At 32.4% G+C, this 72,089-nt stretch overlaps 1 protein-coding gene across 1 annotated transcript; it reads left to right on the forward strand.

Annotated features, from left to right (window-relative positions):
* Positions 1–9,391: 9,391 nt before the first annotated feature.
* On the forward strand, positions 9,392–54,702 carry LOC129223247 (TNF receptor-associated factor 4-like). Its single transcript, XM_054857816.1, is given in 8 exon segments — positions 9,392–9,613; positions 18,323–18,374; positions 44,481–44,552; positions 44,555–44,587; positions 47,598–47,759; positions 51,620–51,781; positions 52,590–52,745; positions 54,016–54,702. Coding segments are annotated over 8 exon segments (1,308 nt in total). The 5' UTR covers positions 9,392–9,551; the 3' UTR covers positions 54,625–54,702.
* Positions 54,703–72,089: the final 17,387 nt, after the last annotated feature.

Genomic DNA, 72,089 nt, shown 5'->3' on the forward strand with positions numbered 1-72,089 from the left:
ATAAACAATTTTCATCACAATGCGAACTCGTCTCGTACACTCGAGAGAAAAAAAAAATCATAAAAACAAACTCAGTAGCGCCAAGCATAAAACAATTTGTGGAAATGGCAACCCTGACCCCGTAACGTCTTCCTGAGCCGTGCCAAACCGGTCCCTTTTTGCCGTGAGAAAGTCCCAATCCGAAGCCTGGAGGCTGCATATCAATTGCTATCGTTTTAACTGTTATTTTCCACTCTCGATGTTTTTAACCTTTGGTGATTTTTTTCCATCTTTGCTGTCTGCATTTCACTTGTTACCACTATCTCAATGTCTCGAAATTATTCCGAGAAAAGAAAAGAAAAAAAGAAACGCAGGTAGTGTCTTGGAAGCATTTAACGCCTAAGAAAAAAGTTCATTAAAACAGAAAAATATATTTTATTTCTAAAGTAAACATCGTGAAAAATTTGGGGAATCAAAACACACAAATCCACAAACAAAAAAAAAAGGAAAAGAAAGGGTAACAAGGCAAACGAAAAGAAGGAGAGAAAAAGAGGAAAAAAAAGGAATAAAAGAAATAGAAAGAAAAAGTTGTTTAAGTACGTCTTCATGCATACATTTGATGCATTATTCCTGAAGTATTCATTTATCTTTGAAATAAGTGCAATTTGTACTTATTTTGTAACAAATTCATTTTTAGTTTAGCTGCAGAAAAGAACTTCTTATTTTCATATATATAATAGCGAATGATTGAGTAACGCTCCTGACATCACCATCAACAACAGTGTAACTCGCTCCACGGCATGATAATTTGATAATATGTTTTGGTAATGTTTAACATGCAGGGAAATGCTTTATTTTGACAAGGCTGAACTGGATCCGGTAACTTAACTGTTTTACTGGTAAGATTCATTTTAGGAGAATGAAGAAACCAAAAAGGGGTCAGCGATGAACGCTATCTACTAGAGTTTAGGGTTGATCCACTGGAGTCAGGGTTAAAATTTCAACAATCAAAATATCTCCGAACAGGCAATTGCTTCGTTCAAATGTAGAAGCAATTATCACCCGTCATAAAAACCTTGACGGGCGATTTTCATGTTTGTTAAATAGAAGGCTTTGTTTGTTTGTTTGTTTGTTTGATTTGTTTTGTTCTTAGTGATGAGGATGAACAAAATAAATCATTCTCAAATATTTAACACTAATATTGATAAAGAACAGCCAACCAAAACTAATTAAACTACTCTGTTGCATTTTGTTATACTTTTATTTATTCTTTTTATTTTATTTATTTATTTAGGATTTTATTTTTTATTTATTTATTTTCATGTTATGCATAGTAACAAGCATGTATGGAGGGTGTCAGTATCAAATGCACCCCAAATTTAAAACTTTTAAAAGATATAGAAAGGTAGATGGATATTAGATTGATAGATAGAACGAGAGAGATGGGATTGATGAAATTTTTTGTGCCAGGTGATTAAAAAAATAGAAATAACTTTTATGGGTATTTTTTGCCAAACTTTAGTTTTTAATAAAAATGCAATATCGTTGTTAGAATTTTGGTAAAGGAGAAACTAAATGATTTTATTGACCCCCCCCCCCCCCATCTTATTTTAGTAAGTAAGTAGATTTAATTCATTATGTTGCATGATTTCATTGAAAAAATTCCAGTGGAAAAAAGAGAGAGAGAGACGGGACGAAGGAAGAGGGGATAGAGTAATTAAGGAAAATGTAAAAATATTTCTGATGGATCCCAATGAGATATTACGTCTACATTAGAAATCTTGAAGGAAGATACAATGAAACAATTACTGGGGAAAGTAAAGCCGATGAAAATCGTGCGTGTTTGCAGAGACGTTTAACAAAAGGACATGGATTTTTCTCCTGAAGGTTAAACCTCAACAACCCCCACCGAGCTCTCTACAGGTTTTCGCTTTGGAAACGACCTTCAACATGAAAAATAAGAGATAGAGCTTCCTGTTTGAAAAAGTTCTTGCGAAAATTTTCCTGTCAGAAATTCGCTAAAATACTATATTGTTTATTCATTGATGTATTGAGTTAGGGAAGTAGTTTTCCATGTATGTAATAGTTTTTGTTTTGAAAAAAAGATATAAATATACGTTATGAAAGAAAACTTTACTTACTTAGTAAAAGCTTTCCCTTTTACGCTCTTACAATGAAATTTAAGAAATAGGTGTTGGGGGTCTATGTTATTTTAAAAAAAAATCAAGATGCTATTTAAAAAAATAATGCAGAAAAATTAAGGTGACAACTGTTAAAAAATGTAAAACAGAGGTACAGCCGAAACCACATCAGGTTGAAATGCTACTCTCATTATAAATCATTTTAAGGAGTTTGAATGGAAGAAAATGTACCGAATTCTATTTCATTTCATTGACCCCATTTAATATCATCGATTACAAAGCAATGTAAAATTATTTTTAAAAAAATTTAAAAAAAAACATTATTTTCAAATCGAATTTTAATGTAAGAATACATTGTATTTTAACACAATTAATGAATTCTTTAAAGTTATCTGACAAAGTACAAATTTCAATTTTTACTTAAATAAATCATGATTGACCCTTTGCCTCTATAACAACGGGGTCAAAACAATGGGGACGTTTCTAAAATTTTAAAAGTATTTTATTCTGAAAGAACATGCTTAAAAACATAGGATCTAACCATTTTTTAAATAATTTGTTTAAGTTTAATATATTTAAAAAACTACTTAAATTGTTGGGCTTTCATTGTTTACATTTCTTGCCGGTGATATCACAAATGATGAAATGCCATTCAGTGTTGCCATTCACAGAGCAAAATATTTAACTCGCATCTTTACTTACGTGTATTGGCAACGATATGGTTGATAGCAAGCGTAGAGCGCAATTTTATTTCGTTTCTTGATCATCATAACGTGGAAGCGCGGTACAAAGATGCGCCAAACAGCATCATTTGTGACGTCATATAAGACCACGTCTTGTTTGAAAAAATTAATAAAAAAATAACTGTTGGGAAAATGAAAGAATATTCTGGGTTCATGTTATTGTTTTTGTTTATTCTATCAATTTCAGTGACTAAAAGTACTACTTTTGACTGAAGGAAACAACCTCATTATGTTATTGCATTGTATACACACACGCACTTTATAACAGGTATACAAACACATATATTAAGTGCATGAACTTAGTTCTTCGGAAAAAGTTCGAATGTAGTGGTTTTGATCATGAATCTCTATTAAACATTAAATTGACACTGACGGATATAATTGAACGATATATGGCTATAAATAGGCAAACCTATTACCTACCTGTTATTACAACAACTTTCTTACATTTTGCAGTGATATCACTTTTCCTGCTTATTTGTATTATAATCTTAATTACTTTCGGAGAGAAGCTATCCGACTTGGTTCATCTGGAAGTAATTTCCCAACACCACTTGCTTTTGACTTTTGACAATTGCTTGTCCTGTTCTTGACTTTAGGGCATAGTAAGGTTGAGGAATCGAAAAGTTAGTTGAGATAACCAACAATGGACTGGTATAAATTGACACTGACGGATATAATTGAAAGATATATGACTACAAATAAGTAAACCTATTACCTACCTTTTATTACGATAACTTTCTTACATTTTGCAGTGATATCACTTTTCCTGCTTATTTGTATTATAATCTTAATTACTTTCGGAGAGAAGCTATCCGACTTGGTTCATCTGGAAGTAATTTCACAACCCCACTTGCTTTTGACTTTTGACAACTGCTTCTCCTGTTCTGGACTTTAGGGCATAATGAGGAGTCGAAAAGTTAGTTCAGGTGACCAACAATGGACTGGTATATATTGACCCACTGATTAACTTTATGAGGTTCTTCTGTGATTCATTGCTGTTGCCGCAGGTAATAGTGACAGTGGGGAGAGAGTCGAACAACTTCATCACGGTATGGAAAAATGGAAGAACAGCTTGCTTCTAAGATCTGGTTTTGAATGAGGCTCCCTTTCTTAAACTCTGTATCATTTCCCTAAAGTTGATGTGTAAATGAAAGTCACTAAAATGGAATCCATGATTTATTTATTTTTTAAAATGGAAATGCGTTAAAAAAAAGAGTTTTTTGAAAATATGTTGAACGCACATTTTCAAACAAGTATTAAGGGGATTCATTTTTCGTGGGAATTAATTGATGCAAATAATATAATTTTTGGTGTAATCCGACTTATGATTTGGCGAAATTTCACAAGAAAAAACAACAAAAGTTCACTCAGTCATATCGTGTATATTAGCCGTTTGCGAGAATAATTCTCCCATTCTATTGTTGGATAATGCTTTCAGACAGTCGAAATTCTCAGAATATTGTGCTTTAAAATATATGTTAAACGTGAACCTTTTGGAAACTCCTGAATCTATCACAATTAAAGTAAATGGTATAAGGAATGAATTTCACTGAGATGTCATAAACAAAGGTGTTGATAGGGATTTTACAGTCTCATGCAGAATTGTTAAATGATGAATTCGTTAAGCGACAAGAAGCAGTAGAAAATGTCGACTATTTGCATAAAAATAAGCTCATTAGTAATTTTTGGGCAGTCAGGAATTTTTTATGCATCTTTTAAAAAAGTGTTTTCCCTGTGATATAATAATAATAATAATAATAATAATAATAATAATAATAATAATAATAATAATGACAAGCGGATAATAAATATCTCATGTAGAAAGAGAAATAGAAAAACAACATTCTATTCTATGAAAAAACACATTTTGACCTAAATTTTCACTTGAATATTTTGATTGTTCCTTCTTATTAAAAATTAAAGAAAAATTATTTCTCTCGACGTTTCATGTTAACATTAGAAATTTTTTTTACATTTTTTTCTTTATCTTTTCTTTACTTTCCATATCTCTCCCCCTCTCTCTCTCTCTTTATCTTTTTTTTTTTCCCCTAAAACATTTGAAGCTAGTTTTTTTTTTTTCCCTTTTCGTTTTTTTTCCTGATGACAGCGTACTAAAGTAGCATGGGTAGCATTACTCCCCTCATTCTGATACATATGAGGTCATATATTTAGTAAAAATTATGTACAAATTTATCAAACGTTATATCGGCAATGCAAAACAATTATAGGGTAAAGGGAGTCGTTTTCGGTCGCAAGTTTCGGATTTGTTGATGGTCCCCAAATAATATTTTTTGCGATAGTTATTTTACAAGACCATTTTGTTAAAAAGATAAGTTTTTAAACAGTATTTGAACATAATTTTCAACGAAAACACCAGCTACTATTTAAAAGCGTTTTTTATTTATATGTTACCGGAAAAGTATCGCTTGAGGGTCACTGAAAGATATTCGCTACCTTCCCGTCTTGCTCTGTGAAAGTTATTAAATACAAATGTTCTCAGCATGATACATCAAACTAATTTCAAGCTATAAGATAAATTAAATAATGAGATCATAGCTATTATCTTAGTGATGACTCCTTTCCTTTCCTTCTGAGTTGAAAAGACAAACTGCTCTCTTATCTGTGATGCATAATTTCATTGCATCATTCCCTATAAAATTACCGCCTCAATTCAAGTAATTATTCTCCGAAAATGATGACAAAAATATCGTTATCAACCTATTATCAATTACTTTATTTCTCCTTGACTTCTCGCCTGGAGCAAAAAATTAAATAACAATGACACAAGCATGTTTTAGCCTACAACTCGTAAAGAAAAGAAAAAAAAATCATTCCCGGTAATAAGACCCGATGTCGCTTCTTTCCGGAAATCCCCCCCCCCCCCCTCCATTCACCCTTTCTTTATTCTTTATTCTTTTTCTTTGCATGTGATATGAGACAGAGCAGCAAAATAGATTGTCTCTTGTCTCGGAGATTATCTCCGAATGCATTCTGTCGGAGATCGTGAACAAAATAGGAAGGGATGTGATTTTTGTTCGGTAAGTTTGACCGATCACTTGTATTCGAATAATAATCGTTCGTTGATAAATGATTTGTCTTCATAACTGTCCTTTGTGTAGTTGTAAGGAGAGATAGGGTTGAAAATGAAAATGTGAAATCAGGGTTTTTCAACGGGGTCATGCGGTTTCTTCGTGGTTGCGCTGCAGAACAAATCTGCTGAACACAGGAAAATATGTGAATACTGGGAAGCTCCGAAGTTCGGAAAAGTGGTCACGATAATTAAACTAAAGTTGGGGCGAACTTAAACTGGTAGCGCCGTAATGCTTTGATTAGGATCTGAGTAGCATTCACAATTCTGCAAGATTAGGTTTACCCCAACTATAGTTTTAACTAGTCAAATTTTTGTACAAAAGGTCAAAATTATTTCATGTAGTTTTGACGAAATCTGCTACATATATATTACTGAGAGAAAAAAATGTCTTAAGAATAAGAAAACAAATATATTAAATATTTTTTTTAATCCATTAAAAAAAGAAAGCAAAGAAAATATAAGAAAAACCTAACCAAAAGGGCATAAAATTTGCATTACTTAACTATTCACACTGTTTAACGCACTTTGAATTAAAAATCTCAGACATACGAATTGGAATCTCGTGTAACGCAGTTTATTATATGCAAAGAGAGACTTGCAATTATTTCGTAAGTTTAAAAAGTTCTTATTTTGATAGAAAGAAAAGAAAAGATAGAAAAATTTCATCAAAAAGCCTAAAACTTGCATTTAGTTAACTATATATACACATTTTTAAACGCGTTTTGAATTTACAATCTCTGACACGCGATTTGGAATCTTGGGAAACGCAGTTTATACGAAATGAAACTTGCATGTTTCATGAAAAAATTCTTATTTTTATTGATTTTACCGCTCTATTTTTAAAATGCAATATTCAGAGGAGTTTTTGTTACGTAACTCTACATGTCATTTTTCTTAAGGTGTCATTTCACTTACATATTGAAAGTATGCCCCTGATTTTAAAAGTTTCCTTTTTAAACTATTAGCAATTACGAATTTTCGAAACAGACGCTAAAGTTTTTGTTTTTGCTTAAAAGTAATAAATTTTTTCTGAGGTATCATTTTTTAATTTTTAAAATGGTGCATTTGAACTAATTTGGAGCCTTAGCCGAATAAATAAGAGAGAGCACGAAAGGCAGTTAATGTTTAAAAAAAATGAGGTTAATTCGCGGAGGGGCTCCTGCATCAGTTCACAACACACTTAGACAATGTGTAGACATTTGAAGTGTTTCTTTTTCTTACTCCAAAGCACTTAATGTCGATTTTTGCTTCTTTTACGTATTCCAGTTATTACTTTTTATTGCTATGTAAGATTTCAGTACCCAATAAAAACGTGAAATTTTATATATATTTTTAGTATTTTTTAAATTAAACTTACAATGGGGTCGTTTCCGAAATTTTAAAAGTATTTTTTTTTTGTTGTTGTTGTTGAAAGAGTATGCTTAAAAACATAGGATCTGACCATTTTTTAAATAATTTGACAAAGTTTAATATTTAAAAAAAAATTTATCGGAGCACAGATTCAAATTTATTTTTACGCTTCTGCACATGACATCACAAGTGATGAAATGCTTTGCGTCTTTACTCACATGTAGTGGCAACGATATGGTTGATAGCAAGCGTAGAGGGCAATATTTAATTCGTTTCATGATTGTCATTAAAAATGCACAATGGAAATGCGGTAGGCAGCAAGCGTAAGCATTCAGGGCGCCAGTGGAGTACGCGCCATAGTTCATCACTTGTGACGTCATAAAGACCACGCCTTGTTTGAAAAAATCGGACATTAAAAAAAATTAATTAAAAATTAAACGTTTTGAAAATAGAAGATTTTCCTCGCTCCATGCTATTCTTTTTGCTCATTCTATCAACTTCAGTGTCTAAAAGTAGTACTTTGACTGATGGAAACAACCCCTTTGCCAAAAGTGAATGTTTTCGTCGTAAAAGCAAAATTTTTTGTTTAATCCAGTACGATCTCTGATTTCTTATTTTTAGTGTAGTTATTCCTTTAACCATTCTTTTCCATCTTGTCACTGACTTTTCCTCTGGTTGGAAACTGACTGGAGACTAACTTCACGCACAATTGACTCACTTTGTTTGTAAGTTGACTTAACGCCCGTTTGACAAAAACTGATTCAAATTCATTTGCATGCTGAAATTTTGCTCGCATCGCAACTAAAAAATCATGAAAGAATCAGGAGTTTAATAAGTAAATCTTGCAACGGCGTTTTTCCTCAGAAAATGTTCATCATTCGGTTCGAAGTCAGAAAAGCTGCAGAGTAAAAAAACTCATAAATAAATAATTCAAAAAATGTATAAATATGTTTAAAAAATGCGAAATGTAAGGCGTGTTTACTAAATTCAACATGCTTTTGATTTGATGACTTACTTTGTGTTGAACATCAAAACATGAGTTTACCTACCAAATCAAATATATTTTCAAATTTTTTTCTTTGAGAAAGACTGAAAATTCTATGATCGTCCCATGACCAGTCATGTACATGCAGACTTGAGAAATTTGTGTAGCTTGTACTTCTCATTGCTGAACTTTTTATATCTGATTTCTGGTTCTTCTGTTTAATTCATTTAAAAGAAACCTCTTAAGAAATAAAAAGTGCAGGCCCCATCATTAGATGGTAAGGGAATGTGGGGACGAAATTAAATGGCATATTTGCTGTTTTTAGCTTTTAGCACCTCTTATCTGGTAATAGTTTCTCAGGAAAAAGTAATCTCTGAAGCATTAACTAATGCGTTTAGGATTAAGTTAAATAAGTTAAATAAATACCTTGTGCTGAAATGTAAAATAAGAAACAACAACGTCAAGATGCACAAATTGCAGATAACTGCATACAGATACGTGTTTCGGCGTTGCAAAGAACGCCTTCCTTGTTAATTTCAACACATGAAGAAAAAATAACCCCCATCGTTTAGCACTTAGAGTTTTTTTTTTTTTTTTTTTTTTAAGGGAGTGGGAAAGGGCTTTGTTTCCAAAAAGTGGCGATTGAAAAAATGCTACTGTTTACGACCTGGGACTAAGGAATTTTCCCAGTGTTGCCCTTTATATTAAAACTTCGCAATTTTTGAACGAGTTTAGTGCCACCAAAAGATGAGGTCAAAGAACAAAATTATCTTCATAAAAATTGAAAACATTTACATTCTTTCCGCTCATTTTCTCAGAAACGTACCTATTATCGTCTTTCCCTACCGAATCCCTAAATACATATTTATTCTCGCGATACCGAGAAGCTAAATGGGGAAAAAAAAAAGAAAAGAAAACGCAAGAGGAAAAGTAGAACAAAAACCCGTACAAAACCCAACACAATAAAAGCGCGAAACGTGTCGAAACAAGCCGAAACCGCCCAAGGAAAAATCCGTAGGGAAAATGATCAGCTGGTAAGGATTTTGGAGGAGGAAAAAGTTTCGAATGCACCTGTTGCTAATAGATACGAACTCCCAGTTGCTAAGGTTACTACCGATCTGACTCATTCATTCATAGACTCGCATTCGCTGTGGGCGAAGTTACGGTCGGGTTTCCTGCATGTTGCGTTGGAAGGTGAGCGTTGGAAGTTTTTGTGTGTCCTCTTCGTTAGTGAGGTGCTTGTGTTGTGCTCGGCAATTATGATTAGTTGCTTCTTGGGTACGGAAGGGAAACGTGACAGGAAGGAGTCCCTGTGCTCCAGGTAAGGGCATTTTATTGATTTAAATTAATTGTTATTGTGTTAATTCATTATGATCTGCCCGACGCTACCAGGGTAATTCATACCACACAGCTTCCAGACAGCTAGCAAAATGTAGTATTATCTTCACATAGGCGTGACAAAAAAAAATTAATTTGAATTTTGACAACTTGAATTCAAATTATGTTTTTCGCAATCATGAGTGTGTAGGTAGGCGTGGTTGTGTTTGTGAGTGGGGGTATGTGTGCTTGCGTGTACGGGTTATGTGTATGTGTGTGTAGGCATGTGTGTTTGTGTCTGTGGGGGGTGGGGGTATGTGTATGTGTGTGTAGGCATGAATGTGTGGGCAGTTGTGTGTATGTGTGGGTGTCTGTATGTATGTGTTTGTGCGTGCGTGTGTGTGTGTCGTTGTGTATGTATGCGCGTGTGTGTAGGACATGGATGCAACCTGGAGACGGCCTTCGCTGTAGGAGCAGCATCGTGAGGAGCCCGTCGACGGTGATGGTGCGGAGGGTGGTGGTGGGAAAAATCAAAGGAACGTCAAAAACAGTCAAGTGAGAACAATAAGCAATCGTGATTGCTCAAAAAAAATCATCACCCCCGCCTCCTCGGTGCAAACTTGCAAAAGCGTTTCAATGGGATTAAAAAATTACTCATAGACATAATATTTTTCATTTTTGGGTGACAATAAGGGCTTAGATTGCGTGGGAGCTTAGGTCCCACACTTCATTTTAATTTTAAGCGAATTTTTAAGCATTGAATGGAATCCAGGCTATTTAAGGGGGAAAAAAACATTCTGAAGTTTAGAACTCCTGAATCTCTTGTTAAGAATTAAATTTTGATCAAAATAAATTTCTCTTTTTAGTATTGTCGCGAGATGTTTTTATTAGTCTGAAGCACTTTCAGTTTAGCCTTTTCAAATTAATTAGAAACAAATATTTCTAGTGCTCTTTCACAAAGATTTCAAAGAAACTTCATCCAGTGTAGTTTCTCACGGGTTTTAACATGGTACAAATTTCGAAATTATAGGGTAATTCCTTCGCATAGAAAGAGAAAATTAATGCATTGTCTAAAATTCAAATTCGGACGGTTTTAACTTTTAGACTTTGTAAAATTCCTTACGTGAATTCTAGGATATCAAAACTAAAAGTTGGTGAAGATCTGACGTAAATTGGATTTGTTTTAGGAACATACACATAAACAAACAAACCTAACGTACATCCATTTATATATAGAGAGATTTTGTCAATGTTCTCTCCAGCTGTTTGTTCGTCTTTTTTCATCTTTTAAAGCGGGTATAGGAATAGATATCATTCAATATGCCTGTACCGATAATATTTTTCTTTAAAGGACCTCCCACCGTTTCCTGCTAAAAATTTACCACTATCATTCGGTCCTAAATTTATTTAGTTGTAAAAAAATAATATCATTTATGTGTTACTAAAATATTACAAATTAATATGCTTTCAAAACTTTTGTTTGTTAGCTGCTAATGTTCACAAATTTGTTAAATGTTGTCAATGTTTTGTATATATGCTTCAAACGTTGTAACTTAAAACAGTGATGTCACGTCAGCAATATAGTTAGTATGATTAGTGAATGTAAATAACATTGTTTTACCATTGACTGTATTCTCGTTGAAGTTAGAGAGAAATATTTTAATATAGAAGGAGCGTACCCAAACTGAAAAAAATCAAAGCTAATGGGAAAATTTTGATGAATTATGTTACTTTGTTTACAGTTGAACTTGGTTATTAACGACATCGAAGGGTTCAGAGTATTTATGGCACTAAAACCTTGGCGACGTTATAAATAGGACCTAATTATTGAATAGGCCAATTAGACCGTGATCCAGGACCCCTGCTTTTTAGAGATCCTCAAATAGCTAAAATGGTTCGATTACAGGGAGGGCCACCTAAAAAGTGCTTGGCCTAGGGCCTCCTGATTATTTAGTCGTGCCCCGGTTATGAAAGAGGATAACTTTTGAAATTGCAAATAAAGTTACATTCTGTGAAGCAGTAATAAAAAAAAATTGAAAATAAAATAAAACTTAACTGTAGTATTTTACCCAACCTGTGATTGCTTCAATTAAACTGTTCGAAATGCGAAGCTTACATGCTTTATGAAAGTGGCAAGAAAAAATTTGTTTTATTATTATATTTACGGCTTTAAAGTATGGTACATTTATATAATTTTTTTTACTGCTTTTAAATACGTTGTCTGTTTTCGTAAAAGGTCAGCATTTTTTACATATTCATTTGAATCTTCTCACGGCTCACGGATGTTTATTTATTATTTATTTGCCCACTGTTAATTTTCAACTGAATTTTTACTTTCTTTCTGGCTCTTCGAAGTTTTTCATGAAAGTATGTTTTACAGTAGATTTGTCTTTGTCCAAAGTATTAATGAAAGGAGGAAAATTCTCATACAAATGCAAGCAATTCATTAACGCTTCGGATTTAGTATTACCATTAGGCACATATAAATACGGTTTATAGTTCTCTGTGGGAAAGTTTAATTTACCTAAACGTCTCAAGTAGGGATTGCAATACCGGTATGCCGAATACCGGCATTTCGAGCAATTTTGCAATTTCGTAATATTGTTCGTGTTGGCTGAGGAAAATACCGGTATTAGCTTAAAATAATAAATAGTTTCAGTTAAAGAATTTTCAATTTAACTTATTAAATATCTGCTTACATTTTAAATGTACATTTCGTTTCTCATGATAAAGAACCAAAACCAATCTATAGATGTAAAAATTTAGCTTCAAAAGCATGAACTAATAAAATATCATTAAAACAAAAGTATTTTGTGTACCATGTATTTATTTTTTCCTTTTCCCTGATCACTCATTTTCCCTATTGGGAAAGTTAATTTCGAGTGTAATTTTGAATGCTCCCCCCCCCCATTTGTCTGATGAATAATTTATTCAAACCATCAATTGCAGGAATGCTTTATAATTTTTTTTTTCTTAAATATTTGTCTCCACTGAACTAAATTTTGACAAAAACTGTTTCTTGTTAGCATTAGAAATAGTAATTTGTTGGCACCAGAATTGATTTGTTGTGCCGTCTCGCTATTTACCTTCATACTTGGCAAAATAATATTTAGAAATTATATATTACCTTGGAAAATTGCATAGAGAAAAAGCATAAATATGTTCAATGAATTCAAAGATATTTTCCGATATTTACATAATTATAATTGTAAGGAATTTCGAAAAGAAAGCTAAAACGAATAAGAGAAACCAACAAGATCAAATTTAGTCGTTTGCCGTAAATTTCAAACCGAAGGGCTAATAAAAAGTAAACACAAACCCCTCCTGTTCAAGACAAAATGATGTTAAGAGTCATTTTTTTTAAGCTTGGACACTTTTGATAGTTGATGTCTTCGATTTTCGTAAAAATTTCAGGATGTGTTAGTGGTACTGTGATAAGAAAAAGTGAAGTTTATTTTTTTTAGAAACTGATTTGTTTGCCCTTGAGTAGAGGTCAAAGTTTAAGAACGTGAGAAAAAAGAGCTTAATATATGATTGCTTTGCCTCAAAACCAATGGGTGTAGCAAGTCAATTTTTTTTATGTGGATACTACTTGATACTAGGTACATGCTAGCCGAAATATTTTGGTCGCTCATTCATGGCTTTGAGGGTAAAGGTCAATTGAAAATGCTATTTTTTAAACTTTTTTTGCCCTGTTTGGGCCCGGATATCTGCTAAAGCCGTGAGTAACCCTCGAAAATAAGTATATACCTAACTACTCACCACAGTATAGTACTAAGAAAAACATGAAATAGCATGGGTTACTCTTTGCTTTAGCAGTTTAAACGGTCTCAAAGTCGATGATTTTTTAAAAATAGCCAAGTTTAGACGTCAATAACTCTGATCGCGACGCATCAACAACTTTGGGACACAGCTGTAGTTATAGTCGAAGTGGTTTATTTTAAGGTCCAGGTTAGAAACCCATGGCAACTAATAAACTTTTTTAGTTACACGGTCTCAAAGTTGAAAATTTGATCTATAATTTCAACTTATTTTTTTTTCAATTACTCTATGAATGATGAGTTAGTAACTTCGAGAAACAGTTGTAATCATACCCTAAGTGATGTAGTTTTAGACTCAGGTGAGAAAACCATGAGATTTAATCATCTTGCTTAATGAAACGGTTTCAAAAATGATAATTTACCCATAAAATGTCAAGTTTCAACTACGCTAATCCACGAGTCAAAATTTTGAGACACAGCTGTAATTACAGCTTCAGTCCCCAGCATTCAGTTTTTGACCCAGATTATATACCCATGGGACTTGTTAATTTTTTTTGCAAATACAACCTTTTTTTTCACTCTTCATTTGCGCAAAACAATCAATTTTCCTATTTCTTAATGTCATTCTTGATTTTATAATCAAAATAAGTCAATGCTGTATTTTATAAATAGGATTTCAATTGCACAATAAAGTAAGTACAGTAGAAATTTGCATACATGAATAATAAACAATTGAAAGTAAATAAATATTTTTTTTACTAAACTTAAAAGGCAAAATATAACTCAAAATACAGCACAGATTTGCTCTAGCAGACCCGAGGTTTGGAGTTGAATGGAGAAAAATTTACATTTGAAACTTATGAAGGTGGCTTTCCTATAGCTCCAATGCCCTTATCTCTTGGAGAATTGATCTTACTTCATTTCTATCTTCTTCCTAGGGAAAGTACACTTAAGTTTAACAAGATAGAGACACTCAAATTTAAAGGTTACCATTATAAAAAAAAGCTATTATCAGCTAATAAGTTTTCCTTATATTTATCTAATCAATTATTTAAAAAAAAATATTTCGATTCTATTAAGCAAAAGGAAATCTTAGATTTTTAAATTTTCAATGCGAATGCATTATGTATAGTAACTTACTTGCTCATTGTCTTCAAGAGTCTGATCATGTTCCACAAGTTTTCCTTTTTTCATCTTAGACGCCATGTGATAGAACATGCTCCTAATTTGTTGAGTCGTCAGATACTCATCCAGGCGAAAATAGTTTTTCTCCCTTTAGATTTCTTTTTTCTCTCATTTCTTTTGCCGCTTTTTCGGGAGTAATTTTTATGGAAGTCTTCTCTCCTTCCAAAAACAGCTGACGCATAAAATTCTTCTGCTTATCGCTAAATTTTGAAAATTTTCTAACTGGCAATGCCCATCCAGTTTCATCAAAGAATATTTTTTCATACAGCTTCTCAGTCATTATTTTGCGAGTAGATAATGGTGGGATTTGAGTTTCGGCTATTGTACCACGTGTTAAGTCTCATTAAAATAGTACAACTATTTGAACACTAGTACTTGTAAACTACTTAAATGAAAAAATAGTTGGTTAACATAAAAAAAGCAGTACCTTACCTTTACACAATATCTGGCCAACATTCTCTCTGCTAAAAATTTAAAAAAAAGCTGGTTGTTGATAGATTTTGTTTTGAATGCTCCGCCTTTCAAAGCTTCGGTTCAGTGTTGTTTGTTTAAAATGGCTACATCAGCCACTACTATCCGGTTTTATAGGTTTTACATATAATTTAATGCTGCCATCTATAAAATAAAGTACGAAACTTTTAAAAAATTCAGAAATACATTTTGAAAAGGGAGAAAACTCAACACGTGCTATTAACTATATTGAACAAGTAAAAGTTATTAAAAATATATTTTTTTGAAATTTTAAAAGTGTCATGGGTATGAAGCAGATTCTAAAACTACATCACTTGGAGCACAATTACAGCTGTGTCTGAAAGTCTTGTTTTCGTGGATTAGCTTAGTTGAAACTTGACACTTTATGTTAAAATTATCATTTTTGTGAGACCGTTTAATTAAGCAAGATGATTAGATCCCAAAATTTTCTGGCCTGAGTCTAAAACTATATCACTTTGAATGTAATTACAGATGTTTTTCTAAGTTACTAACTCACCAATCATAGAGTAATTGAAAAAAAAAATGAAATTATAGCTCAAATTTTCAACTTTGAGGCCGTATAACTAAAAAAGTTTATTAGTTGCCATGGGTTTCTAACCTGGACCTTAAAATAGACCACTTGGAATATAACTACAGCTGTGTCCCAAAGTTGCTGATGCGTCGCGATCAGAGTTATTGACGTCTAAACTTGGCTATTTTTAAAAAATCATCGACTTTGAGACCGTTTAACTACTAAAGCAAAGAGTAACCCATGATATTTCATGTTTTTCTTAGTACTATACTGTGGTGAGTAGTTAGGTATATACTTATTTCCGAGGGTTACTCACGGCTTTAGCAGATATCCGGGCCCAAACAAGGCAAAAAAAGTAAAAAAAATAGCATTTTCAATTGACCTTTGCCCTCAAAGCCATGAATGAGCGACCAAAAGATTTCGGCTAGCATGTACCTAGTATCAAGTAGTATCCACAAAAAAAAAAAAATTGGCTTGGTACACTCATTGGTTTTGAAGCAAAGGTATCATATATTAAGCCTTTTTTCTCACGTCCTTAAACTTTGACCTCCACTGAATTGCCAACAAGTCAAATTTGAGAAAAAAGAAGCTACCATTTGTCTTATCACAATACTAGCAACATATTCTGAAAGTTTCAGGAAAATCGAAGGTGTCAACTATCAGGCTCCCATTCACTTTGTCCAGCTTTAAAAAAAATGACTCTTAATATTGGAAAAGTATCGTCTCTCAGGAAAGAAATTTCAACTAGCTTTAAATTAAAAAAATAATAGAAACATACACAATACAAAAGAAACACACACACAAAGGTTTATCCAAAAATGACATACAACAGACCGAATGTTTTTGGAGATAAAATACTTTTTGGCAATTAAATTAGAGGAGGTGTCACGCATTGTTAACAGTATCACTGACCTGCGTGAATTCAGAAACAGTAGTTTCAACTGTGGGAAGTTGAGCACTAAAATGAGTTCCAGGCTTAGAGACAATTCAATAGATGCATTATGTTTTTTACTAGTATTAATTTTTTATTATGACATTAGTTCTTGCATTTTGTATTTGTTCACAATATGTTTTCATAATAGTACAATTTTTGTACAAAATTATGAAATGTGGCACGAAACAATATGTTTTCAAACAATTTTTGAGAAATTTCAAATAGCGGTATTAATACCTGTATTCCGGTATCACGTTTTAAAAATACCGAATAGTATTGAATTTTTGGTCCGGTATTGCGATCCCTAATCTCACGCATAATGTTAAAATATAAATAAAAATGTTCTTCCAAAGAAAGAGAGGGATAAAGGAAGGGGAAAAAACCATGTTCCGTCCGAAGGGTTTATTTGTATAGTAAATGTTTTCAAAACCGATTCTCGCAAAAGTAGTCGACAGAAAATAAAATCTGAAAAATACAGGCTTTAGTTTCTTTCGTTTATTTTGAATTCTGTAACAAATCTACAACATATAAGATTTTTTTCATTTGAACTGAAGATTCGCTTAATCAAAAAAAAAAAAAAAATCACTGCCATTAGATTCGGCTAGTAAATTCTCATTTTCTCTCAAACAACAATTTTTCAGACATAGCGAAAACAGTCCCTTGTAAGTTTTTTTGTTGGATGGTTTTATGGTTATTTGCAGTCCCGTCATTTGGGGGTTCAGAGCAATATCTCCTCTATGGCTTCTAGAAACATGTGTTTTCAGAACCTAATGTATTTTTTAGAAACTAATGCTTTTTTTTTTTTTTTTTTTGTTAAATTTCATGTACAGAAATTAATTTAACATCGGTTTCTTTTTCAAAACTGAAATTGTTACATGAACACGTTTTTCTCAGTTTCTGTATTTTCAGTCGCAGCAAGGAAAACATTCTTACTGTGACGGATACAGCGATTACTTTTAGTTTCAATTTTTTCCATTTTTTTACGATGTCATACAAAATTCTTGAAACTATCAAGTATGATGGTGCAAACCGCATTTTGATACGATAATTTGTTGCCTTTCTATGAATTTTTAAAATGTGTCCTGGACTTCGTATTTTCACTTATCGGAAACGAAAACAGGTGCTACCTTTTTCTAAGGCTACGAGGTATGAGTCAGACCAAAGTTCTTATCGAACACCACAGACCCCGAAGACCTCCCACCCTGGAACCTCCCCCTGAAGGAGTGACCCTCCTCTTTTCAACTTGTTGATTATCACCAGCAAATAATGACAGATGATAATGACAAAAGGGGACAGCAGATGTACTTTTACTATTCTTTATTCCTGCAAAACGTCTTTTAGGAAGGCAGAAGTAGCGTTGTCTTTAGAAAGAGGATAGTTTACGAGTCACTTCATGTGCTGAAAAATTTAATTAGGTGCAAGATTTTGTCAGGTGTGTTAGAATAGTTTGACTTAATTCATTTTGGCTTGGCTTGAACGCGAACTGAAATGCATAAACGAGAATTTAAAGTGCTCTATATGAAACATTATAACAGGTACACTATTAATATATTTGTAAGTAAAAATATTTTTGCATTAGCGTAACTAATAATTCGAATTTGAGTATATTTTAATTGAATAATCTTAGCGATTTTAGTATGATTCCCGCGGTTAATAGTTTGTGATACTTGATGCATTTCGTTGCATCTCTGTTGGAAATGGCTAGGTCTGCCAATGCTTAATTAGCTTTTAGAGAGATGGTCGTGCTAATAAAAAAAGTACGAAATTAGATAAAATAAACATAAATGTTTTCTTCTTATTGAAGTTAATTTGTTTCTTTTTCTTTTGCAGTGAAGGAGTGTTCACGTGTCCGGAAGACAATTTGCCACTAGATTATGCAAAGGTAAGAATTTTCTTAAATGTTACGTGGGAATAGTTTTTGAATGCAAGTTTTGAATTCGGTGATCGATACCATTCCAAAATTTTACTCAAAGTCTTGAAAACAGTTGTTCTACAGCAGCATTTTATTTATCAAAGCAGGAAACTGTGGGGCAAAGTGAAATGGGGAAATATTTTCTCTGTTTTTAGTGCAACTTATTTAGTAATATTTTAATTTAATCAGTAACGCATGTAGTCTATTCCAGTAGGAGAAAAGGTTTCCTCTAAGATTCAAAGCATACGATAATACAAGACAAGCAATTTTCAAAATTTGATACTCATGTTGTAATTATTTTGTTGTAGCAAAACAATATTTTTGCTATTTTAAAATAATGAAGTTCTTGTGATAAAACTTTAAATGTGAATTGAGTCCTACTAATGTTCGCTGCATTATTTATTTATTTATTTATTGATAACCTTATTTTTATTTCAAATGTTTAGCTCAATTTGTCAAATGCATGCGGGACAAAGTGGAACAGTTAGGTTTGTTTACTTACTCAATCACTTATTAAAATTTCGTATTCATTTATTAATTTAATCATTTACATTTCTCCATTTAAAAATACACATATGTATTCATTCATTTACTTATTTATTCGCTCTTTTTTCTTATGCATTAATTAATTAATTAATTAATTTGTTTATTGTTTCATTATGTATTCATTTATTCATTCCTTCTATCATTTACGCCTTTATTTGATTAAAAATATTTTCAATAATCAAATAAAAAATATTCCACCAGAAAAACATTTTATTTTTCATTTTGCCACACGAAAAAAAAGTGAATTTTTCCACTTCTTTTAACAGATAAATTTACAACCAAAAATTTAAAAAATATTGTTTCAATAGAAATGTTACAATGAAATACATAGTTATTTTGAAAAAATGTAAGTTCTCTTATTATTTCACTTGCCCTACATTCCCGAACTTGAATCGAAATGAATATCAGCGGACACCCCTCGCTCTGAAACGAAGCAATCCTTGAAAACTCAAATGTATACTCAGAGAAAAAAAATCAAATAATCGAGCTTTCGCTTAAATATACCAAAGATGGGGAAGGGGTGAGGGGTGGTAATGTGAAATGCAGCCCTAAATCAGAAACTAAATGAGGTTCAATAACAAAATGCATTAAAACTGTAGTAAAAATACCGAATATGTTATTGACAAAAATGTTGATATCGAATTATTAAGATACCGTTCAAAAAGAAAAGAAAAAACGCTGTGTCGTTTTTTAATGCAAATTGATCTGCGATTACTAAATTTTGAAATCTGAAATACGTACTCACAATTTGACAAAAAATATTTCTGTTGACGAAATTTCAGTTACACTTTCTTGTGTATATCAGAACCGGTTCTTCAAGCTTCGACGAAGGCCGTGTTAATCTAACTGATTATCAAAATCTCATAATAACTCGCAAAGAGAACTACGGAATATGTTTTTGGCAACAAAATAAACGAGCAGACAAAATAATCTTGTGTTCATAAACTTTTAAACTTTCCTAATTATCTCCATGCTAATTAGTGTTTGACAGAAAATAAAGTTAGATGGGAAATGTATTTTTGACACGAAGAATTAAGATGAATTATTGGTGCATTCATTTCAGTTAAAATTTCGTTAAAATAATCCAACTGGAAAACTTCTCGAGCGAACTCACGTTTTGGGGCTTAAAACACTTGAAATGTTTAATTAGGAATTCTTCGTGCAAATTAACTGAAGCTTAAGAACCAAACGTTACAAATTCGAAAATGTAATAATAAATGGGAAGTAGCTTGAAATTTTGACTCTCGCGTTAGAGATAAATAAAATATAACTTAATGCAATAATTTAAGCTGGTAACGACGACCATTTGTTTTAAGAGAACAATTTGAATCCCGCAAGTGTGTGCGATGTACAATTTTGTAAGGAACTTTTTTGCAAAGGATTTATAAATAAAAATGATAAATGATGTGTATTTATTCATTTATGTATTCATTCTTAAATTTCGAACATTCCTTTAATCGAGAAAGGATGACTTCAACTTTCATTTAAAACTGATTAAAATATAATTTGTACTGTAGTCATAGTCGTAGAAAGGTTTTAACTATTTTTTTTTTTTTTTTTGACAAAGCATTTTTTAAAACATTTGTACCTTTATATCCGCATGTCATTTCTGCGATCATAATTATTCTTTAACTTAACATTCCTTTCTGTCATGATATATTTTATTTTCAGTTTGCGTTATGGTGCTTCTAAGCCTGATAAATGACAGTTTAGTTCTGTTGCCAGATATATAATCTAATTAATGAAAAAAATAAAACTAAATCTCTTGAGATCACCTCTGCTGTATTTTATATTAGTTATGTCACATACTTCCTGGATGAGCTAAGCTTTCATGCATTATGGAATGTTGGAATTTTCTTATTTTCTTTCCTCTTTTTTTTTTCTCACTTTTATATATTTACACTAACCGTCATGTAGCGGGTTTCTCCCTCCTCAGAATGAATTCTTTTAATACAGGAGTGGTTTATGGAATTTCTTGACAGTTTGTTAAACTATGTTTTTCTAACCCTGGAATTTTCCTACTCCTATTTTCTTATTTTTTTTCTCCTGTGAGTTATTTATTTTCATTTCATCATAACTATCTTGTTATCAGACTTCGCAGACATTTTCTGTCTTCTTTGCTTTATGTCCAGAGCAGCATTAATACATCTATTTTTTCGAGTATGAAGCTATTTTTTTCGTTCAATGATTGCAATGTTTCGTGATTGAAATCATTGTAAAATTACTGTAACTGAAGCTTTGAGGAATGTAACTCGCAAGTTCTACGCTGTTCCTAAACATTGAAAACCTTGAATTTACATTGAAAATTTGAGTTTAACAGTATGTAGGCTTAAGAATTATATTTATTTTGAGAATTTAACGAGTGCAGAATTATTAGTGAACACTCCGAATTTTTTCTTTTGTAGATGCTTCTAAAGTTTTTATGTTTTTTATAATTTTATTTTCTTTACGTTTCTGTTGTAATGAAGCAGGCCCATTAGTTAGGGGTTTCAAAAAGGGTTGCTGCCCTCCCTCTCGGCTTTGATTTGCATACATACATACAAACACACATGTGAAAGCACGAACACAGGAATGTTTGACAGGGCTGATGTTATCATGTTTTGTTACAATTCAATTATTTATAGTCCGATATTATAGCTTAAAATTTCAATGCAATGTTTTTCTTGTTTGCCGTCAAGTTTTCTGAAAAATTGGTAAAGTTTGAAGCAAACATGGAATGACGCATCATTTTAAAATTAAAATTCTCAAATATTTCACCTGGTTTCTGATGATACTAGAAACATGCGTGCTACAAATTTCAAGTTGAAATACACATTACACGCACAATAAATAAATAAATAAATAAATAATTTTCTGAAACTAATCCCTGGCACAGGCTATAAAAAATCGCAATTCTACCTCCTATAAAAAATTACAATCGATTACAGTTTAAGAAACAGCTATCATATTATTTTTCAATCTACGTAATCGTTGTCTTATTTATAATTTATTCAGCATCACTCTAAATGTGTTTTGTTATCTTTACAAAAACTATAAATGCAACTGTAATCAAATGAAAAGTAAATTAAATTAAAATCTGGTCAATAAGTACTGCCGATGAGAATGGTTTACCAGTAAACTTGTACACTGACTTTGTTCTTCCTGTAGCTAGCTTCAAAATAAAAAAAATAAATAAATAAAAATGTTGGAATCACGCAATAATTTGATGATAAAAATTTTAACCCCAATCGTAAAATATCATTTATTTTCTTCAACTTTCATAACCCGTTCTTATTGGAATGGTTATAAAATAGTTTCTTTTAGGCTCTGACCCACCTTTTAGTCGAAAATGCAAACTTCCATTGGAATTGAAACTAGCGGCCTAGTTGGCGTCAAATGCTCTATCCTATTCCAACGATTAATTTCATCCGAAATGGTAAGAATGTTTCCCTCGTGCAATTATAAACCCCTTTTACGCATTGTTTCAAAACATTTATTACTTGAATTTATCTAGAAACTTTCCTAGAATGTTTACTAATTTCCAGCGGTTTTGGAAACCTATTACTCAAGTCGATTGAAGAAGTTCGCCCAGAGCATTCATTGAGCGGTTATTAAAAGGAAGTTAATTACCCCATTAATTGGATCCTTCCCCATGAAGATGTTTCATCGGGAGAGTTAAAAGAACTTCTGAATGGGTTTCGCTTAGTTGGAGAGAACACGTAATTTGCATTAGTCGTGCTAGAAGTTGGGTGCCAATTCATGTAAACTTCGTTTGAATAAAAGTCGAATTCTACGTGATACCAAAAGCTAAAGTAACAGACGTTGCTGTATTTTTCTAGATAATCAAGTTCTTACTGAACACATAAAGTGGGGAGTTTTGTTTTATTAATTTTATTTTTTATTCTGCTTATGTTCAAATGCATTCGAGATTCGAAATATGTTTAAGGACTGCAATTTCAACATCGATGTTAGTGTAAAATGTTGTAGTTTTTATACGAATGAATTATAAGAACGCTAATAACTTTGCATCAGTAACGAGAATTAATTTCTGGTGAAAATTTTGTATTGTAAACATTAAATAAGAACTGAAACTTAAATTACACATCGGGCTGTCTGAATAATGTCAAACTTTTTTTTCAACTTTTTGCGCCCCCCCCCTCTCCCTTTTTTGTCACCAAGTGTAACCTTTCACCATACCCCCCCCCCCCCTTGTCACAAACCATCGCAACTTCACAACCCCCCACACCTCCTCAAAGCGGGACGTTATTTGTGGACAGCCCTCAAATTGTGTATTACATCCCAGAAAGTGCGGGCAAGTTTTCATTATGGTTGAAATGTTAAACTTTTTTTCCTTTCAAAGTTTTAGGTTTTTTTCTCCCCCAACTACGAAATAGTCTGCAAATTTTCTCAAGAATCTGTGCGCCGCGCTGTTTCTGCTTTTCTGATTGCTGTTAGTGAAATTTTTAACATTTTTCTTGTATTTGTTCACACAAACGTTGTCACTGAAAAATAGAGCACAGCTTCTTACCTCACAAGTAACTTGAACCTAAGTAATGTACTTTAATCTTACTCAGATACTGAGTTATCGTGCTGCTGTTTTTTGAACGACAGTCTTAAATGATTTATACTCAAGGAACTGCATCTCAAGGACAAGAAATTGGATTACCGTCTTCAATGACCCTTGTTAGAACGGAGCACATCAGCAGTAATTGAATAATTCGTCTCGTTCAGGAAGCGAAAGCTGAATTCTGTTTTTGTTGTTGTTGTTTTTTTTTTTTTTTTTTCCCTCGGCATATGTAAGAGCATCCCAAGAAAATATGTATGTTATAAAAAAGGATAACAGTGATACGGTCTCCGGTTTCATCTGAAGGGAGGAAGGGGAAAAGAGTTTTCGGCTGCAGCTGAGATATTTATATACAAACGGTTTCCTTTTTTTTTTTTTTTTGTTATTCTATGATTCAACCTTAAACTGAAGTGAAGCAAGGGAAGCTTTGAGGCTCTTTTTTTTTGGTAAAATGTCGAAGAACAATTGAAAGAGACGTTAGAAAAGAAAGATTTTGAGTAAAATAAGCGCCATGTTCTAACTGCATGTAATTTTCTTGTATATATTAAAAATAATAGTTTAAAAAATCGACAAATAAATTATACTTAAAACTCAAGATGTGAATGCACATCAGACAGAATAACGAAGTGTTCACATGATTCACTCAAAACATATTCAAAATGAATTTCGAAATGTTTTACTCATTGTAAATTTCATTTATAGAAATATGTTGCGGTTTTTTTATTTATTCACTTGGTAGTTAACCCTGCTAGCAAACGATTAATATGAGGCGTGTTTAATGTTTCGAAAGAAAGTGCAATGAACAATTTTTCCCAACAAAAAGAAAATCCTCAGTGTCATCTACGGAAAACTAAGCAACGCATTTGCCAGCAGAAAGAGGAAAAACGAAAGGAAATAAATATACACTACTGTTTAAGAAAACAGTCTGAATGAAAACGTGCGTTTGTTTTTCCTTGAGACTTAAATTGCCAGCGTTTGTACTATCTGTAAATTGTTCGTGTTGTTGCTGACTTGTTTTGCTGGTTTAATGTATTGAAAATATTTCTTATGCAATTATCGTGTTATTACTGGAAATCATTTACCTCTGCCAGTTGCGACACAGTAAAAGGAACTTGTTTTATTTTATTAATAGAGAGAGTATTTGTTTGCCACACACGAAATATATCGTTCCACGAGTAATTGGTTTACATTGCATTATGAACAAAAAAATTCGATAATAGCAATTTCAGTATGCATTTCAATTAATGAAACATTGGGGAAAGGTTTTTGTTTTTTTCGATGTAAGTTCAAGTTTAATGTCGAAAGTGAGAAGCAAAATTGGTTTTCAAATGCAGAGAGTTTTTTGTGATACATTTATTCTATTTTTATGCTATTAAATTATTCTTATTTATCGATATTTTTCTTGAAGTATTTTCTTTTCTTTCTATTTTCAATTAAAATAATTTTTCTCAAGAATCTGAAGCACCATGTTTGCAGTAACATGCTTTTTTCAAAAAATAATGTATGATGAAATGCTTATTGAAGGTGTGTTTGGGATTGGTAAAAATGAAATAATAAAAAAATAAAAGCACTCACACACAATAAATGAAAAGAACAACCCATTCCTTCATAGGCGGCTGGTGCTCCAAAAAAGTGGGGTGGGGGATCAAAACAAATTCGGGGGAGGGGAATGGTTAGACGCTGCTGCCTTTAAGCTGATTTTGCTCCCTTTTTCTTTTGTTCTTGTTTTCTTTCTTTTCCTTTTAAAATAATATTGGACCATATTGTTGGGCTATTAAGTACTCATTAAATGACCTCTGAAAATGTATGGCGACAAAATTCAGAAAAGGTGTCCACCGTAGACTTCGCCTTCCAATTCGAAGTTCAATTTCTATGAAATGACATAAGAAAAGTCCATTGGTTGGGAATTATCAGCTTTTGTTTTCGTGAAATAACTCAATCCACACAGAAAATTATCTTTTTTTCAATAAAGAAGAACGTAATCCAAGCACAAATAGTGCAAGAAGTTGCCGTCATGTGTTTCAGTGTTTCAAGGAGTCAATTTTTCAATGCAAAATATTGTGAGCTTAGGGATAGAAAGTCATCCGAGAAAAGACTTGCCTACGCGTTCTGGTAATCACTGTCCCTGATTTTAGGACCAATAATTTTATCTTTTTTATCAAAAATTTACTTTCAGAATTTCATTTTTAATGTTTTCTGTCGTCATGGTCTGATGTTTTATGTTTCGTTTACAGGTTTTAACAATTATCTTTTTAAAAACATTCAATAGTTGCGCGGATTGATAAATGCAAAAAATTTGCAGCTGGAATGTTTTTGATAAATGTTTATATTACTGGCTCAATGTGTAAGTCACTCTATTTTACTGTTAAATAATACAGTAGCTTAAAAAAAATTGAAGCGGTGAGAAGCAAAGGGATATATGTGAACTTTTAAAAGTTTTTAGTAGAGACATACAAAATTCCTGAAAATGTGAGGTGGTGAAAAAAAAAAAGTTTTTCCCGGTTTTTTTTTTTTTTTTCGAGAAAATTGATTTTATACAAATTAAAATGTAGTTTACTAGTTACATTTTCTAAGAAAATTCAGAAAGTGCTGAACATTTTTAAAAAATATATGCAATCCACATAATTTTTTCTTTTTTTTTTAACAGTAATACACACCAAATTTTTATAAAATATCCTGCAACTTTCTTTGTTCAAACACCAAAAATTATCCAAATGATTCTAATCGTCATTTAGCCATTAACCTTTAGCCTTTTAATAAGATGCAATTTCTGTAACTAGTTCAATGATTTATTTTTTATTTATTTATTTTTTGACGATTTTTTTTTCTATTGTAAATTGTGAAATTATAAACGCAAGTTTCCTTTTTTTTTTCATATTATATTACACGCATTTATACACATCCAATAAATGAAAATATATTAACAATACTTAACACTTACTTAAACATTTCCACTAATTAATAATATCGATATACTTGTTTTCCCCAATATCTAATAGTTTTAGTAAGAAAAGCAGCAAATAATACTTTGGTGTACATGGAAATTAAATTTTCTTAGCGCTCGCATTATCAAAGTTAGGTTTTTCATGTGGGATACTGAAGATAATAAATTCTTTAAACAAGAAAAAGCATCCGAATGCGAATATTATACACTGTTTTGTGCTCGAAATATTAACATTGCCAATTTCTCTAGAGTAGAAATAAACCCCTGCGGGGGAAATAACGGCTTTTCCCCCAACATTTCTCCCCCAAACCCGGACAGTTCCCTTCTCTAAATCAAGCTTTGGAACAGTAGCCCCCCCCTCCCCCCCCCCACACACACAAAAAGAAGAAACAGTGGAGAGTTTTCCTCTGCTGTTTGAGTTAGTTATCTCCCAATTTTTAATTTTAGCACTTACGCTCCTTCTCTTCTAGGAGTTTCAATTAATGAAGGAGCTGACGATGTTTGACGTAAAAACAAAGTTCAAGAATGACTTATGTTATAACAATATTAATATAATAATAAAACCGCGGAAATCTGAAACATGCCCCCATCCAAATAAAGTTCAACTTAGGTAGGTAAAAATAGCGATTTTCGCAATTCCCATGCTTCTCGATTTCGCAAAGGAGCATTTTCCTTGAAGTGAGGAGTGACGTTAAAGCTTAGAAGCTTAGAAAAACAACTTACTTATTTTGGATTCTTTTTTTCCTATCCTCATTAGTCTCGGAAGGATAAAGAGATGTTTTTATGATCTAAACTTCGTAATTGGTGACAATTTAAAAAGAATTTTAGACGTTAAATGAACTAGTTTCCCCTCAGTCAATGCAGCTCGGTGTATGATGCAGTGACTAAGTTCAATTCGATGTTTTCCATGTGAGATAGTTGTTAAGCTAATGGTTTAAAATTTAAATAATTTTGATTCATTTAATTGTTATGCCGATTGCTACTAATTAAAAAATAATTATAGCTGCAGTCTATTTATGTTTACTTTTCCAGGACCCAGTAAAGACCCTTTGCAAAACTCACGATCGCAAGTACTCTCAAATGTTCCCTCAAATGTTTTGAAGACCCCCTCTTTCCGAAGTACGAAACACCCAAAAATGACCCAACCCTCTTAAAACACCCTCCCCCAGAAACTTAATGCCGTAGGCCTTCGTCAATCGTTTATTCTCTTACAAATATGAATTATTTACAAAACCGCAATATCCAAAACAAACCCTTCAGAAAACGAACAATCAAAACTCAAAATTCAGGACTACAAAATATGAACTAGCTAATAGAACTTGTCAGCCTCCCCCTCCCCTCTGTTTAAATGCCTAATTTTTTTTATGTAAAACTAGTTTGCGTTAAAAGAAAAGAAAACCTCTTTAGATGCCGAATTTCTTCTTTTCACGCACAAATTCTTTCTTAAATAATAGTTTCTCCATGTTTCTGTTGTGACCTTAATTCATATTAGTTTTTTTTTTTTTTTGCTAAGAAACTGAACTGTAACTTAAAAAAGTTCCTCTCAATACAATTAATTATTATTGAACAATTAGGTAGATGTAAAATTGTTACACCTTTTATTCTTATCGCGACAAAAAAATCAAATGCTTTCTGAAGGTTTGAAATTTAGATACATTCGCTTCCTTTTCTTATTGCTGCAATGTCTCCTACCTTTTGTGTGTACTTTGACGTAATTCAAAGTGATTTAAAGGTTTGCCCCCATGTGTGCTATTTTATCTTTCTCTTTTAAACATGAAACTTTTCCACATGAAAGTTTTAATTCAAACGAGGTCCAAGAAAGAAGAAAATACTATAATACATTTGAAGATAACATTGGGCTTTCGTTTCTATATCTGAAGTTATTAAGCCTCGTTCATCTTTACCTTTTTTTGCTTTTGTATAAAAATATTAGACATAAAAAAAGAAAATCCCGACCAGAGCTTTACCTTTATAAGTCTGATTCCATATCGCACTTTGCCGTCAGATGAAAGTACTTCGAAACTTTCTATCGCGAGTGCTCTTTACTTCGAATGGGGTTCATAAAAGGGCGTTAAACCAACATATGAAGCTGCTGCTTTTCTTCAACTGCTATTGCTGATCGTAGAACAAATTGCTTTTTTAAAACAATTTCTTTTCTCTTGATGAAAGTGTTGTCATCCCCTACTTCTTGTTCTGAACAGCTGGCCTTATTAGAGCTTCTGACGGTACTAGTAATATTTCCCAGATGCCTTTTCCTGTTAGAACTAAATCCTTAAATATAAGATGAACAAGAAGGGAATTTGTTTATTTTGTGCCAGCGACGTGCTGGTCACGAAGTTACAGATAATTTTGATTAATAAAAGTGAAAATTGTATTTTGAACCTCTTTTTTAAAAAGTTGCAAAGCTACATTTGAAATATGATGCACAATTTAATGGTTAACATTTTGTCTTGTTATCGAAAATAAGGAGCCAACTACATGGATTACGTTTGATAAATTTACAGTTTGGTTCATTCTGTTAACCGTTTTTCCCGTTATAAAGTTATTATTTTAAGTTTGCTGATTGTGTTATTTTTCGAAGAACAGTTTTTGAAAATAATTTTATAACAATAAATTCACGAAAGAATAGAAATAGTAGTTTAGTAGAAATAACAATTGTTGTTAATTAGACTGGTCGACAGTTGCTATTTTTTTTTTTTTTTTATTAGACAACAATTTCGTGAGGAAAGTGTAAATCGTAGATGTTTAAATTTCGACATCGACATCGACAGTCGGTGCAGAAACTCCAACATCGCTCAATCTTACATAAAAAACGCCGTGCTCTAATTAAGTAAATAAAGTAGTAAAAATATTTGTTTGTTATGAATTAATTTTACAAAATTTCCTTAAAAAGAGGAGTTGTTATGAATTAATTGTACAAAATTCCCTTAAAAAGAGCAGTTTATTTTGAAAGTTTATTCTTTTTTAGATTTAGGGGTGGCTGTGGGGAGGAGTAATTTTAGTCAACATTTCTACATTCAAGCTCCAACTTTTTATGGTGGTTAGCATAACTTAAATAAATAAAAAAAAAAAAGCTCACAGCAGCCCTGTACTGTTCAATACTTATTATCATACATAAATAACTCGTATTCCACCTAATGTGTAACTATTCTCATATAATTGGAAAAAGCAACTAAGTTCTCGTGAGCTTCCATGCAAATTAAGCAATGATTTTAAGTTTATTGTAGCAAACTATAAGCACAATATTTGTGCATAATTTATTTCTTGTTTTTTCTATTGCAATTCAAACGTAAGACATCGTGGTTATTCAACTTCTTTCGTTGTTGTGTTGATGAATCGATGATTTCAAGTCTTATCTCGTACCAATATCAAAGTGCGGTGCTGCTACATAAATATTTATTTCCTGATCTCAATTGGCTGTGCTACCGAATTTTCATCACTTTTAATCATCGCTGATATCTTGGTGAGAGCTATGTGTTGAAATGCCGCGTTTGATTTAATATCTGTTGGCTGTTTCTTTCTTTTAATCTCAACTTCACCGAAGAAAACTCTAAAAAATGTTTTGATTGGAATTCCTTAATTAAAAGTTTTCTTAGCTACAGGTAAAATATTTTCACACAGTTGGCAAATAAATAATATGTATAAAAATAGTAAGGTGTTGAAATGAATTTGATTGAATATTGTTGAATGTAGCATTGAAAATAATGCATGCACAAGGTTATGTGTTTATTTATTTATTTTTTTTTTAACAGGCATTGAGGTGAAGACACCTAAAACTGACAACCGAAAAAACAGTTCCTAAAACTGATGTCTATAAATAAAACACATTTAGAGCATAACCAGTTTTCTAAAATAATTTAGAATGAGTTTAATTAACGGTTTTCTTAGATGTCGGCAGAAATTTTCAGTTGCCAGATTAAAAAAATTATAAAATAAAACCGGTTACAAGTTAACATGTTGGAATAATTTTTTGACACACTATTGTTAAATGTCGCGTTAAAGATGTTTCAAGTTGCGTGTTTGTTTTATCATTGTTATTATTTTTAATAAGCATTCAGGTAAAGTACCCTAAAACTGACATCCAAGAAGCAATTCCAAAAGCTGACATTTTTAAATACAACAAACATTTAAAGCATTAGCAATTAATTAGGAATGAGTTTTTCGTCTTAAAGAAAAAAAACGTATTCTAAATTATTTTGGCAAGTTGGTAATATTATAAATTATTTTAGAAAGTTAGTAATGCTTTAAATATTTGTTTTATTTAAGATGTCGCTTTAGGAACTGTTATGCGTATCAGCTGTAGGGCACTCTTCCTTATAAAATGCCTAATTTGGAAAATTAAATGAGTCATGTTTTTAATCATTCATTTTAAATGCAAGCGTGAAAAGCCGGCGTTTCTCTGGGTTGACGTCACCGGTGTAAAAGTGAGAACAAGCATATGTTGCGAATAAAATTATCTCACAATCCCCACCCCCCTCTTTCCACTTAAAAACAGTTTTGTTTGCGTGACACTCGACATCGATGAAAGCACACGAAGCCTACTTGCACTTTGTTCATCTTTCGTGGAATACCCGGGGATGAGGAATTGCTATAAAGTTTGTGTTACGTTGAAAATAAGTTCTTTTTTTGCTGATGCATTTCAGCTCATTATCAAGTCAAAAAAAAAAAAATATTTTAACCCGGTGAATAATTGTTAAAATTTGTTGATGTTTGTTGATTTGTTTATTCCCCTTTTACTGTTTTGTGTTCTCAAAAAAGCAGAGGTCTTCAAATTGGGCTTGGCTGACCCTTGGAGTTCCCTGGAGCTTTGACAGGGGTTCCACAAGTGATTGATATTTTCGAAATAAAAGTGTTAAAATGTAGTAAAATTTCAGTTTTTGTAAAAGATTTAATTCTAAAAGACTTGTGAAAAATAAATATAAGTAAACAAGTTATTATTTTGTTTAAAGAATAAAAAAAAGAAAAGAAACAAATTTGCTATACTTATAAAAATTCTTGCTCTTGTTTATTATTCATAGAATATATTTTATAAAACCAAAAAAATCACATTAGCCACCTTACCATTCATTATCCCGAATAATGATGTTTGTATTTTTAGGATATAAATATGCAATAATCATTTTAAAAAATAGAGGATGAAGTTTTAATTTTTTTTTTTTTTCTTTCTTTCTTTTTTTGATCGAGAAATTCCTTTAAGAAAATGGTTATCTCAAAGAGTTTCCCCAAAGTATAAAAATATTAATACCTCTGCTTTAAATCAAGTTAGTAAAATATTCAGTTCACATCCTCTTATATACAATAACCAAAATTACTGATTGAGTAACGCTCTGACGTCACTAGCAATGAAGATATTTATAAAAATGAATTACTTTGCAATTGAAAATATATTGTTTATTGAATTTTTTGTACATTTTTACAAGAAAATAGCTGAGATTCTTGATATTTATTTTCAACTGTTGTCAATTTTTTGACACCAAAAAAGAGTTAATGCACTTCGACCTCGCTCTTTTTACCAGAAAGGAACACTTGCCCAAAGTTATGCAACCCCGTATATATATATATAAATATATATATATATATATATATATATATATATATATACTATCATATCGTCTGCCATTTTTGCCAGTTTTAATAGCTTTTGTGGAACATAGTAGATAGGCTAAATTATGATAAGTTGATATACGTTAGTTTTAGAATTACTTTTAGTTTAAGTTTTTAAAATTTTTTATGAAATTTTCATAATTTAATTAATTACTACATGCTGCTGTCAACGTGAAAAGATCGCACGTAATGTTCGTTGATACATAAAGATCACTGAAGTTTTGAAATTTTAAAGAAATCCTAAGAGGTCTAAATTTAAATTTTGAGTCATAAAATTTTACTCTCTTCTAAAAATTGATGGGAATTTTTTTAGAAAAGTCTTGGTTGCTGAACATACGGCAATTGACACCATTCATTTTTGAGGCAGACGTGCAACGCCGGGCAATGCAGCTAGTTCATAAAAAATTGAGAAAAATGAACTTCATTTTCGGTCACAAATTTCTGTTTCAATGACTCAGCACATTTGCATTCTGTTGTGTAAACTATATATATATATATTCTTTTTTTTTTTTGCTACTGAGTTATTGTTTACGTCAAAACCAGCTGTTGGTGACCCTTTCAGAATTTATTTTAAAAGTTGGTTAATGATTCGCATGACGAAAAAGAAATTCACTGAATGAGTTGTTCATTTCATTTTAAAGAAAAGAGAGAGAGAGAGACTTTTTAGAAGCCATTGACGTCATGTTCAAAAAAATGGCAACCTTAGTGACAGTTGCGACTAATGAATATGACCGACGAAGAAACGTAACTCGAGAAGTAAAAAAACGGAATCGGAGAGCGAAATCTCTTTCAAGGCTGTGCATTCTCCCAACAAGACAGTAATTTTTGACCCTTTCAAATGCTCATAACATTTCTGCTGTGTGTAGTTTATTAACGAAAACATGACTCAGTGTAAATGAAGTTGTTTTAAGTGTCGGTGAAGGGTGGGACGAAATGATGTAAATGATATTTTTAGAATTACAGAAACGGAAGAAATGTGACTATCATGTAACTCATTATAATCTCATAAATGTGTGAAGGCTGTAATTTTGAAAAAAAAAAAAAAAAAACATAATACGAGTAATTATGCATTAAGAGAAAGGAATATGTTTGAATGAATCAATGCGATTAGTTTATCATTGAATTTTTAAAAAATGAAATAGATTTTTTTTTTTGAACTTTTTTTTGCTACATTCAAACCGTTGTTGACGGTAGAAAAAAGAAAAAAAAAAAAAACTTCAGTGATTTGAGTTTTGATGTCTTAGATTCCAATAATGTGTTTCGCAATCACGAATTGCGATAGAATCCTACTCGTTGGGTTTCTTGTTTCTACAAATGGAAAGGAAATGACCAAGATGTTTGTACCCGTCATATTGGGACTGGTGATTTTTTTTTTTTTTTTTAGAGTTAGGTAATATGTGGCATATCCTTGAAAAAAGAAATGTCGATTAGAATGCGGTAGTAAAGATAAAGCTTTTATGTCCGATGCCGATATCCACCTGTACACTTATCATAAAGATTATTTACAGTGTAAAACGTTGCGTATTTTTCGTATTTTATTTCTTATCAATCTTAAATGATGGAAATTAGTAATCTGGATATTTTGTAGTTACATGAAGATTTTCTGTTTAAGTTCCTCTATATAGGTATTTTTTTCCAGAAGAAACGTAATTCCCCCCTCCCCCCCTCAAAAATTTTTTTTAATGTAAAGTCAGCTGAGTTAAGCTCTGAAAGAAATATGAATAATACAATCAAAACCAGACGATTTGCAACTATAACGACTGAAATTTCGCTTTCTTAATAAATATTATAAACAATCATTGCCATGGTAATATGAACTAGTATGTTGTGGCCATCACGAAACTTTCTTCTATATTTTTCCTTTTTCTGATCCCTCCCCATGCTTGACGAGGAAGCAATATTCCCAACAAAAACAAAATTACACATGCAAAAACTTGACGACTATCCCAATGTCTGAATTATTGCAAAAGCAAAGCAAAGAGCGAAAATTGAAAGTTATTTTAAAAGCCTTGCTTGAATTAATTACAAATATTTTATTTGTTAACAAACATAAGATGGCAACAGTTAAAAATTTTAAATCATTGAGATAATATTTCCTATCATTTCCATACAATTAAAATCACGAGAAATACGCAGACGACAATCTATTACGATTTATCTTTCTTATTGTTGCATTAATAAAGCTATTTTTATTCGCAAAAAAAAAAAAAAAAAAAAATCAACACCTCTTGGAGCGATCGGCGTCAAAATAGAACCAAAGCCTGTTTACATATGGATTCACATATATTCCAAATTTCAACCAGAACGTAGCATTACTTCTTGAGATAGGGCACTCAAAATGGAAAAAAAGAACAGGTGATTGCGCTACCCCCCTTTTAGCTGTTGACACAAAACTAAAATCAGTTCTTATACCCACTAAGGGCTACTTGCCGATAAATTTTTCTTTCATTCCGTTCATTATTTCTTGAGATACAGCAGTCACAATTGACGACAAAAAACGTTGTACAGCTCAACCCCCGTTTGAGTTATTGACACCAAAATTGAATCAGCACCTGTTCCTGTTAATACCAACATATGGACCAAATTTTGTTTGATTCCGCCAGTAACTTCCTGAGGAATAGCAAGCACGCGTAACTCGAAAAACGTCCCATTGCTCCACCCCCCTTGGAGGAATTCGCGCCAAAAACTAATGGGCACAAGTTCACATAGGGGCACATATGTGTACTAAATTTCGTTCGATTTCATGCGGTAGTTTTTGTTGTAGAGCGGCCACAAAAAACTGGTCACACACAGACGTGACACACATACATACACACACACATACATACATACACACACACATACACACACAGACAGACAGACATTTTCCAAAAATGGTCGAAATGGACTCAGCACACCTCAAAACGCTCGAATCCGTCAAAATTCGAAATTCGAAAATTTGCACGAATCCAATACTTTCTTCTATATATTAGATATAGAAGAAAGTAAAAATCAAAGCAACATCAATTTTGGTCAAGTGAGGATGATAGCAATTCGGGATTGCTCAATAAATAAAGATATTTTTGGGCTAAAAAGCTAAAGTAGATTCAAAAAACGGGTTCCTTGTAACATTGAAACACATATCGGCAATGTTTTGCAAATTTGTACATTTACAACGTTGTTTTATTTACTTTTGCAATTTTGATGTTGTCTGAGAGCACCAAAGAGCAACATGTTGGTCCGAGAAGAAGCGACAGATGTCCCAACTCGAATTGTCTCAGGAAAACTGAGTACGTAGATTCCCAAAGTCATGTCATGATCGGGGGGTGGGGGGGGGGACTTTTTTTTAAATGACGTCCTCCGCACCAAATGCAACTTAGTGCAACAATGAGGCACTTTACAGAAATCTTCAAATAGTATAGTGATCCATCAAAGCTAAAGTTATCGTGGTCAACTTTTTTTTTAAATTTATAAAACTATTATTATTTCTGCTCATGTGTTACTAAGATGAATTGATTTTCCTCTTGCATCTTTTATTCAGTAGTCTATCATTTAAAATACATTTCTGTAGGAGTAGGTGCACTTTGATAATTTTTCCAGATTGAGTCAATTATTTTACAGGCAATAATTCAAAGTTCAGATTTTCCGAAAGAGTTCGTATAAAACAATGTTCTTTTTCCATGAATATTACTTGCAGTTAAGTTCTTATTTTATTTAAAGAAACTATTATGCATAAATATAAAGGTATTTTTAAAATATGAGGTTAAAACCTGAAAGAAGGAAAAACCCACATATGTATTAATATTTTACATATACATTTTGTAATTGAAGATATGTTAACAATGTTTTTTTTTTCTTTTCTGTTTTTACATTAGTTACCGAAACTATCTTCAATAGTTAATGTAATACTATAAGCTAAATTATTATTTTATTTTATTAAATTGAACTACATACACCCTCCAACATTTTCATTACTGTTACTAACATTTGAAATTCGATTCATTGCTGGACTTATTTCTGTTTCCCAATTGGACAATTTTTGCAAGAAACAACGTCTACTGTTCTGAATATCTTTCCCTTTCTTTTTTCAACGAAAAGCTCAAAGAAATGAAATATGTGGTTTAATTGTTGAGTGAATAACTGATAATTTAGAGGGTTTTTTTTTTTTTTTTTTTTTTGTGCCAGAAGATACGTGTTTGCAATATTTTTTCTGTCTATCCATTACTTTCCGTAGCCACCTTCCATGGTTAATGTGATACTACCCATTGGTCTCTAAATTAAAACGAAGTCAATTAGAAAACAAAAAAGGCTCTTGAATTCTTGCGATTAAAATGTTGAAGTACCTTCAGTTGATAATAAACTTTTTGGGTGTGAAATTAAGTTGTTGCTAAGATTTTTTTTCCTTCCAACCATACTACTTAAAAAAAAAAAAAAAAAAAAAAAAAAATGGATTACAAAGAGCTAATTGATGCTCTGGTCTTCTGAAGGCACCGTTTTCTAAAATGATTCATCCACCGAGGAACAAAACGCGCACAGAACTCGTGCGCCATCCTTTCTGACAGGAAGAGACGCATCCTCTCCCTTCTCTTCCCTCCAGTCAGCTGTTGAGATCGCGTGGATACGGTCGCAGAGAGCAGCCGGAACCACGGGAGTCAGGCACTCGCTACCCACGGAGCCCGAGCTCCCTATGGAGTACGCGGGGGAGTGTACTACAGCCGCCGCCTGGGGCAGGAGCGAGCATTTTGGGGAGTGTGGATATAGGAGCATCCGGGGTTCCAGTATGAGGTGTGGATCCAAAGTGAGTTTTGGTTTTTATGTGAGCCTTAGAAATCATTCTGAACTTTTCAACTTTTATAATTTTAGCTTGAGATCTCAATTTGCGTTGAATGAAAACTTCAGAACTATCTGAATTCCCCCTCTTATTTTAAAAATATTTTTTTATAAGGACTGCACAGTTGTTCAGGCTACTTTTATTAATATGTAATATATTTTTCAAAAGATGAAAAGACCCTTATGCAAAAAAAGGGGGCTGGCGGAGATCATTGATGATATTCTTTTTTAATTTCGTAATAATGCAATTACTTGATAAAAAGATTGGTAAACCATAGCGAAAAATGTAATTAAATTTTTATTTTCTGCACAAATTTTGCAGTTATTGGTAACGCTTTCACAAACGATTGAAATTGTTACTGTGAGATGTTCAGCTATTGCTACCATTTTTACTCATCATTAAAAGTTTAATTATAAAGTGTACACTTGTTGCGAACGCTTTTATAAACTCAAAAAAAAATTCCATTGTGAAGTTTACTGTTATTGCGAAGGCTTGCTCCGTTTTTTTTTTTTTTTTTTTTCTGTAGACGCTGTTTTTTTTTTTTTTTTTCTTTTCAACCAAAGCAAGTATCTTTGTTTCGTAGAAGTTTTAATTTTTCCCACTTCGGGAGAATATTACTCGTTTCTACTTACGTTCGTGTTAAGTTTTCTTCGATTCTGCGCCAACCACAATAACTATTCCAGAAATAACGCATAACAAAGACAAAGAGAATGCAATCATTGTGGAATGAGTTCTGTGATCAGTCATTACATTTCTTCCCAAAGGAAGATCTTAACTAACTGGGGCGGGGAAGTGAAAGTGAAGCAGAATTGATTAATTTCTTTTCATTTCTAGAATTCGCCAGAGTTTTAACTGCTTCATGTGTCTTGAAGATGAAGAGATTGTTGAACTTTTTTATGTATAAAACAAAAATCGTTTTTAAAAGGTAAAAATGTTGCAAACATTTAACGTTACGGCAAAGCTATAATAAATGATAGACTTTTCATATCATTTTTTTGAACTTGAGTACATGTTATCGGTTCCTTTTTTCATGAATTATCTTCACCTTTGAGTATAATTTTTTCCTCTCAAGGAAAAGCTTTGACTATGGTTGGTTTATTTACTTAACTCGCCAGTTAGAAACGCAATTAAGTGATGTTGAACACTTATTACATTTTCTAAAATGGTTTAATATTTACTTTTATATAAAACTACATGAAACACTAAATCTCCATGTGATGAAACTTTTCCTTTAAAGAAATGAAATTTCAACTGGAATCAAACGATTTCTTCACAGTAAGATTATGCCCCCCCCCCCTATTTTGATCCTATAAGAAACTGCTGAAGTTTGTTTCGCCATACCTGAAGAATGGAAAAAAAGTAATAATAAAAAGAAGTACTTAGCTTAGGTACGTTAATTTTAGGATTTCTTTTTTAGAGCAGCTTTGAATGACTTATGCTGCTCTTTTATTCTGAATAGGATCGACACATAAACTTCAAATGAATAATGAATTTTGTAAGAAAATGTTTGAAGAAGTTTTCCGGAGCAGAAACCACGCGACGCCGCTAAGTCGCAGATTTTTAAAAAGAACTGCAGACTATTTCTTAGTTGGAGGCGAAAAAAACCTAAAATTTTTAAAGGAAAAAAAGCTATTAAATTTCAGCGAATGTAGATTTGTTCAGTATTTTCTGGGATATAATCCATATGTAGCATGTGCTTATATTTTTAGCTCTTTTTTATTGCATTTATCGGTGCCTATTTAGATTTTATCATGAATTTAAATGTCGGTTTAACTTGCAGCCTATGTTTTTCTTTTTGATCTACTTCGCTGCTGAAATAAATACTATGCTACTTGAACGTCCTTAATGCACATTAAAGCAAAATAATTCAGGAAATAATTACAAAGACTTGCTAATGCTTTAAAATCTGCGAAATTAATGATGTATGGAAAAAAGTGGCGCCGTAATCAGTGGTTGTGAAGTAACCGTTGACAGCGTTAATGTTGAAGTTGGCAGTTATGTTCAAACAGGCGTTCTAAACATTAATTCCTGTTACGCTTGAAATCATGCTTGATTATTGACCACATTAGCAGTGTCGTTTGGTCTCTTAATCTCTTTTTAATGACATTAATGAAAATGAAAACGGGTTTCGACTTTCACATCGAAATTCAGCCATTTTCCTTAACAACTTTCTTCTTTAAACCGTTGCTTTTTGAGTTAAGCCGCTTTTTTTTTTTGTCGTTTGTGGTTAAAACATGGTTTTCCATCTCCTTCTTTAGCTTTAACTTCGTTATCTATAACCTCTACATATGTGTGATTGTGATAAGTATGTATATGTTGCGTTGCCTAATTTTAATAGCTAGTTAATTTAAAGTTTGAATTAAATGAAGAAAATAGCGATCAGTTGCGGAACACCTGTCAGAAAAGGAACCCAAGGGCTCCACAGAATCCAGGCTGAAGGCGCTTAATTTTTACAAAACGAGTAGGTTAAAGCTTTCCTTTTTGCATATTTTATCTCGTCCTCTCCTACTGAGTTCGAAAGGGGAGAAATTCGTCAGTAATGCTCAAAATAACCGTATTTTAAGAACAAAGAATAATGAGGTGAAAACAGGCAATTGTTAAAACTGGCAAACCCAGACATGAAATTTACATTTTTTCAATTCTTCAATTTCTCTTGTATTTGTTGTTGTTTTTTATTTTATTATAACATCTGCGAAAAATATACGTTCTCATTATTAATTTCACTTCATGTGGTTTTATTATTGGTTTTATTGTTAAAAAAAACTTTATTGCTCTTCGAAGATTTTTAATATTTTTGCGACAAGTTATTTAAATTTTTACTATTAAAGTCTGTGCGCATCTGTCTGGTAATGATTAAAATCGTCAATACCAGGCCACGTAACTAAACAAAGTGCCTTTTAAAAATGCTGATGTTAGTTTATTAATTGGTATATTTTGAACAATTTCTTTGATTTACTTGCCGAGTTGTTTAGAAAGCTATGTCACAACGTTACTTTTAAATAAAATTACAATATTTTAAAACACACGAACAGTTACAAGGCATAATACATCGAAGTCTTTATGATCTATTTTTAGAAAATTCCTATTTTAGACAAAGAGTTTGAACCTTAAACAGGAGATGTAGGCGTAATAGTTTTGATAATTGAAACAGTGATTGTGGGGGAAATAATAATAATAACAAAAATAATAACAATTAACACTTCATTCTGGAAATTGCAAACTTACTTTTGCATCAACTGCATTTTGGAGGTTAAGTGTGGACTTTGAAAGATGCAACGAATTCCAGCGCAAAATTAGTGAACATTTCAAGCATGTGTTAAAAGGAATTCCTTCTCAATGAGTGCAGCGTGCAAGTAGAGCTGAGCGATAAAAATAGCAAAGCCGACTTGCATGCAAAAGGATCCTGAGCTTCAAAATTTATTGTTAAGGCAAAATGGTTGACGTAGAAATATTTGAAATCTACTTGGAAGTTACAATGAAGTGACATAATTGACTCTACGTTGCAAGTCCTTAAAACTGAGGGGGGGGGGGAGGGGGGAATCGCAAAAACGAATATGAGTCATAAGAAAAATAAAGCATAGATCAAATCTTTATTATAAGATGGTGTGTATTTTCTTTCTTTTTTTTTTCTCTGATTATTATTATTATTAGGGATGCACCGAATATTTGGTTGATATTTGGTATACTGCCTATTCGCCAGAGAAACTGAATGCGTTAATATTCGGCAACCGAATAGTAAACAAATAAATATTTTGCAACTGTTGGTAAACAAAGTCGCATTTTTTACACAAAAAATGAAAGTTATATTGTACCAAGTAAAAATTTAATTCAAACTGTTACCCAATTATATCATCAGATCCTAAGCAATGTTTGAGTTTTAGATGTAAATATCAATTTTGACAAAATTGTTTTTCAATTACTGAAGAGGCTTAGTTAGAAGAAAATCTCTTGCATAAATTGTAATTTGTAGAGACATTTTAAGCAACTTACAGAGAACGATCTATAATTTTGCCCGTTGAAGTTAAGATGTATAACGCAGTGTACTTAAACTAAGAGCAATACATTCTAAAAATGCAAAATTAATTTACAAAAATACAATCAATTGATTTTAATTAATAATTTTGTTGAAAAAAAATCACTTGATTCAAATCAATTGATTTAAATCAATGATTTTTTTAAAAAAATCACTTGATTTAATTCATGATTTTAATTATGATTTGAATCAACGAACTCTGGTAGACAATAAAAATTAATTGATGTTAAATTTTGTTAAAAAATATGATTACATTTTGTAGCATGTTGTACAGTCACTTTATTTGATTAATGGTTATACTGTTTTCCTAAACGGCATTTTCTTGGTTATTTTCGAAAATCTGGACTACCTATGGTCCCAATTAGTCTGGATTTTTGTTGCCTTTTTCTTATCTATAATTTTTTGTCTTTTCAAGCTGTGTTGACAATCTGAGATCCTTTTCAAGTATTCAGTTTTACTTTTTTCGTAGTCGAAATTTACGTTCTGCTCAAAATGAAATTCACTCCCCTAAAAGATTCCAAGGAGTATTTTCACACCTTGAAGGGAAAAAAAAGAAAAAAAAAAAAGAAAGAAAATACACTTAGCTGCATCTCCGATCATAATGATTATGACTGCAAAAAATTACTTTGAAACTTAAAAATCCTTTGCTCCATAACAGTTCATTTTTTTTTTCTGCTTCGTAACAGGCATCAATTATCCCAGCTGAAAGGGGAAATTGTTTCAGCTGATTTCTCTTACAGCTGATCTCTGATGTTGAGGAGCAGATGAAAGCAACTTTCGCTAGATCATCCTGCCCAAAGCAATCGTCTGTTTCTGGACCTTCAGAGAATTCGCTGCTTCTGTTCTGTTCTATTCTTGATAGAACGATGCTTGATTACAGCCTAGAATCCCACTTATTAGAGTCCTATTCGGTTCAATTAACGTTCTTTTCCCCTCCTCGACATTGTTCTAGCAGAGTTCTTCTAGTTCTGTCGTACGAAAGGATAATTATCGATTAATCTATCATTCTTTTGATATATATCCAATTTTTTAGGTCGTATTAATTTGCCTTTCTAGTTTTTTTTTGCGAAATAAATTGTCACTCGTTAGCTTGTGCAGGTTGATTCTTATTTGGGCTATTCCACGAAAAGTTTGACTTGTTGCCCCGCATATGCAAGAATGCCTACCTAGGGGCAGTCATGGCGCGTACTGCGCCATTGAATTTTTTTTTGGGGGGGGGGGGGAGGGGGCATGTTTTGAGGAGTATTTTTGTCATTTTGGGGGGATGGGTGTCTTTGCAATTTTTCGGGGGGTGAGCCCTTGTTGTTAGGGTGGTGTACCCCTGGCATATGACTGCTCATATTTCATTAAACAATAATAATTTTAAAAGAAAATGAAAAAACAAAATGCTCAAGAAATGACTCATACGTTTGAGATTTCTTAAGCAACAAAGTTTTGTTCATTACCCCTTTTAAGTTATAATTATTTTTGACGTAATAATTTAAACGTTACTTACGTTAGTCTAGTTAACGTAAACAGTGACGTCGCTACGGGGGGGGGGGGGGCGGTGGCGGTCTGCTCCGGGTGTCGCCCATCTGGATGACACACAAAGTGGAATTGCAAGTTTTTGAAAAAGATGAAGCTAAAATACATTTTTAAGACTCCGAATTTGAAAATTTCCCAGGGGGAAAGCCCCCAGACCCCCTCATCCCCCCACATCATTGAGTGAGCAATGTACTCAGGATTAGGTTAACATTGTCAATTCTTAGATTTAGTATCGACTTTTTCATATTCCAAAAAACTGAACCACATTTTATTGCCCTGCGTTTGAGATTCGTTTAAAGTAATTAAGGGGCCATCAATTTCCTACACAACCTTAATTTTTTGACATCTCGACGGCAAGCACATTTGCGTCTAGGGCAAGTTATATAAAAAGCGTTCACAGTTTTTATTTGTCTTTTGCACATTAGCCCACTTAAAATTTCGTTATAACACAGTTGTAATTGTTTCTGAAAATTGTATGAATTTCATGTTTACATACGTAGAATATTAAAAACTTTTTTTTTTTGTGTGTGTGTGTGTGTGTTTGTAGAAAGGGGTGGGGGAGGTGACACCATAAATTGCCAACGCGTGTGGTCACCCATGCTAGGTACTCCACTGACGTAACGTTTATTTTAGTTAATGTATAGTATAGCAATAACCAAATATAACGTATGTTATATTTAGTTATTTTAGTTAACGTAACGTTTATGTAGCTAACGTAACGTATTAATTTAAATGTTACGTTAGAGTTAACGTAACGTTTAATAATTAAAACGGTACGTAAATTTAATGTCACGTAATATGAACTGTCACGTGCAGAACACTGTCCGTTTTTCTATAGTATGTGAGTAATCCGCGCTAAATGAAAATATAATTTCATTTAATAATTGAAACATTTTGAAAGTATCTCGAATACATCTCTTCATGTGAGCAAAATTTTTATTTCCATCAAGTGTCAGCCCAAGGTCGTTTAGAAAAATCATTTTCTAAGCGTGAAGACTTGAAACAACGCTTTCAACAACTAACGAACCTGGAGTGTTTAATGAGCTTCCGAGCTCGCGAGTGTTTTTCATGTTTGTGACTACTTGTCATTTTCCCTAGAGACTTAGAGTATGTTTGCTTCTTTTCTTCTGGTAATTCATTTATTCCTTTAGCAATCTCGATTATTTTCCCAAGTGCTGCTCTAGTGTTCTTAAGAGCACGATCATTGAAACTGTTCTTATTAATAAGACGAGAGTTTAGGAAACGTTGATTGATTCAAACATGCAGTTTCGTGACGGCGTTAGTTTCACAACTTAGATTTTATTTCTAATTAAAGGAACTTCCTTTATTTGAAATTTTCGAGAAATGTTTTAGCCATTTTCCTCACTTGAGAATTAGTCAGAAACGTATTTTCTGTATCGCGTCTGTAAATTCTGTTAAGTGTTGATTAGTTGAGTAATAACGAAAGTAACATAAGAAGCTGTCCAGAAATGATGTCACACTTTTTTTTCATCATTTTTTTACTCCCCTCCCCCCTTTCTTACAAAGTGTCACCTTTTGTCACATATCACTCTGTTTTTCATTAACATATTCGAATAAAACGTGCGTGATGTCACGCTTCTTGCTACCCCCCCCCCCCCCCCCCCCCCGCTACAAACTCACGATTTCACGACCCCTGAATCTCAAAGCGTGATATCATTTGTGGACAGCCCCTACAGGGAAAGAAATGTCGATGTCTTTCAGGCCATGAGTTTTCTCCGATGAATAACAACACGAGAAAAACGCAGAATGACAGTTCGAAGTAAATTAATCAATTTCTTCAATACCGTAATTTTTTTTTAATTTTGAAGTAAATACATAAGTATGCATTTTTGGATTTTTTTTTACAAACTTTTTTTTTTTTTTGAGCACTCGTTTATTACGAGCAAATTTCGCAGTTCCGTCACCTCTCGGTATAAGCGAGTTCGACTGTTTTTCCATTAATCTACTTATTAATCAATTTATTTTGTATTCAATGACATAATTTATATTGAATTCAATTTATATTAAATTCAATGACGTAAACATAACCATGTTTTTCTGCCTTTTTTCAGATCTATCCGGATCCTGATGCAGAGGTTGCTATAATGGGCTCCATGGTGTACTGTATCCATTACAAAGAAGGGTTGTAAATGGGTCAGATGAACTCCGAAAACTTCAGGTATGTGTTATTGCGATATATTTCCCTCTTTTGTAGTGAGTTTTAGGCTGTGGGACAGTAGTTTCTGGACCATGGAAAAAATTAGATTCCCGTTTTTCAAAAATTAGCAGTTATTCGCGTTTTTTTTTTTTTTTTTTGAAACTTAAGAAAATTAAAAGAGTGAATTTCACCTACACACCTCAGTTCTTATGACTGAAGAAGAAAGTCTAAGAACTGAAGGGGGAAAAAATCTTAAATCGATAAATTATTTTCAATTAAAAAAAGAGCCGACTTCAAAAAAGCAAAGAGGAACTAAAAAAGTAAAAAATAATTGGTCATACTTACATACGATTTCCTACCCAAACGTACAAATCAAATTTATTTTACAATTCCAGTACAAAAATCAACTAAACTAAACACCCAATTATAAAATAAACACTGATTTTAATTACTATACGATGAATTATTTTAATACTTAACTGATTATATACAATCTCATAATTTTTAATAACCATTTGAAGTCGGGGCCTCCTATAAACTACTTCCTAACGTAACTGAGTAGATTTAGTTTTAAAGACTTTCGCATTTTTTTAAATTAGTGTTTAACTCAGGATTTGTTGGGTTGTCAGTTACGTTAAGTAGTAGTTTATAGGAGGCCCCGACATCGAATGATTATTAAAGATTAAGAGATCGTATATAATTAGTTAGGTATTAAAATAATTCATCTTATAGTAATTAAAATCAGTGTTTATTTTATAATTCGGTGTTTAGTTGATTTTTGTACTGGAATTGTAAAATAAATTTAAGACGTTTAGACGTTATTTAGACGTTTGGGTAGAAAATCGTATGTAAATATGACCAATTAGTTTTTACTTTTTAGTTAATCTTTGTTTTTTGAAGTCGGATCTTTTTTTATTTGAAAATAATTTATTTTTTGCTTTTTAGTTGTGTAAATATAAAATAAGTACGTACGGTAGAGTATGTGATACACATACGTACATCTGGAGTGAGAAAGCGTCGAGCACAGGAGTCTGAAAACATCTAAGATGAGCATAATAGAGAAAGAAATAGAGCACAGCGTCTTGGAGGCTTCCGAAGACTGTAAAGAAAGGCATTTTCAAATGCGCAATTACTTACAAAGAAAATTGTCTTCGTCATCAGTTTGACTTTATCAGAGTATGCTTTCCGAAAAAAAATAAACTAACTGTGGATCCTAAACTGAAAGAGCGCAATTTTATAACTGAATTGCGAGTTTTCATTTTTAATCTTTTAAAAGAAAAAATCAGGTTAATCAGGTTGAGATTCAGAGAGAAATCTCAAAAAGCAATGAATGCGTCTTGGTGATGGAAGCGAAATCCTATGAATGCAGAATCAATCCTGAAGAAAAAGTTAAACTTAAAAATGTAGAAAAAATGAGTGAGAAGTTAATTTTAATGGCACATTTTCGACGGCTCAGTAACTTCTGACGTATTTAATCTAGAAACAAATTTTTGACGGTCAACGATTTGACATAGATACATGGAATAGTATCAAGAGAAATAAAACAGTATGCGTGTCAACAAAAAGAGAGTGAGTGAAAAACCGCACGGGAGATTTAGTGCAAAAAAAAATGAGAAAAGATTTTGAATTCAGCCAGCTTTAGTTTTGATGGTTATTTTTTAATGTTAAAATGAACCTTACACTCAAGTCTCTACTGTAAAAAATAATAAAATGATAATGCTTTCCCAAAATGGTCTTAATCTATTCATTTTATCATTTTCGTTTCTATTACATCATACAAAACAAATATTAATTCTATGCTTTTGATTTTATGTTGTATCTATTCCAACAGTTTTGTGTTTAAAAAGTTGTTTTTCGCAAACTTACTTTCCTTAAAATAAGTGAGAATTTCAGAAATAAATAAGTGTAATTTAATAAAAAACAATTAAATACTTTTTTAAGTCAAATAAATAAATAAATAAATAAAATAAAAAATAAAAAAGGAGGGGGGGGGGAACTGAAAATAACATATTCATTACCAAGAACAGGATTTTGACCGGTAAACACATTATCTATTTCTTTCTTCTTCTTTATTTTTTTTCATTTTCTACTTTTTTTGACTCTTTTTTTTAAGTTTTTCTTTTATAGGACTTAAAAAAAAGGTCTAAAGGAAGTAAAAGGTTTAAAGGAAATCCTTTTTTATCTGTATAGGGATTATTCATAATTTTAAATTTAGGTCGTATTTTATTTTATTTATTTCTTGATATTTTGAACATTTTTAGATGTTTCTTTTCTCATTTTACAGTTTTTTTAAATTTATTTATTTATTTATTATTATTATTTTTTTTTAATCGGGAATTTTGAGGTTGATTTTTTTTTTCCAATGCTGCTTGTAAAAAAAACAGCTTTAATAATATCAAGCAAAGTTCAGGCATTTTAATAAGGAAAAGCAAAATTTGGAATGGAATAAGAAGTAATTCGTTTAGAAAACTTGTTATTTTAAATGTGCGCCAATAATAGATGTTAATGTTGTATGGTATATTTCAGGATAAAAGAAGTTTATTTTGTATAATAGGTTTTCTTCCGATTTTAAGAAATTAAAAAAAAATTGATAATACAACGCAATTCTGATGTTTTCAAAGATTGAAACTAGGAATTTAGAAATCCTTGGTTACTTGTTCATTAACATTCATATTTTTATGAATTACATTTTAATTTAAACTATTACCTCTTTTAATTAAAGTGATTATATATGAGTACAAATTTGTACATTATGTTTTTTATACAAGTTAGGATTTAAATTTAAAAACAAATTTTAAAAAAGAGTTATGTAAAACATGTTTTTTCTTTTAAATTTATATGGCCTTAATACATAATCTTTTGTCATTTTCGTTAATTTTTAGAGGTTTTTTATTTTTGCATTTTTAAGGGCATTTTTTGAGAGTTTTTAGGTTATCAACATCTTAGCTCTGTTCATTACATTTTATTTAAAAAATCGCGCATGTTCTATAATGAACAAAAAACATTATTTTTTTCTTCTTTCCTCACTCAGGGTCATCTTAATATGTGTAAGTTCGATGCCATTCCATGTACCAACCATTGTGGCGCAATGATTCCCAGGTTACTTATGGAAGACCATCTCCTGTACACTTGCCCTAAAAGAAGGACACGATGTGAATACTGCGCGCGGGATTTCACCGGTGAAACACTCGAGGTAAGCTTTTTGTTTTTACTAGATTCATCTTTCAGTTGTTTAAATTCCTGCGAACGAGATAAATTAGTATGAATTATTTTGGTTAGGATTTAGAAGATAGTCATTAGGGATCAGTGTCGGATACAGTCTAGCATTCGGGGAGGGGGAGGCATGCTCAAAATGTAGTTTTGGGTGCCAAAAATTCCTGGGACTGTTTGAGTGTCAATAAAAAAGCCCAAATCGACCAGAAATAAGGGGCCAAGTAGGGCATAAACTTAAATAGTTGATTTCAGAATCAATGAAAGGAAATATTACTTCAACTTAGCAGTAAGTTCCCGCCCCTAAGCCAGGGCTAAGTCAGAACTGCATGCAATATACCACACAGCCCGGTTATGACATCCAGAGACTGCAGTTTCGTTCTTATTAGAACTCATGGACACATCAGTTTGATGATGAGGCATCAGATAACAAGGGCAAAACTTCAGTCTCTGAACATGATAACCGGGCTGTCTGGTATAGTACATTATTTCATTTATTTACTTAAACAAATAATTAATAAACTAAAAAGGTTACGGCAAACATTTTCATTTTATTCATAAAGCATTTGAATACAACGTGTAATAATATATTTGCATGATATTCTACATCCATACATTTTCTATGCAATTAATACAATTCATATTGAATTTATTGGTAAGCATCTTATTCCGTTCCCCATAACGCGTAACAATCCATCACGACGTACTCTTTCATAAGTGTTATCAAATTCCAAAATTATAAATGTTCCGAACTCAATTTTATGAAATATTTTATTATTAAGAGGCAAATGCTCTATTTTTTGAACTTATTATCGTAAAGAAGTTTAAGCAGAGCTAGCATCTTGCTGAATTTTATATTTTAAGTCGTAATATTTCTTCCGATATTTCGATTCCTTTTGTCTTTCAATAATTAATTACTAATTTATTTCCCAAATCTTTTTCCCGTTAGAATCATATCTTTCAAATCGCCACAAATACCACGCTCAAAGTTAGCTACATCCTGCCATAATAAATCGTATTGGGAGAAAAAAAAATCCGGGACAGGAGGGAAAAAATCTCCAGGAAATACTCATTTCTCATCTAAAATGATGATTCCTTACCGAATAAGAAATTCACAGCAGGAAAAGGCGTTTCGTTTGGAATAGATTTCGGATTTCTTGGTCATGGACAAAGATAAAGAATCCGGATTTCCCAAAATGATGACGCTCTGCTATTGATATGTTCCCAAAATCTCGGTAAGGTATTCCGCTTACAAGATTTTTTTTTTTTTTTTTTTGAGAAATGTAGTTTTTCCTGTTTGGGGGGAGAAATGTTCTTACCTAAATGACATGCATGCGTTTGAGTCGGAATTTATGCAATCTACGCGATTTTTCTGCTGTAGTCACTGGTATCGTTTATGTATGTTTATAAGATGAATGTTTGCGATTTGCGCATTTCATGCCGATTGAATTCTTCTAAGGGACTGTCCATAAATGATGTATTTTTTTACTACATATTTGGCCCCCTTTCCCCTGTGTCACAAAGTGTCACTTTTCCAACCCCCCCCCCCTCCCCTCCCATTTTCACATGTGACTATATTTTACAAACATATTGCTACAAAAACGTTTTTCATTTCAACCGAAATGTGTGATGTCACACTTTCTGTTACCTGCTTCCTCACCTATGTCACTAGCTGTCAAAATTTCACGACCCCCTCCCCCTCAAAGCAATCATTTGTGGACGATCCCTAAAAGGATAATATTGTGATGAAGTTCTTTTGAGGAATAGAAATTTTTCAAATGTCAATCAATCATCATGTGTCAAGAGGAAAATCTTTTCGATGAGTTCTACGCAGATACAAAATCAAATGTTCACTCAGAAAACTTGATCAGAAAAAATAGTGCCATTTTTACTTCCTTTTACAAAAAAGGAAGTATTGTATTCGTGAAAACAATTTCACTCAAAAATCGACCTTAATTTCCATTTTGCTCACCCCTGAATGAATGTTGAGTTTTTTTTTCGACTCGACCACACGTGGATAAGTGCCTAAGAACGTATCAACACCCGAAATATCCATTTTGACGATTCCCGAGTTAGTTACAACGAGTTTTCTCGTGACGTCTGTATGTATTTATGTGCGGATGTATGTCGCATAACTCAAGAACGGTATGGCCTAGAAAGTTGAAATTTGGTGCGTAGACTCCTAGTGGGGTCTAGTTGTGCACCTCCCCTTTTAGTTGCATTCGGGAGTTTCTAAGGGGGTCTTTTTCCCCTTTTTTGGGGGAAATCATTGTTAATTTCGATGTAAACTCAAGTGGTGTTACAATTTGACGAACACTTGGCAATATATGAAATACACCAGAGTGACTGCCGTCACTCCTATGCCGGGCTGATGAGTGCTAATAAGCACGAAACTGCAGTCCTCGGCTGGAATTGACTGAGCTGGCGGTGTATTTCATGTATTTCGCCTTAACCCTTGGCTATAGGGTGGTAACTTACTGAATATACTTGGCAATATATCACCAATCTTTTGGTCGCCAACTTGGCGACAAATTTGGCGGATTTTTTTTTTTTTTTTTTTTCAAATCTGGTTTCAATTTGGCCACTGTTGGTGATATTTAGAGAGTTAACTATTGAATCACATTAAAATTGCCAATAATGGAGAAATGACATTATATTGAAGTAAAAGAAAGTCATGTGAGGCGCAAATCAGCTCGTTTACTTTATACATGAACCTCACTGTAAGAAGAATAGCTTTCCCCAGTGAAAATGAGCAAGATTTGATTTTCCTTTGTCATATATGCAAAACAATGTGAACTTATTGTATGTTTTGCTTAGAAATAATGTTTCTTATTTTTACAAACAGTGGAGACACAAGTGAGAGAAAGACATTTGAGTACTTTAGACTTTCATTAAAAACATTCAAAATAAAATATAGAACTTTAACTTTTAGTTATCTTGTTAAAATCTATCCTGAAAAGTATTTCAGTCGCTAAAAATGTGTCATAAAACATTCGTAAATTATAACAGGGACAGGAAAATGAACTTTTCTGTGAGAATGACCCTTATATAAAATGCATTCATTAAATAATTAAAAACCTGAAAGAAAAAAAAAACTTTAGCTTTTTTTTTCCTTGTTATACATAGCATGTTGAGGTCCTCTCATTTTCTCATTTATGCTTTTGTTTCTAAATTCTTATTCCTTTCATTTCACAATTTATTAATTTTGAGCACCGATAATCATAAGCGCCTTTTATTAAGCGTATCAAATTTTAATTGTAATTACGTTATTTATTCCTTCTAAAAGATTTTAAAAACAATAAAATACGTTTCTCTTTTCTAATTAGCTTTATTATTCTTTTTATTATTTAAAGTTATTTTCATTTTATTTCAGTTTTAGCTTCGCGTTATTTTTCCGAGATCACTTAAGCTTGTAATATAACAAGAGTCAAAATTTTAATAATTAATTCGAAATGATATCATAGACTAAGAAAATAATTGTTCTTTATTTTAAAAATATAATCGAGACTTTCTTAAAGCGTAAACAATATATGAAATAGTTCTTCAAATTGCACTGCGCAAAAAATAATTGCAAAGTCATTGAATGTGCCATTACATTCCTGAAAAGCAATTTCAGCTAAATATATGCTTTGTCGAAATTTAAAAATCAATTTGGAATGATATCACTATTCAAGAAAATAATTATTTCCTATTTTAAAAATGTAATCGAGACTTAAAAAGTATAAATAATTTTTGAAATAGTACTTTAAATTGCATTGCACAACAAATAGTTGTAAAGTCATTGAATGTGCCACTGCATTCCTAAAAAGGAATTTCAACTAAATATGCATTTCGTGTGTGCAGAATCATGTGGGCAGTTGCCAGTTGGAACCCATCTACTGTGAAAACAAATGTGGTTCGAAACTTCAACGAAGACACCACAGCAACCACCGACTGCACGAGTGCACAAAGAGGCTGATTCCCTGCAGATACTGTCAGAAAGAATTCGTCTTCGATACGTTACAGGTAGACTTTTCTTGAGTTATTTATTTTTTGGAAAACTTTGCAACTTGTAACCGTCCTGTATAATAATTCTTTTTTGCGCATCTTTCTTAAAACTTCTTTTCTTGCGTGTTCCAAAAGCTTATTTCAAGTCTTATTTCGTTTCTATGTAACTTTCGCTTTCTGATGAATGAAAAAGTTTGCTGAGTTAAATTTGAACTTCAAACGTTCATTAGATTGTGATTTAAATCGTTAAAATTTACCTAACCCAATCCAAACTCATTAAAAAGAATTTCAAGCAATTTTTAAAAAGTCACTTTTTTAATATAGATGTAAATGGCCTTATGTGAATGAGGTTTTACAGTTGAAAATAAATTAAGATTTCTGTTTTACGGTTATTGATTTCAACTGTATATTGCTGGATATGGATGAATAATGACTTGGAAAACCAGGGTAATTTAGAATTGTCAAGGATATTCAGGATTTTCGAGTATTCAGACGCATCATCTCATTTTCATGGTTTTATTGTTGGATATTATTAAATAGCATCAACATTGTGAGTCAAATATAGATAACCCGATAATATTATTTCGATTTTTCTGTTAGTTCTTTCTTTAATCCCATTCCATGAGTTGAAATATGGAAAGATTATTTTGAAAAGCAATTCATTCCTAAAAATTTGGTTCAAACAAGTTTAATAGAGAATTAACTTGTAAAATACTTAATGTTAACTGCAATAAAAGTATTTATATTTTCGAGTTTGATGAAAATGCAGTTAGTGCAAGTTCATTGATTTAGCCCTTGTATTGAATACTGCTTGCGTTTCTTTCAGATTCACACAGCGAAATGTCCCCGTCTTCCTGTGTCATGCCCCAACAGGTGTGAAGTTCTGAAAATAGCCAAAGAAGACTTAGAGTCTCACCTCAACGAGCATTGCTCGGCCCTCACCCTCTCTTGTGCCTTCAAAGATGTAGGCTGCAAATTCAAAGTGAGTATCTTATAGGAAAATTCTTCGATGACAAGATTGCGTATCACACTACTTTATACTTTTTATTGATTAATAAAGCTAAAATGACTGTCAGCAGCAATTTAACTAAAGTTTGACCACGGAGAAATGGCTGTTGATCTTGAAGCAGAAACATCATTAGTAATAGGTAGAATCAGCCAGAGAACGTCGAGTAGGAGCGTTTAGTCGAGGCGCGTTCTCGCTGATCCTATCTATCACAAAACAGAAACAAACAACCTTTTACAAATGATGTTTCCACTGCAAGGTCATCCGCCATCTCTCCCTGGTCAAGTTTTACACAAAAAGGTCTAAAAATTTCGGTAGTAGAGGCAAACATTGAGCTACAATTAGTATGGTTTTAAGAAATATTCCAGCAAGATCATGATCCAGAGGGAAGTCATTGAAACTTACATTTTCATTTGAACACCCTCTACATAAAATTTAAAGCAACGTTTGATGGCACAAACTTTCTCCCTACATAACTTAGTCGCTAGGAACAAAGCTAACTTAGCAGTGTTATCAAGGTTGCGAAGAACCTGATTCCACCATTATCTGAGCTGCTAGGTTAGCCCTGCCCTTATATTCCGTAAATTACCACCCATTAGCCAGGGCTAAAGCAAAACCGGGCTGATGAGTGCTAATAAGCACGAAACTGCAGTCCTCGGCTGAAATGACTGAGCTGGCGGTGTATTTCACGTATTTCTGCCCTTATAGTTTATGATATATTCTGAATCTTTATTTTATACAGATCAATAAGTGTTAGAATCAACTTTTTCTGAATTATAAATTTTATGATTTTCTATGTTATCAACGACCTATTATGTTTCCCATGTTATGCATGGAAAATCTTAAGGGTATGCATTCTATTTTTAGGCTTTAAAACAGAGCTTTTCGGAATTTTCCTTTTAAAAAAACAAACAATGAACAAATTCACAATTCTAAAAATAGGCCTTTTTAAAAATTTGATCTGAAATCAGGTTTGGAAAGAAAACTCACATATCGCCGCTTAAAAGTAACTGTACATTTTATTGTTATTTCTGGGATTAGATCTCTTGCTGTTGCTCTGAGGCCACGATATGTAAAATCATCCATCTCACAATATCCGAGTTTTTCTTTGTTCGGGAAAAAAATTCAAGCTTGAGGATGTGTACTAGTTTGTTTCAGAAAAATATAATTGGCTTGCAGACAACTGAAAATATTCATCAATGTGTTTATAAAACACCCTTTTGAAATGATGTTTGTACTCTTTCAGGGCAGCCGTTCATCTATGGATACACACTTAGAGGATGCCAGCAAATCTCACCTAGTATTAGTCTGTGGTCTAGTCTCCAGGCAACAACATCAAATCACAGCTCTGCGTTCTGCGTTGCAAAGTCTAACTCTTAACACCTCTGGAACTTTGTTATGGAAAATCAATGACTATACCAGACGCGTGAGCGAGGCCAGAGATGGATATGAACTGTGCAGTACGCCCTTCTACACCAGCCAGCATGGCTACAAACTCATGGCCACTCTCTTCCTCAATGGGAACGGAGCTGGCGAAGGCACACACTTATCCATTTACATCAAAATATTGCCAGGGGAGTACGATGCCCTACTACCATGGCCTTTCAGCCATACTGTGACTTTCATTTTGTATGACCAAGTACCTGTTGGTGAAGCTGCGACCAATGTGATCGAAAGTTTTGTGCCCGACCCCACTTGGAAAAATTTTCAAAGACCGAGTAAAGAACCTGATGCGCTTGGTTTCGGATTCCCTCGGTTTGTGTCCCATGAAGCTCTGAAGAAAAGACATTACGTAAAAGACGATGTAATGTTCATCAAAGTTAAAGTGGATGCGAGTAAAATCATAGCAGTATAACGTGTTTCATATTTTATGTGGGGAAAAAAAATTTTTTTTTTCCTCTCCAAAGTTTAATTTTGACGTTTTCATTTTGAACTGTGCTGGATATTTTTGTTCAATGTTGCCTGTTAATGATTTGATTTGATATAAACGATCATTTCCATAACTTTTCCCACAAAATTTAATTTTTAGCTCTCTGGTCACAATTAAGAATTACCTTGTTGCAAACTATTTATTTGTTTTTAATATCTTATGTGGAAAAATTAATTTCACATATTTAATTGCTAAGTTTAAACTTGACTTTTGTATTTTGGTGTACGTGGATAATCATGTATCAACTTGTCAAATTTAGTTTTAAGCTTTGAACAAAATAATACTGTATTTCATAAGAAATATATTATTTCTCTGACACATTATGTACTACATTGCAGATTTCTAATTTTTACTAAATGGAATAGGTTTAAACATTTAAATGGTTAAAAGCTAAATAGTTCAAGCTATTTTATTTGGGATACTTTTAGTTTTATTTATTACCTAATATTGTTTTAAGTTAATTTCGTCGGTCCCCCCCCCCCTCCTCCAACCTTTAAAGACACTCAAAGTGTCAGTGTTGATCACTTTGATTTATTGTGATCGGAAAAAAAAAAAAATCAACAAACTCGTTTTTTGTTTTTCTATCTGAAGTTTATAAAACCATCACTTGGTGCATTAAAAAATAGTAAACAAATATAATAATATTCTTACTAAATATTAAGACCATTTTACTTTGAAATATAAAAATTATGTCAATGCTTTATTAAAAAGGTATGACTTAAATGCTTTTGCTATTCCACAACTCTTCAGAATACGCCAATCAAATATGGAACTATCAGTAAGTTCAAACAAATGATTGGAATGTTATGAAAATTGAAATCGCTCCTTGCCAATGGGTGAGATTTCTCTGCTGGACTTCATATAAAAAAAAGAAACATTTTCAGTGTGGACAAGTCAAGAATTCCGATATATCATTACGAGATTCAAATTCCATACTGAGACATTTTCCCCTGAAAACTTGGCAAAAATCTTCACCAATGCTAAATCCTCATTTTATTCAGGAATATGCATTAATGATAGAGGTTTTATGGAAGTCATTTCCAGAAATTTCTATTGTGATAGCATAACTTATTAAAAATATTGAATAGTTTGTTGATCATGATCATTACATTTGCTTTAAACTTTCCATTTTTATGTGTCTTGATACATTTATACCAATCGAGCTCACGAACGAAATATTCATGTTACTTTCCTTTGATATTCAAGTTTCCGAATTGCTTCTTACTGGTTCACTAACTTTCGTTCTCAACCGTTTGACTTATGTTTATTTTTGTATATAGTTGTATATAATGATTTTTTTTTTTTTAACATTTGTTAAATGCTTATGAGAATTAGCACATCACAACGTCTCGTTTTCTGTTTATATTACAATAACTCGTCTAAAGTTTTTTGTTGTTTTTGTGAAATGTATTCCCAGTTTTATTCATTGAATCGTTACACCTTAAACAACAATTCTACTTAACGTGTTTAAATGATGTCATTCAACAAGACACTCTGTTATTCAAACCATGGTTTATGTGATATATATATTAAAAGACTTGTCAGAACCAAAGAAATAGTTAATGAAATTTTAAAATTAGCTTTTTAAAAGCAGATTCATTTTTATTATTAATTTGTAAAAGTCGTTACTACTCTTAACCCTAAAGTGGCAGACAGTTTGACTGAGAACATCGTTAGTTCTACTTAAAAAAAGAACACTTCCTCCTCTCAGATCCAAATTTCAAAAAAAAAATCAGCACGTACATCTTTATTTTCTATCACATCTATTTTTTTTCGGCTGAACTTGTGTTTTCAAGGAGAAGATAGGTTTTGAGTCTAAGGAGAAGAGGGGTCTGCAGACTTAATCGGGAGAGAAATATCCTTAAGGGCAGGGTCCGATTCAGAAATTTCGGGACTACGGGCCCGCCAGATTTGTAGGTGTTCCCTTGAATGGTACAATTGTGAAATATACTGTAGAGTGGCAACGACATATATATATATATATATATATATATATATATATATATATATATATATATATATATATATATATATATATATATATATATATATATATATATATATATATATATATATATATATATCTTTTTGTTATTGCATATGCATTACAATAAACTGCAGTAGTGTAAACAAATGACATTTTACCTTCATTTCAGACAGTTGCCTTACATATGGCAACTATTTTACACTGGACACAACGTAAATGGGCAGTTCTCAAAAGGTGGGAGCAAACACAGACCTCAACTTTGAAGCTTCAACACCAAATAACTTTCATTTTAATTAACTCAAAAATTTTTGAGTTAAATTATAATACTGTATAGAGACAAGAATTGACATAAATTATAGAAAAAATGCTCTTTAAATGCCCTTAAAAAAAAATTTTCTTTGCTAAAATGCGCAATTTTGGACATACCAAAACGTTAACTGAGCAAATGTACCATTAAAGAAAAAATTTTTAAAATTATTTCCATACGTTTCAAAAAAAATTTAAAGGTATGAATCCTACACTGAATAATTTTTTGTTAATATTTTACACAAATAACAAAAGTAAAGACAGATTATTCACTTTGTAAACAATTTTAGAAAATAGTAAGTTTGAAATTTGATGCATGTCCAAAATTTACGATCTTTACAATGCTATTTTTTGAGAACTAAGTATATGATGTTTTCATTTTAAAGGTGTTTATCGAGCCTTGGAATCAATTTTTAGTTGTTTAAAAGTGTTTTCATAAGCTTTTATGCAGTCTCTTAGAAGAAAAATAATTTTTTTTAAACGTACATGTGAGATGTCCAAATGGCGTTACGATCTTGACGCCGATAATTCTGTCCATTTATTCATAATTTTTGATGATCTACTGTCTTCTAACCTCAATAAAAAACGTTATTATAATGTTATCTTCTTTAATCCATTGGTATTCTGCATAATTAATATGTTACACATTGAACAATACATAAATTACAGTAGAAACATGGCTGCTTATGATCGAACCGAAAGCCATTTTGCGCTAAAATCGCCAAGCAAACCTCCGTTAGCGACAACACAGTATACGATAAGCTAAAGGTTACCAGAGGGGAATTCCAATTTGACAAATGTAGTTTATCGTCAGCTGTACCAGTTTTGGCGACTTTATCACCTGCGCTAGCATTTTTTTTTTTCCCCGCTTTTATTATTTTAGAATTCTTTTTCTTTTCTTTCTTTTGGAAACATAATTTAACGATCTCCAAATAGAAATACGAATTTCTTTCTTCAATAATTTTTTTAGACATCATTTTAATTCTTATGACATTAGAAAAAATATTCATTATTAAAACTGATGTCACTTTTTACAATTGTATTATTTTTAATTTGAAGCTTTTTTTTAAACTTTGCATCAATTTCTTCAAAATCATTCCAAAACTGTATTAAATGTAAGGAGCAGCATGTATAGCCATTCAAGTATTTCATTAATATCCTCTTTATTATTAAATTGCAAAATTTAAAAAGTAGTAAATAAAATTTTCATTGGAAAAGTTAAAAATCAGATTAACAATTGTCAAAAATGGTGAAACTTACGTTATGATGATGTCCAAAATCCGTTACCTACAGGAAAACAATGTCCAAAATCTGTTACCTACAGATTGCTGATTTAATTTGCTAATTAACAATTTTTACAAATACCTGCTGTCTTTTCATGTTCATATATTGTGTTCTAGGTATGCATACTATAGAATAAAATCAAAATTGATGTCAAATTCGAAAATTTTTGAAATTGCTCAAAGTTAACTTTTTTGTTCCCACCTTTTGAGAACTGCCCAAATGTAGAAATATTGTTTAAAATTATCGGTTTATATGTTTAGAAAGTTAGAGCCCCTTGTAGCTATGGAGTGTCTAAGCTGGGCCTCATGGGCCTGATGGTAAATCAGGCAGATCCTGCTTAAGGGTTGCAGACCTCAATCCAGCTCGACCTTCTCTGAGTGAGAATGTGATCTTTCTTTGGTTATCATTCATTCCATCTTAATTTATCTTTAAAACAAACAGTATTTGTAAAGCTTATTATTTTTTTATATGACTTTAAATAATGAGTTGATTTACATTCATCCTAAAATGCATACTGTGTTTAGAGAATGGGGTGGTTTCCTTCAGTCAAAAGTACTACTTTTAGTCATTGAAATGGATAGAATGAGCAAAAAAAAAAAAAATTACGTGGACCCAGAAAATATTTTTATTTTCCCCAACAGTTTTTTTTAATTAATTTTTTAAAATGCCCGATTTTTCAAACAAGGCGTGATCTTGACATCACAAATGATGCACTTTGTCGCATCTTTCTACTACGTTTCCATGTTATGATAATCAAGCAGCGAATTAAAATTGCGCTCTACGCTTGATATCAACCATATCGTTGCCAATACACGTGAGTAAAGATGCGATTGAAATATTTTGTTCTGTTAATGGGCAACATTGAAAGGCTTTTCATCATTTGTCATCACACGACAGAAGTGTAAACAATGAAAGCGCAACGATTTAAGTAATTTTTAAAAAATATCTAACTTAAAAAAAATTATTTAAAAAATGGTCAGATCCTATGTTTTTAAGCATGCTCTTTCAGAAAAAAATACTTTTAAAATTTTGTAAACGACCCCATTTTACATTCAGTAGTTTCATTCACCAAAAATTATTCAATTTTGTTTGTATTCAATTTTTTTGTACTCAATTTTGTTTTTATAAAAAGAAAAGTGTTCTTAATTCCTCTTCATATGAATTTAGTCAACCAGAGAAAAGCCTTTTATTTATTATATCATACAATACCATGGTTCTTACCCATTATGATGAATGATTCTTAAGCAACTAACAGAGGATAAAGTAAGCTTTATCAATGCACAGTATAAACTTTGAAGAAGGCGACAATCTTTTTGTAATAAATCATTGTAAATTTCCTTCCATTTGCTGCAATGATTGGTCCTAAATAAAACGTATTATGAAGCGTTTTTTAAAATTAATGTTTTGTAGTTTTATTTCAATCGTTTGTAACTCAATAAAAAGCAATGGTTCAGTTATTCTTTCTTGAATATTACCTGTAAATTTAATACAGCTAAAGATGACTGTAGATTTTGTATAATGTATCTCTAGCTATATAGAGCTTCTTGACAAGAAATATTTGAGCATTCACCCCGCCACCATGAAAGCAACTTTGAACAGTTTCATCATTATATTTGAAAAATATTTAATGATTTAAAAGTATGATTCTGATTTCAGACAGTTTTAAAAGCGAAATTTTGATTGCTATCACTTTACACGTAACCGTTTATTCCTAAGTAAACTAATAGATCTTAAAACTATAATTAATTCGTTTATTTCTAACTGGTTAATGTATTTATTCAATCAAAAGATGCGCTTGTGACAGTTGTATTGTTGGAAATGTTGTACATAAAGCATGTTGATCTATGCAAGTTTATACTAAGTATATGTGTAAAGTGTAACTGCTATTGTTGGGACTAATTTACGTGTGTTTCCAAGATAATTCTATTAGATAGTCATTTTGATTGTTTTGTGATGTTCTTTTTGGATATGCAAAGAGGTCCATGTTTTGTCAAAGACCAGTGTAAACTAGTCATTAACTCGATGTAGCCACGTAAGACATCATTTTTAAATAAAATATGTTGTCAGAAATCTTTGCTGTGATTAATTCGTTCATTTTATTTCTACTTAATCTTTTTGAAACATAAATTTAACTGGTGAAGGGATTTTCACCAGAGGCACCCAAAAAGAGAGCGAGGGAGTGCAACGGAGACGGTCACATCCTAGAGAACAGTTCTCAACAATCGGTTAGAGGAAAAATTTGACCGGTTCTCATAGACTTTTACTTAAGTTAAAAAAAAACTCTTCGTGTTAAAAAACAAACACAGTAATTGATTAGTAAAAGTAAATAATGAAACTGTAATTAAATACCAAATTATAAATAAAAGGTCATAACAAAACATCTTATATTGTATTTTTACGTTAATTTCGTGATGATATTTATAATTATCTGTGCCTTTTCTCAAAAGTTCATTTATTGAAGTATGATAATTTCCAATGAACATTTCGATCATTTACTTAATACCTGTAACACAACTACATCACAGTCTGTTTCTGAAGCATTTTCAGAAGATTATGAAGAAGAGGATTTAGTTGAAGCACCTACCTTAGTTGAAGTACTAGACATTATTGATAAATTAAGAAACCATAAAGTGGCAGGACCTGATGAAACCAAGGGGTGCCCACCCCCTAACGGCAAGAGCTCCCCCCCTTAATATCGAAATGACCCCCCAATGAAAAAACACCCCTCAAAACAACCCCTCTAAAAATTTCAACTGCGCAGTCTGCGCCATGACCCCCTTCCCCCCTTAGGTGGGCACCCCTGTGAAATCTCTCCAGAATTGATAAAATATGGTGGAAAAAAGTTTACAAAAGTAATTCATGAAATTATACTCCGACTCTGGGAGTCAGAGACTCTACCAAAGGAATGGAATCTAGGATTTCTGTGTCCAGTTCTCAAAAAAAGGAGATGCCTTATATTGTGAAAACTACAGAGGAATCAGCTTACTCTGTGTTGCACATAAAGGTCCTTCTAACATCCTTTTTAATCATTTATCACCTATTGTGGGTTTTCAAATTTTAGATTACCAATGTGGATTTATTAAGAGAAGAAACACAATCGATCAAAGTTTCACGCTGAGACAAATTTTAGAAAAGTTTAGAGAATTTGGAATTGTGTGAGACTCACCATGTGATCATAGATTTTCGTGCTGCATAGACAGTATCGATCGTTCAGTAATGCAGAAAGCTTTGGCAGATTTTTCTGTACCAAATAAGTTAATCAATCTACTGAAGTCGACCTTTACAAATACATTTTCTATGGTACGTGTATGTGGAGAATTATCCAGGCCCTTTGAGACAATTAACGATGTTAGGCAAGGGGATGCTCTTGCTTGACTTCTTTTACTGTGACTCTGGAAAAAGTTATCAGGGATGCAGGAATTAACACTAGGGGAACAATTTTTAACAAGTCTGCAAATTTTAGCCTATATAGATGACATTGACATCATCACAAGACCTGAAAGCGCATTGAAATAATCTTTCGTAGCACTAGAAAAGGCTGATAGAAATGCAGGTCTAGCAATAAATGAAGGGAAAACCAAACATATGTTTTGTGGAAAGAGAGACTATCCTAATGTTTCATTTGAGATAGGACAACATAGATTCGAAAATGTTTAAACGTTAACATAACTGGGCTCTGAGATAGAATATCAAAATGAAATCAGCCCCGAGATTCGAAAGAGAATTCTTGTTGCCAATCGCTGCCCCTTAGAAACCAGTTGAAATCCCACCTAATTAAAAGAAATACTGAGAGATTTGACTTTACAAAACTCTCATAAGACCAGTTTTAACATATGCTTCTGAAACATGGTCATTAACAGCAAGGGAAGAAAAAATGTTCACAATCTTCGAAGGAAAGTGCTACGAACTATTTTTGGTGGTATCAATGACAGGAAATTGGTGACGAAGATACAATTTTGAATGTCATAAACTTTTTAGAGATATTGATATTTTGAAATTTATCAAACTAAACAGAATGAGATATTCTGGTCATCTTTTGAGAATGAAAATGATAGAGCTGCGTTGAAGGTCTCAAGTTACAACTTTCAAAAATTGAAAGCACACGATTTGATCAACATTTATTTGTTAAACATTAAAAGGAGAGCAAATTAGTCCTTTTCATTTTTTAAAAAAATGGGATTTTTAAGTAATCTCACTTTTAAGATCGCAACTATTGAAAAATTTGATTTTCAAATTGAATTTCTAACGTTGTATGCATCTTATGTTTGCAATAAAATACAACGCGAAAATTTCATTAAAGGGAATTAATATTTCAATCTCTGGTTAGAAGTTTCCCCCTTTAACATGCGGGAGAAAATAGAAATAAATAAATAAAAAAGTCGAAGTCGGAGTCGAAAGTTTCAAAATCTAGGAGTTGGAGACGGCAATTTTCCTTCCGACTCCGCAGCCCTGTATATCTCTACATACTTACTAATAAATATACGTGTATATATGTACTATATAGTAGTTAGATAGACAGATATAAATAATATAATAGAGATATGTGATTAGGGTGCCGCGAGAAAATTTAAGTTATTTAAAATGTGCTAGAAAAACACGTGACGAACGAAAACTTGTGCACAAGATGTACTTCAAAATTTTCCTAATAAGCATTCTTTCTGGATGCTGCAGAAAGTTTGCAGTGGCTAATAAAATTTTGTGCACTGCCTAAAAAAAATAAATGTACTTTTAATGCCTTTTTATGTGGGGGGGGGGGAGATTGAGGTATTTTATTAATCTATGCCCTTATTTCATGACTAATTGTGATGAAGAGTACTGATCCACTTCTATTTCAAAAATATTCCAAAGCTATAAATTTCTTTTCTACGAGAGTACAATTCCTTACAAAGACTTTTGTCCCTGAAGATAGACATCAATTATCCCCATGAAAGAAAGAAAAAATTCCTAATATAGCTCGTCTGGTATGAACAGTGATGTTGAAGAGCAACTCAAACTCACTGTTTTTTTTTTTTTTTTCCGATGGACCTTCCCTAGTCCTTAGCAGTTGTCTGTTCTGCTCATACAAAGAATCCCCTCGTAGCCTCGACATTACTTTATCCCTTTGATTGAGCGATACTTGATTATAGGCTGGAGACAAACTAACTTTCTCAGTCGCTTCAATTACGTTCGGTTTTCTTCCCTAACGTAGCTCTACAAGAGTCACTTTTTTTTTCCTCCTCCAAATGTCTTTTCTTTCCCTTTCTGGAGGGCTCTACAAACTTCTTGAGATTTCCTCTGTGAACTTGGGAGTAATTATCGATTAATCAATCAGTTTCAGCTTCGCAGTTTGAAGTTTTTTTTTTTAAGTTGGTGCGATGATTTTTGAAGAGAAACTAATTTAGCCGTCATTGTATGAATTCACTTGGGGCATCTAATAAAACGGAAAGTGACACTGATCGTTGCAAAGTAAGTCTTGTTAGACGATGAAGCCATCCATGTTTAAACAGTTGTATAAATGTTTCTTGCAGAGTGAAGTGACCTTTTTTTTTCAACAACAAAGCCAAAATACTTCTCAACACGATTTCAACTGCTTAAGATGTCACATGCCATTTTGCTCTAAAATTTTTCAAAAGTAAAAGAAATTTTCATACGATTCAGAAGCTTTTCACTCAAAACATCTGTGTCAAAACTTCAGATCATTTATTTATAAAAATAGTACAAATTTTTAACATACAATGATTCCGAGTTAAATGCAGCAGAACAAAATGTTGTAGTTTTCTTTTAGTTCAGAAGTTAAGAATCTTAATCTCTATGGTTTAAGTACGTAATGCATACTTTTAATTATTTTTTGAATTTTGTTGTGGTGTTTTTAAACTAATGTTGGTGAAACCGGTACAAGTTATCAAATCTCATATACGCTGCTGTGAAACACAGAAAGCAGACAGATTTTCGTCAGTCAATTTCACCCCCCCCCCCCGGTACAGTTCTTTATACAAGATATGCAACTGCAGTTTCCGTATAACTCCTCCACACTTATGCTGTTTAAAAGCGGAGATTTTCGTGGAGAGATTTTCGAAGAGAAATTCGTGACTAAAGAATTTGTTGGGTAAATTCATAAGCGATACTATACAATTTGACTCACGCATAGTGACAATAGCTTTTGTTCTAAATGACTAAAAAAGCAGGCAATAAGTAGCTTTATTACGTGAAGGAAACATCCTCTCTCACGTCTCCAATCGAACAAGTGAATCCGATTAAACTGAAAACCTTTTTCGCTTCGTTTAAAGAGTTTTTTTTTTTTTTTTTGTTATGTAAGAAAAAAACAAGTATCGCACTCAAAAAGAAAAAAATCAACTCATCTTTCACTTAATGGCGAGGATTTTAACACCTTGTTCAAATTTTAGCACTTAATCACTTTAAGTATTATTTTAAACGTTAAAGGTAACAGTAACTTTTTTGTAATTTCTTTTATTTTTTATTTCACTTGTGTTATTTTCTTGCAATAATGCACATTATTTGTTTGGTGGATGTAAAATCTTTCGGTTCGTTATTTTCAGTTTCTTTTTTACTCTTTTATACAGCAAAGTACACGAAATCCAATTTCTGACGCAACGTTTTTTGATTAAAAATTTAGTTTAGTTTAAAATAAAAATAATTGAATTGAAACTTTCCCTGTTCCGTACTTCATTCCGTTAGTACGTACGGGAGAAAGGTATCCCTTAGGACGCAAGTTCCAATTAAGATCGCAAATGAAATGGCTGATGGTGAAAGAAACTAGGAAAGGATTGTTCGGTGACTCTCTAATGACGGTGACAATACATTACTGCTGTAATCATCGAATGTTCACTGTTTCAAGTTGTCATCAATGTTTGTTATCGTTAAATGATAACTTTCATTGCCATTTGTCATTTACCAATGGTATTAAGAAAATCGATGTTCTACTACAATGGTTCTTAATCTTTTTGAAGTATGGGAAACACCTAACTCTTGGATACTTTGATGCGCATAAACACATGACACATCGTGAGTGTTCAAATGCGCGTCCTCATGAACTAACTACCTAACAACCTTCAAAACGATTGGGGGTGATTCCACAATCACGTATAGAACAAATGAGACACATTTCCCACTACATTTATATATGCATACATACAAATTATTTACTGCTGAAAGTTAAAAATTCGCTGACAGTGCAAGTATTTTACTTCTGCGAATTATTTAGCAAAAATCCCCCTCACCCAATCTCTTTAATTGCTGTGAACTAAGTTTATCTGACACGCGAAGGATACACTTTTAGAAATCAATTTTAGACTTTTCAATTGTATCAAAACAGTGTTGAATTTTTGAAAAATATACAGGGTATTTCTGAAATTTTGGGCAAAACTTTAAGGGGGATAGTACACATCTGGACAAACAATATAATGGCAAAAATAAGGGTCCCAAACGTCTTTCGAAGGAGATAGGCGCCATTAAATTTTAGGGTCTAAAATTTCAAATTATCATAAAAAAAAACGGAAAAATTGGTCGATTCGTTTGCGATTTTTACTAAAATTATTCTTTCTATCAGTATTTTCTTGAAGATAAATCTTGAAGCTGTAGTTTAAAAAGTGCCGATAGGAGGCTCTTTAGACTTACGAACAACTATTTTTTACTGCTATTTTTGAATCTCTTTAAATGTTTTCTAATGTTTAGGCTTAAACTTAAATTTTGAGCTCAAAATCTGAATTGTTGGGAGTGATTAAGTAGCGAAAATTGAATTGTATTCAAAGGTTGAAATACACTTTGTCACAAAAAAATGCATGCATCGAGAATAAATTGAGCTTCAACCAACAAACTTGGCAGAAATGAAGCTTGGTAAGAGCTGATTTAAATTTTGACGCCATTGACGAAAGGGTCAGCGCGCTATGCACATACAAGATGCGCAGTTGGGTACGATTGAAAGTCTGAAAGCTTATGTCAAAGAGCACTTCAAACGAAACTGTCGAGTTGTAAGGACTCTATTGTAACTAAGACGACCTGAGGTATACGAAAAATTGTTAGACTTTTCCAATGGACGTACAGTAGGTCTCAGAGAAGCAGGTTGGTTGTACGCGCGTATCTGCCGCCACCTCGGTCGGAGAGATATGGTAGTAGCTTAGTGTAGGTAAAACTAAATGAATCACTTCATTGCGGTCGGTTAAGGCATTCTAGAAACAGAAATGAGTGTCAAGAGCGAACATCATAAGAGCGGCCACTACCGTACCAACAAGGTCGCTAACATTAGTTCCATGCCGTTTAACACCTTTCAAGAAACTGAGGGTATCAAAAAAAAAAACAATTCTGATTAGACTGAAAGACGCTGGTATCTCCAACAAGGGCCAAATTTTACTCCATGCCGCCCCTAGATAGATTTGAAATCTGCCGCCCACTCCCCCCTAGAAAAAGCAAAAATTCAAAAACACGCAAAAAAGTGTTCCAAAATTTTAACTCTCAAACTTATGAAGAAATGATTACGTTTCACATTCAGGAGCGTCCCGATGCGAGACCCACGCCCGATGGGAGGTCACAGGGATCTCTCAAAAAAATTTCTTGTAAAAAAATTTTTTGTTCGGCAAATTTTGCTGAATTTCGAAAAATTTGGACATAATATTGCAACATATTCTTTCTTCTTTTTTTTTTAATTTTTAAAATTGTTTTTTTAATGATACCTAACGTTCCTTTTCATTAGATGTTATATATGTATGTAAGATTATGCGTGTAAGCTCGTGTTTCATTACTCGGTAAGATTAGAATTTTAGTTCGATGCGCCTGTTTATATTATTTAATTTTGTACTTGGGGGGGGGGGGAAGGGTGTTCATGGTTCAGGTACTGCTCTTGGGCAGGTCATCAAGCGATTCGCCTGAGACCAGTTTGAATAATATTTAAACATGTATATTTATTTACAATTATCAATTAAAAGAGCATGGTTATTATTTTTTCATGGCCCTATAATTTCATAAAACATGTTCTCTTTCTTTCTTTGAAGTTTTAAAGCATTTCCTCACAATGGCAACGCAAATGAATTACTGAAAAATGATATACACTAGAGTTAGACCTATAAGGGAAAATATAATAAGAGAAAATGGGGAGATAAAGAGCAACCGAGATTTTTCTCAAATTCTTAAGCATGTTTGTGTGTTTCACATAAGACAGCATCTTTATTTTCAGAAAAAAAACTAACTTCTTTGTTGTTTCATTATTTGTTATTGTTCGCTTAAAAAATTTGGTTTTCGATAAAATAAATAAATAAATAAGTAAATAAAAGAAAAAAAAAGATTACATTCCGAATTCTGTTACTTTTTTTAAAAAGTTACGTATTAGTGCTCTTTAGATCAAAACTGTTTTGAAATTGAAACTCTAGCTTAGTTATTAATATCTAAATAGCTGATATTTTCAATGAGCACTGAACTTTAATGTCTTGTGAGTTATCATTTTATCAGTTGTCATCTTTATTCATAACAGCATTTTTATTCTTTTATTATTATTTTTTCATCAACGAATCAACGATTTGAATAATTTCTTCTGTTATTATGTTCACTCACTTGTGTTCTTACCACTCCTCACTGTTCGATGGTATTTCATTACTAAATTGTAACTCGATTACTTTAAAAAGAGTCCATTTCCGTTTTTAAAAATTGCCTGTTTGAAGGGAAAAAAAAATATATCATGTTAAAAATCTTTGAAAGACTTTTTTGTTCTTAGGTTTTTAATTTAGCATGCTTTCTTTATTCAAAATAATCCTGTCTTTTTCGCTCGTCATTTTCATTTGCCTTCGAGAATTAATATCAACAGAAAGCAGTTTTAGAACATTAATAATGTAAAAAAGAAAATAAAAGTCAATCATTCAATAAACCAAAACTGAATAACTTTAGCACTAAAAATCTTAGTCAAACTCCATTCTTGTTGCGACTTCTGGATAAACGCAGCGACACTTTCTGAAATCGGCACCTGCTCCCCTTTTCGTTTTCACTTACTATTTTACGCTGATCAATTACCATGATGAAAAAACATTTAATTTTCATAAGATGTATGAAAGTAATCATTATTAAATTACAAGAAAAAATTGTCCCTGTGAAAAATGAAAGACTGCTAATACTTTAGTTTCAAGAATAAAAAAATCATTTAAAAAATATGTGGCTAAAGCAAAATTTGCCGCTCCTGAAAATTTTGCCGCCCTAGGCAGTTGCCTACTCTGCCTATTGGGAAATTAGGCACTGTCCCCAACCGGCCTCCATCGCGATGGATTGGATTTTCGTCGATTAGATATTCGCTGCACTTGATCAGCTGGGTTGTGACAGACCCATTCCAGCATGTTATCTTCAACGATAAATCCCGATTTAGTCCCAGTGGTCATAGGTAAGCTATTTCACTCCATACTACGCAATGTTTTGCCTTGTATAGCTGTTAGAGGAGGCTATACAACTTACGATTTTGTAACCTTTATTGTGTCATAACTTCTTAATAAAACAATCTTTTATTCTGAATTTGTAATCATTTTCTTATCTTTTCATAGGCCACATTCATTTTAATTTCGTGAAAATCACTCGTTTCTTTTTGGGTTAAAGTATTTTTTTGTTATAAATGTATTTCAACTTCTGAACACAGTTCGGTTTGCGCTACTTAATCACGCCAATGATTCTGATTGTCAGCTGAAAATTTAAGTCTTAGTTCAGATATTAGAAAAAATCTATTGAGATTCAAAAATAGCGGTATAAATAGTTGTTCGTTACTCCAAAGTCTAAAGCACTTTCTGTCGGTATTTTTTAAATTACATCTTCAAAATTTGTTCTCAATAGAGTACTGATAAAAAGAATACTTTTAGTGAAAACCGCAAAGGAATCGATCAGTTTTTCCGTCTTTTATGATCTTTTGAAATTTTGGACCCTAAATTTTATTGACGCCTATCTCCTTCGGAAGACGTTTGGAATCCTTATTTTTGCCAATATATTGTTTGTCCTGATGTGTACTTACATCTCTTAAGTTTTCCCCAAGAGTTCAGAAATACCCTGTATACTATGCTTTCTTGCTAATTATTTTTCGTGTTACTACATTAATCAATTTTATATCATCTTCAGGGTCCGAGAAATACCGGACGACAGGTCTCCCGTTCCCGGGCTATTATAAAACTGCTTCGTTGACTAATTTTCAGAACAAGTTTTTTTTTTTTTTTTTTTCGGAAGCCATGTTACATCGACTTTTCTGACGAACTGAGAAATAATTTACCTAGCACGTAAAAATTTTTCCTGGCTTCCTAGATATTACAATATTTGTTGATCTCTGATCACCCTTCTCCTCCTCTTCTGTCTAAATTTGTAGTAAGAAACGCAGATAAAAATGTACCCTTTCATTAAAAAAAAAAAAAAAAAAAAAACAATCGTCTGGAAAGATATTCATTATAAAATAGATGTTTTATGGTGAACTTCAAATAAAAGTACTCATACTGGAAATTAGGAGAAAAACTACACAAGGAACGAATAAAATTAATAAATATCGCATAACATTGTCCACAAAATGCTACTTTTCCTCCAACAGTCGCTCTTTATTAATATCAAATTTTTTCAATCCGCTTTTTCAACTCATCACAAAATTCCATATAAAAAAAACACGGTTTTATCATTAAGAGCAAAACGTGTTTTCAGTTTCGAATGTTCTGTGAATGAAATCTTCTGTTAGGCAATGTTGCATAGAAATGCCCAACTTAATGCTATGCAGAGCATTAGATAAATTTTTACTCTTTTTATTTTATGATTAAGCGAAAATAGTGATAGCTTCTTTTTGAGTTCCGACGTGTTTATAGAACTCCTTTTTTGCGAAGAAACGATTAAAAAATAAATAAATGAAAGGAATTCTTGGCGTGCTTTTAGTGTTATTTCTTCGCCCAAATGATGGTTATTTAAAAACAGATGCCATTGGGAAATGCAAGTTAACTGTTCGTTCTACGTAGCTTGAAAATAAAAGTTTTTTGTTTATCCAAGAATATAATTTTAAACTGCTTTAAAAGGTGTGATTGCCATGCCATTTGTATGGAATTTCTTGCATTAAATGAAAAAAAAAACCTGCAACATGTGTAACTAGATGCAAACAGAATGATGTTGACGAATAGTTTTCGAAACAAGTGAATGAAGAAATAGATAAACATCAATGCTAAAACGTGGGCAGGAGCGTGCACAGAAATTGTGGGGCCCGTCACAAATTACTTTTGCGGTCCCCCGCATATTGCTAACGCCAACGTCCTTACGTATATTTTAAAAATCTCAAGCCCCCTTCAGGCTCGGATCTGGGCCAACAGGTATCCCCCCCCCCCCCCACCCGTACACGCCTCTATGCTTGGCGAGTCAATGGTAGAATGTCCAAAAGATGAGTTTTAGAGACATAGTCAATAGTCATACTCGCCAAAATAAGCGCGAAGGACAGCAAAATTTGCTCGTTTTAGCAGAGTACTCGTAAAAAACGGGTTAATTAAAAAAATCGTAATTTTTTTATATTTTTTTTCATAAAAATATGAATTTATTTAAACATGGATTCATTTTCAAACTTTCTTCGTAATTTTTTAAATATCTGTTCATTACCGATAAAATTGATTAATTTGCTTTCAGCTGTCTTGTGGTCTCTTTCTTCTGCTACTGTTTTTTAAGAAATACTCAGGGACCAAAAAACATCGTCATTTGCAGCCCTAACCGAAAAAAAGGTTTTTCTACACATCAAAAGTCACTGACTACCCTGATGGCGGTTTTAATCCTCTTCATATTTTTAACGCTTTCAAGAACTTTTTCATGTGCTTTAGCTTAAATTTGAATCAGAATATCTTCGGAAGGTCCTCAGACACCTACTGTGTCCTCGGAAGTAAGTCTATTTTTTCATTGACGTCTACAAATTATATAATGTTCAAATGCTTCTGTACTCCACAAATTAAAAAATGGGCTATTCATCACTTGTGTCAGGATTTGTGACTCATCACTAACTTTTAGTTGACTTTGGAACATCAAAGGAATTTTTCAAAAGGATAATCTGACTTGGAAGTCAAAAAAAAAAAAAAAAAAAATCATGAATTACAAAGCATTATTCGCTTTAAGCGGAGTTTGCTCGTTAAAAGAGAGTAATTCTCCAGTAGATTTAACATCGTATCGACCAAATATCACGGGACGCGGGAGCGTCCCGCCTCGCCAAGGAAACCAAACGTCAGCAGCCAACAGAAGCAAATCTAACCACCGCCAAAGACTAAAGAAAATAAAAGCGACCAAGATGACACGACAGAACAAGTTGGGTTTTTTTGGGTTTTTCACCCCTCTGTATCTCAGCACCATGAAGACCCCCGGAGTTGATTTTTGGTACACTCAATCTCTAGTGGCCCTTGACGCCGTAAACCAAAATACAATCAACTGGACCATCAGGGGGAGGAGGTATTAAAGTTATAAAATCGCTGTTCAAAAAATTTTCGCTTTCTTTGACAGGGCTACAGCCCAGACGAAAAAAGGAATCAAACTGAAATTTCGCACACACATTCCTTGTGCCCTACTGATATGCCTTTTGTGTCATTTGACCCTCCTCCCCTTCCCCCCTCGTTTTTATCTCCCAAATTGTACTTTCCCGGGGTTCTATCACAGCCCCCCGGGGGGCTACGGTAATGATTTTTTGTATACATATTCTTGGGGGGCCATTGAGTACATATACAAAAATTCAACTTCCTGGGACATCATGGGCCGGAATAATTGAAGTTTGAACATTACTAATTTTCCCTAAATTCTTATGTACTTTCAGCTCATAGGATTTTTATCTCGGACTGCAAATGCAAGGTTAGAACAGATCTAACAGTTA

Source organism: Uloborus diversus, chromosome 1 (assembly GCF_026930045.1).
Source record: "Uloborus diversus isolate 005 chromosome 1, Udiv.v.3.1, whole genome shotgun sequence".
NCBI lineage: Eukaryota > Metazoa > Arthropoda > Arachnida > Araneae > Uloboridae > Uloborus > Uloborus diversus.